The sequence below is a fragment of the Geotrypetes seraphini genome, chromosome 18, assembly GCF_902459505.1.
Source record: "Geotrypetes seraphini chromosome 18, aGeoSer1.1, whole genome shotgun sequence".
NCBI classification, from domain to species: Eukaryota; Metazoa; Chordata; class Amphibia; order Gymnophiona; family Dermophiidae; genus Geotrypetes; species Geotrypetes seraphini.
The window spans coordinates 2,332,362-2,403,770 of NC_047101.1; the positions used below are offsets into that span (position 1 = coordinate 2,332,362).

Sequence of the window (71,409 nt, forward strand, 5' to 3'; positions counted from 1 at the left end):
ATTGCGATTTATTAACCAACTTTAAGAAGAGATTCACCCAAGGCGCAGTAAAGCAGCTATAACCGACTGGTCTTAATCCTCAGTCATCAGAAAGAGACAGACCAAGGACCATAAGAACATAAGACTTGCCGCTGCTGGGTCAGACCAGTGGTCCATTGTGCCCAGCAGTCCGCTCACGCGGCGACCCTTAGGTCAAAGACCAGTGCCTTAACTGAGTCTAGCCTTACCTGTGTACGTTCTGGTTCAGCAGGAACTTGTCTAACCTTGTCTTGAATCCCTGAAGGGTGTTTCCCCCTATAACAGCCTCCGGAAGAGCGTTCCAGTTTTCCACAACTCTCTGGCTGAAGAAGAACTTTCTGACGTTTGTACGGAATCGATCCCCTTTTAACTTTAGAGAGTGTCCTCTCGTTCTCCCTACCTTGGACAGAGTGAACAACCTGTCTCTATCTACTAAGTCTATTCCCTTCAGTATCTTGAATGTTTTGATCATGTCCCCTCTCAGTCTCCTCTTTTCAAGGGAGAAGAGGCCCAGTTGTACGGCAACTCCTCCAGTCCCTTAACCATTTTTGTCGGTCTTCTCTGGACCCTTTCGAGTAGTACTATGTCCTTTTTCATGTACGGCAACTAATGTTGGATGCAGTATTCCAGGTGTGGGCGCACCATGGCCCTGTACAGCAGAAATGATTCTCAAATCTTAAGGTTGCCTTTAATGTGGTTGCTAAACCAGTTCCAGCCAGTGTAGCGCACATGTATTGTAGCGGCGGATTCACAAAACGGCCTTCTGTGGTCTTTGCTGAGCTTCCTGTCACTCTCCGCCACCGCCATGCAAATGGGCTTATCAATATTTAAATGAGCACTCCAGTGGATTCTTCAACATCATTGAGTGATTCTCCAAGTGTGGCGTTGGCTTTTGGTGAGCAAAAATTAGCAACTGGTTTGGGGGTGCTAGTACTGTGAAAAGCACATCTCTGGCACGCATTTTGACTGTAGCTAATGAATCAAAATAAAAATTAAATGATTCATATAAATTATAGTCTTGGGGGGGACAACGACAACAAAAGTACGCTTCTTGGCATGTGTATTATAGCCCTGTCTTATGTGTTTCTGGCTGTGGTTCATGATAACATTTAATATTAAAAATAAATTTTGGGTTTGCTAGGTACTAGTGATCTGGATTGGCCACCGTGAGAACGGGCTACTGGGCTTGATGGACCTTTGGTCTGATCCAGTATGGCTATTCTTACATGAGCCAAGTATAGAACAACTAAGCCATTGTGACATCACTGCTGAGGTTGGCTCTGAGGCACTGTGGAATGAGGCATTATGACATCACAGCTTCAGAATGTTGCTCTGATTGGGGTTCCGGAATCTTGCTATTCTTTGAAATGCTGGAATATTGCTACTAGTGACCTGGATTGGCCACTGTGAGAACGGGCTACTGGGCTTGATGGACCTTTGGTCTGATCCAGTATGGCTATTCTTACATGAGCCAAGTATAGAACAACTAAGCCATTGTGACATCACTGCTGAGGTTGGCTCTGAGGCACTGTGGAATGAGGCATTATGACATCACAGCTTCAGAATGTTGCTCTGATTGGGGTTCCGGAATCTTGCTATTCTTTGAAATGCTGGAATATTGCTACTAGTGACCTGGATTGGCCACCGTGAGAACGGGCTACTGGGCTTGATGGACCTTTGGTCTGATCCAGTATGGCTATTCTTACATGAGCCAAGTATAGAACAACTAAGCCATTGTGACATCACTGCTGAGGTTGGCTCTGAGGCACTGTGGAATGAGGCATTATGACATCACAGCTTCAGAATGTTGCTCTGATTGGGGTTCCGGAATCTTGCTATTCTTTGAAATGCTGGAATATTGCTACTAGTGACCTGGATTGGCCACTGTGAGAACGGGCTACTGGGCTTGATGGACCTTTGGTCTGACCCAGTATGGCTATTCTTACATGAGCCAAGTATAGAACAACTAAGCCATTGTGACATCACTGCTGAGGTTGGCTCTGAGGCACTGTGGAATGAGGCATTATGACATCACAGCTTCAGAATGTTGCTCTGATTGGGGTTCCGGAATCTTGCTATTCTTTGAAATGCTGGAATATTGCTACTAGTGACCTGGATTGGCCACTGTGAGAACGGGCTACTGGGCTTGATGGACCTTTGGTCTGATCCAGTATGGCTATTCTTACATGAGCCAAGTATAGAACAACTAAGCCATTGTGACATCACTGCTGAGGTTGGCTCTGAGGCACTGTGGAATGAGGCATTATGACATCACAGCTTCAGAATGTTGCTCTGATTGGGGTTCCGGAATCTTGCTATTCTTTGAAATGCTGGAATATTGCTACTAGTGACCTGGATTGGCCACTGTGAGAACGGGCTACTGGGCTTGATGGACCTTTGGTCTGACCCAGTAAGGCTCTTCTTATGTTAAATTACAAGATTTACATGAATTATAGTAGTTTTGGGGGAGAAAAGGTGTGTCTTATATTCGCTTGTTGAAAACCAACGTTTCATCTCAAGTTTCAAGTTTATTCATGTATTTGATTAAACGCTTATCCTAAGATACTAATCGTTGTACAATAATAATTAAGACATTTACAAGGGTAGAAAAAGACAGACAGTTTATAACGCACTTAACTATTAAAACCATGGAAAGGGGGGAGAACTACAATATTTATCAAGAAAAGGTACATAAAAGGGAAGTAGAATAGGGGGGGGAAGGTTAAGAGTTGCTGGACTTAAATCGAATGATCAGTTAATGGCATCTTTTAAACTTCTGTAAATTGTGTTCGGATCTTATCTATATAGGAAGAGAATTCCAGATCATAGGAGCTGTTACTGAGAAGATTGAGCCGCGGCGAGTACTATTATCCTTAGGGATGGGACATTAAGAGTGTATTGAGAAGTTGATCTAAGGCAGGGGTGCCCACACTTTTTTGACTCGCGAGCTACTTTTAAAATGACCAAGTCAAAATGATCTACCAACAATAAAATTTTTAAAAAACACAACGCACACTGTACGCATAGAATTGTTAATTATCATTCCTATTCCGGGGGTTTTTCAAAGAGGTCAAAGCACTGTCACCTCAGTAACAACCATACAAAATAGACAAATACCCACCCCCTCCCTTTTTATTAAACTACGATAGCAGTTTTTAGCGCAGGGAGCTGCGCTGAATGCCCAGCGCTGCTCTCGACGCTCATAGGCTCCCTGCGCTAAAAACCACTATTGCGGTTTAGTAAAAGGGGACCATATTGTAAAATATAGACAGCAGATATAAATTCAGACACATTTTGATCACTAAATTTAAAATAAAATCATTTTTCCTACCTTGTCTGGTGATTTCATGAGTCTCTGGTTGCACTTTCTTCTTCTGACTGTGCATCCAATCTTTCTTTCAGCCTGTATGCGTCCTCTCCTCCACACCTCATTCCCTCCCCCAACTTTTTCTTCCTCTCTCCCTGACCTTTCTTTCTTTCTTTCTCTCTTCATGCCCCCTTTCTTTTTTTCTGTTTCTCTTCTTTCCTTCTGATTCCCTGCCTGCCCCCTTTCTTTCTTTCTCCCTGCCCTTCCCCAAGCCACTGCCACTGTCGCTGCTATCGGGGAACAGGGCCCAAACGCCACCAATGGATAACGCCGACGACGGCCCATGCTCTCTCTGCTTCGGGCCGATCAATCTTCCTCTCCCCGACGTCAATTCTGCCGTCGGAGAGGAAGTTCCGCCCAGCCAGGCAGCGATTGGCTGGCCTAAACTTCCTCTCCGACGGCAGAATTGTCGTCGGGGAGAGGAAGATTGATCGGCCCGATAGATCGCCAAGGCAAAGTGAGTCCTGGATGATCGATTCACTTTGCCTTGGTGAGCTACCGGTCGATCGCGATCGACCTATTGGGCACCCCTGATCTAAGGGCCCTGGGGGAGTCATATGGAATTAGAAGTCTGTCAATGAATGCTGGGACATGTGTTTGTATCGTTTTAAAGGCTAAAAGAGCAATTTTATATGTTATCTCCCCTCCCCTTCATCCAATAGCTCTGGTACGTGATATGTGTGCTTACAGCATTGCTTTTCCTGGCACATGCACACATTGACTTCTCTTTCATGGTTTATTCTGCACAGTGTCGATTGCTATCACCGACGACTCATCTCCTATAAATTTAGAGAACCTTCACTACTGTTTGCCAGCCTCATTTGCATGCACAGTTTTTTGAGAATGACTCGCCTTTTTGAAATCGCTACAACAGCTGCAACTTAGGCCCATCGGTTTTTACCACAAAGTTATGAGAATCTAGCCCTGTTAGGAACTGGTTGAGTGCAAGTTGACAGAGGGTAGTGGGCAGTGGGGCTCAGTCTGAGCAAAGGGATGCTACCAGTGGTGTGCCTCAAGGTTTGGCTCTTGGGCCTGTTCTTTTAAACATTTTTTGCAAGTGATGTTGCTGAAGGGTTGCCTTTTTGTAGAAGATACCAAAATCTGTGATAGGGTAGACACCCCTGATGGTATGGGTAATATGAGCAAAGCCCCACTATCGAAAGGGGATTCCAACAGAACAAAAATCTTGAAACCTAACAAAATAAGTGTTGAAAAAAGTCCTACAGGAACAAAATAGCCATTATACAGTATTGCAACATTAACAACTGGAGAAAAAAGCAGCTGTATAACGGCATGAATGTCAATTCTTTGAGGCTGCTTAAATCAAGGCCTAGACCTTGAAAAACTCCACTTAAGAAGCAATATCCATCTTGAAATACACATAGGCTACTCATAACCTGCAGGAATTCTTCACCGCAGTTTTGTAAAAGGGGTGTGTGTGATTGCTAGGAATGATGTTTCCTAATTAAAGCAGAAACTGCAGTGATGATGTAAAGGACGCCAAGTCTTTAATGAACAATCATGAAGAAGGAAATATGAAGCAGTTTGTTTCCAAAAGGACTAAGACCAGACCCGACACGGTCCATGTTTCGAAGAAACACTCCATCCTCAGGGGTCCTAGCTTGGGTCAAAACAAAACAACCTGATGGATAACAACTGAACAAAAGCTGGAAACAGCATGGAAAGCTGCTAGCGCTCATACCCAATGCAGGGCAAAAAAACAAAAGGGAAACCGCAAAGCTATATGTGGTATATACATTTTTAAATAAATAAATAAAGCTTATGCTTTAAAGATGGAATGGTGAGGAGGTTAACATTTGGTGCGGTTTTTAGCGCTGGCTGCAGTGGTAGAATTCCTATGAATGTCGGAGCTGTTACCTCTGTGGCTGGTGCTAATAACCATCCTATGCTTTTGTATAAGGGGACGGGGAGGGCGGGGGGGAGGGGGTTTAAGAAATGATCAAAAGAAACCTCACTCCCTAATAAAATGTTCCTCCTCTGCAGGAAGCCCAGATTTTTTTGTGACTAACCAGACAAAGTTCCATAACTAGTGTGTCCAAATGTTCTTCTTTAAATTTTAAGTTTTGCACATAGGGAAAGGAAACCCGATGTATAACTGCACGATGGGGGGGGATGGTACTGTGGGAAGGCAACCTAGAAAAGGACTTGGGGGTTTTGGTGGATAAAACACTGAAGCCGGCGGCACAATGCGCAACGGCCTCGAAGAAGGCGAACAGAATGTTGGGCATTATCAAAAAAGGTATCACGATAAAGGGTATGGAAAACCTTCCATTTGCGGAAAGGCTAGAGAAGCTGGGGCTCTTTTTCCTGGAAAAGGGGAGACTTAGAGGGGACATGATAGAAACTTATAAGATCTTGAAGGGGATAGAGAAGGTGGAGAGGGACAGATTCTTCAGACTAGCGGGGGCAACGAAAACAAGAGGGCATTCAAAAAACCTGAAAGAACAAACGCTAGGAAGTTCTTCTTCACTCAAAGGCTGGTGGATGCCTGGAATGCGCTTCCAGAGGAGGTGGTAGGACAGAGTACGATTTTGGGTTTCAAAAAGGGATTGGATGATTGAAGGGTAAAGTTAGATGGTTCTATACAGGATATTAAATAACGAGGAAATTAAATTTTTTAGGTAAAAGATCACTTACAGGTCATGGACCTGGGGGGCCACCGCAGGTGTGGACTGCTGGGCGAGATGGTCCCATGGTCTGACTCAGCAGAGGCGACGCTTATGTTCTGAATTGTATTATGTACTGTGTCCACATTAGAACCAAAGTGCTTCCCCAAAGACACGTACTTGTATGCAGAGTGTAACTTTATAAGAGGGATTTTATGCATGCAGATGTGAAAAACCTTTTATGAAATTGCACCCTTAATGGGCAATTTTTAAAGGTCGTATTTGCAGATCAAAGGAGCCTTTTAAAACTTCACTTCCTCTTTCACTCTTGGGGGATAAATAAGGTGCCAAGAGGAAGAATATGCTGCAATATTTCGGCATGTTCACACTCCTTGACACATGACTTCTGTGGGTACTAATACTCCTACCATGTATCACTTATGCAGTGCTGTATATTTTGACATTTAAAAGATGGTCCCTGCTCAGAAGAGCTTACAATCTAACTTGGACAGACATAACATATTGGATACTAGGTGTGATTGATTACTTGTTTGGTTGTGCACTTCACTTTTAATTTTGGCATTCCTTTCTCTCTGCATTTATGTACAAATGGTAAGCTGCTATGACCTTGTGCAATGGTGGGGTGTCAAATGATTAATAAGCATAAACATATACAGTAGGGTTAAGGTGAGAGGAGTTAGGAGTCGAAAGAACTCTTGAGGAGGTGGGCTTTTAATTGGGCCTTGAACGTTGACAATGATGGATCCCGCCGTAAGGATTTGGGCAGCTTATTGCAAGCATATAGCACAGCAAGGTAGAAGGAACAGAGTCTGGAGTTGACAGTTGAAGAGATGGGCAGTGTAGGTCAGTAAGAGGAGTCTGAATTGTACGGAAACGAATGGGAAACCAATTAAGTGACTTTAGGAGAGGGATAACATGAGTATAGCGGCTCTCCCAGAATATGAGTCAGGTAGTTTTCTTTAAAATGTGGTTTGCAGATCTGCAGGTACAAGGCAATCCATGTTAAGCTCTGGAAGTCCATTTTTATGTTAAGATATTTGTGTAAGCTAAACTGATACTGCAATCTGATTCCAACATCCGTATAAGAGTATATTTTGTTAAACCAAGGCCTCTGTCTTCTGTCACAATGGTTTGGAGCCCTGCAGAGGATTCTGGGATATTCTTGACATCTTCTCCCAGAGCTTCCACTTTCCTACAGGATAAGGCATCTGGCTTCAGAGAGATTCTGCTCAATGATCCTGAGAGGACTGACTTGGTCCACTTGGTCTCTTAAGTACGCTCACAACTCATTCAACATAGTACAGAAGTAACCCTGGTTTTCTTTCATTGAACCTCCGCGACACCACTTAAAGCTCAAGCTATCATTGCTTTAAGCTTAAAGTGCTCAATTGTCATTGGTTCCTATTCAAGTTTATTAAAAAAATTTTAAACCTATTCATTCCCATTATACATATAGTGGAATTCTTAATATCTTTTAAATATTATTCTTTAAACATTCATTTATTTAATATTTGCGGTTTCACAGTCAGGGGTGGATTATAGCCAACATGTCTCACATAAGCTTTTTCAAAGCTTTCCCCTATTAATTGAACCACAATTCTTCACAATGAGTTGTGAGCATACTTAAGAGTGACTGAATATTTCCCAAAGTTAATATATGAGCCTTGTATGAAACTAATTAGTCTACATGACAGCTTAGAAAAAAGTTGAAACTGATACCTTTGAAAATGAAGATCAAACACTTAGAAATAAACAGAAGGTTTGATAAGTTTCTCATGAATTATCAGATAGAAGCCATTTGAAGTATGGCCGTTTACTGTCTCTGCTACCTCGTCAACACCCCTCCTGCCTCTTACTGAGCTGTAATGAATAAGCAAACAACCCTGAGGGCCAAAGCCTGCACATTAGTTAGAGTTTCAGTCATCTGGATGAAATGGTTTGGGCAATCCTTATGAGAACATTTGACTATTGCAATTGGCTGCTAGTTAGAAAAACCAGAAGACTTCAGTGTACACGAATGAGGCCTACCCGCCTGTTGCTGATCTTGAAATTGCAGGGTCACGTTTGGCTGATCCTCCGTCAGTCTAAGAGGGAATTGGGAATTCTTTTTAAGTTTTGGACTTTAGATTGAATCATTGGTTTTTCCAAATTCACCTTCAAGGCAACTGATATGCAGTTATTGTCCTGTTCAGGTCAACTTCCAATCTCACTGTAGTTGTACACCAGGCGAGGAAGTGTGAAGTGATTTACCCAAGGTCAGAAGGAGCAACTGTGGAGAAACTTGACTGCCATATTCTAAGCAGGGCACTTCTATCACTGCAAGCTCTGTCCCAATGACCAGGACATAAGAATTGCCATACTGGGCAGACCGAAGGTCCATCAAGTGGGATATAAATCTTTTGACTAAATAACTAAATAAATAATGCATTTGATTGCATTGATATGCTATTGCCCAGTGGCCCCGATCATTTTCTCTCTGGTACCAAGCCCTACATTTCACTGAGAGCTGGATTGAAAGGAGTTTCCCCTCTCCCAGGATCCATGAACACGCTAGAGTGCTAAACTCCTCTTCTAAATTTGATAGCTCCCCTAATTTCTCTTGGTATTTCAGGATCTCTCTCTTCATCCTGCCTGGCATAGTGAGGGTGAGGGCACCTCTTCTCCGCCCCTTCCCTACCCCTGTGCCAGGCACACGTGCCTCTTCCCCTCTCCGTACCTGCTTAGCTTCCCTGACGCAAGCAGCATCTCCAGCTTCCTGCCCACGCCAGCGTCGGTTCTCCCTCTGACATCATTTCCTAGTTGCAGGACCCGGAAGTAATGTCAGAGAGGAACGCTGAAGTTGGTGAGCAGCAGGTTGGAGCTGCTGCTCGCGCTGGCAAAGAACTAGCGGTATGGTGGGGGAGTGGGGGGAAGGAGTGGGGGTGGAGTGGGAAGAAGTGAGGGGAGTGGGGGGGAGGAGTGGGAAGGAGGAGGAGGGGAAAGGAGTTATGCTCTGGAACGTGTTGTCAGAGGATGTGGTAAGAGCAGTTAATGTAGCTGCTTTTAAAAAAGGTTTGGATAAGTTCCTGGAGGAAAAGTCCATCGTCTGCTGTTGAGACAGACATGGGTCGGTGGCATGGATTGCTGCTACTATTTGCCAGGTACTTGTGACTTGGATGGGCCTCCGTGAAGATGGGATACTGGGCTAGATGGACCATTGGCTGGACCCAGTAGGGCTATTCTTATGTTCTTATTTTTACTGTACCAAGGGTGCTGTTTATAAATCATCTATTTAGAACTGCATCAAAGGCTATTCAACCACAAGTAGCCCTCTCCCTTGATCTAACCCTCTGGCTACCCAGATTTGTCTGAAAGATCCAACTTTCGGGTCACCCAGCCGAAGAACTTGGTCAGATTTCTCTGGTGAAGGAGATTATACATGCCTAAAATTCAGGCCTTGCCCTGAAGTCCTTCACTCTATAGGTCTTTGCACAAGTTGGCCAAGAGTCTCTCTCCTACTAACTAACTGAACTATGGAATAATATCCTTTTGTGGCTGAGAGAACTAGATTCTCTTCAGATCTTCCATAAACATTTAAAAACTTGGTTATTCATCAAATTGTAAATTTTCCTCTTCATTATTCCCAGGGGTGGGCAACTCCGGTCCTCGAGGGCCGGAATCCAGTCGGGTTTTCAGGATTTCCCCAATGAATATGCATTGAAAGCAGTGCATGCAAATAGATCTCATGCATATTCATTGGGGAAATCCTGAAAAACCGACTGGATTCCGGCCCTGTTATATACTGTAAACCGAGTCAAGCTTTATTTTCATAATGATGACGGTCTATAAATTTAAGTTTTTATTTAAGAGTACATTCCTCCTGAAACACAGGATTGTCCACCAGAGAGAGCAGTGAAGAATGGTGACAGGTCAAAAGCGCGCAAGACAATCGCGCGCAGACAACTCAGCGCTAAGACAATGGCGCTCAATGACAATTGCGCAACGATATCTCCGCCAAGACAATTGAGCGCAGCGACAACTCAGCGCAAGACAATTCAGCACTCCACTAGAGGCCGCTTGCCGATCGAAGGATACGCGCATGTACAGCACGTTAACACGTCATGTTACACGTGATCACGTCAACGCGTGTTCAGTATGATTCCCTTGACTCTGCGTTTTGCATGCGCCGAGTTGTCTTGCGCTCAGTTGCTGGCGCTGAGTTGTCTTGCGCTGAGTTGTCTTGCACTCAGTTGCTGGCGCTGAGTTGTCTTGCGCTGAGTTGTCTTGCGCTGAGTTGTCTTGCGCTGAGTTGTCTTGCGCTCAGTTGCTGGCGCTGAGTTGTCTTGCGCTGAGTTGTCTTGCACTCAGTTGCTGGCGCTGAGTTGTCTTGCGCTGAGTTGTCTTGCGCTGAGTTGTCTTGCGCTGAGTTGTCTTGCGCTCAGTTGCTGGCGCTGAGTTGTCTTGCGCTGAGTTGTCTTGCACTCAGTTGCTGGCGCTGAGTTGTCTTGCGCTGAGTTGTCTTGCGCTGAGTTGTCTTGCGCTCAGTTGTCCCGCTCGTGCATATTTCGGAAAATAATTTGCGCTCAATTGTCTTGCGCTCAAATGTCTCACGCTCGGTTGTCTTTGCGCTCAATTGTCTCGCGCTAAGTTGTCTCGCGCTGAGTTGTCTGCGTGATTTTGTCCGTGCGCAATTGTCTTGCGCGCAATTGTCTATGAACCGTGAAGAACTCTATGTGCTTTGTATTACCCTAGAAACCAGGGTGGCAAGGAAAGAGTGATTCACCAGGGTCTTCAAATAACCCACATCCCTAATGGAAAAGCAGAAGAAAGTAACAGAACTGAGAATTTCAAGCTTTGGCTTTATTGAAATAAGAGTACATCAAAGAGAAAAAAAACAACAAAACCCCAAACCACCAGGAAATGTCCAGAGAAAAAGGCACTTTGTGTGCCAGTCAGGTTCAAGAGGTCCTCTTGTTGCACTGAAAGAAGCGGAGAGGATTCGGCATTGTCTGAACTGATAATGAGACTCGGGCTGGCATTCCCTAGAATAGAATATAAGACAGAGATCATTCTTTGCCTCTCAAGTCTGAAAAATTCTTTAGCTGCAAACAAGATAAACAGAAGGAGAAATTCCACTTAAGAGACCTGGGCTTCTGCAGGCCGTAATAGCAGGGGGTTATCTGTTTTCTGATAGGAATGAATGTTAAAAAGCATAGAGTGTGCTTTGTGTATTTTAATTTTGTGGTTAACCATTACGTGTTGTTAATACAATTATATTGTGTGTATGTATGAAAAATGAATGGAAAAAATGGTGTTACAATTAGTATTATTATGGGGGCGGGGTCTGGGGCAGAGATTGAGTGGAGATGGGCACAACTTAGCCCCAGTGTTCTTTAACTGCCGGTCCACAAAATAATTATTTTATTTCCACCGGTCCATAGGTGCTAAAAGGTTGAAGAACACTGCACTAGACCACCAGGGATTGAAAAGGTAGGCCTGAAGGCCTAAAGAGTTGGACGGTTGACTGGTCTGGGGTGCACTGCCCTTGGGATGGGATTGAATGGAGAAAGGGTTGATCAAGATCAGAATTAAGGGGAAGGGGAGGAGGGGGCTCAGGAATCATTTAGGCCCAATTGTTTAGTTGGGACTTAGTAGGCCTCAGATCTGACATCTTCCCTCTCCCCTGCCTGCCCGACTGGGTCCGGCTCTTCCCCCAACTGCTTACCCGCCTGCCGAGTCGTCCAACACATGCTACATTGACAGAGACAGCTCTAAAGGCTGCCTCTGATCTGTGGGGCTCATCCTCTGCCACAAAACACCCACATGAAGCTGCATCAGCGTTTGCAGTGTTTGGCAGGTGGTTAAGCAACTGGGTTTGGGTTCAACTGCAGGTGGCCCTGAGTAGGGATGGTCAGTGGCAAAGTCTGGTTAAGTGTTGCAGAATATCAATGGTTCATTGGCCTCTTGAAATTTAAGCAGGCAGAAGCCTCCCCTGCGTAGTTTACATGCTTTGCATATCAGACAGTAAATTTTTAGGCATGCAAATGAGTTATATATTTAGTGTTATTAATTTTGGGTTAGATATTCAAAGTGATTTAAATAGCAGGAGAGGCTCCAGTGCTAAACAGGGATATTCAGTGGCATTTAACCGGAGAGTGTCAGTCAATATTCCTGCGATTGGTAAGGTTAGGGGCAGTAGGGGGATAGAGTTAGAGGTTGTGGCATCCATCTTGTTGAGTCAGGAGTGAGTGGGGTTCGCTCCTGACCGCATCATCTCCTCTGGACCACCAGGGATCTTAATTACGCTGGGAGAGGTGGGGTCTATCCTTGAAAGTGAGATCTGTTTGGTGGATGGAGGGGGATTATAAGGGCAGAACATTTCAGGGGTGTGGGTGGGAAGGGGAATTGGAAGGGTTCAAGATACCCTTGAATCTTAAGTGGATCCTGGCCTATATTCTGACTTTTACACCAATTCTTCTGTGTGCTGAGAAAATCCAAACAAACTCTACGTGATACAAGCTACAATATTTTCTCCACATATGCTCAGAATTGTGTAATTCCCCCCCCGGGAGTTTCCCTATAGGGGAACCGACCACCCAGTCACTGAACGTGTGAAGATTTCAGGGTCCGAACGCGGACCACGTTTCGTTTCCTTTGTCAGGAGGCCCGATGCTTAACTTGAGCGGATTAAGCTTCTGTTTTCAAATGCTCATTAGCGTAAAGAATGAAGACATCTCATGCGCTGTGTCAATACTTCAATGTCCAGTATGCCATCTCTCCTTCGCTCACTGTTTGTTCGGGCAGTTAATCACTTAAACCCTATGAAGTTAAGCATCGGGTCTCCTGACGAAGGAAACGAAACATGGTCCGCTTTGGGACCCTGTAATCTTCACACATTCAAGAGAATTTAGCTGCAACATGTGCTCAGTGACTGGGTGGTGGATTCCCCTATAGGATAACCCCCCCCCCCTAGGGGAACTACACAATTCCTTTACTCTGTCCCATCACAGAGACTGGGTGTTTCTTTCGCGGCCTCTCTCTTTACCCCATTTCCTTGCTTTGGAATTCTCTGTCCTCCTCCACCATCTCATTGGATCAATCTTTAGAAAACAGAGGCTGGCCAATATTCAGAGCAATTTAAGTGAACGGGAGAGGCTCTTGCTCACTTAAATTGCTTGGAGCTACCCAACCACCGATATTCAGTGGCATAGTAAAGGGGGTCCAGTGTGTTCTGAGTGCTGTCTTGGTGGGGGCACTGGCACTGCCTCCTTTCCTTGTACCTCTTTAACTTTCCCAGCATGAGCAGTATCACAAACTTGCTGCCCACGTCACTGTTGGCTCTCCCGCGCCTAGGAAGTGGCGTCAGAGGGAGAGCCGACATGATGCGGGCAGCAAGTTTGTAATGCTGCTCGCACTGGGAAAATTAAAGAGGTATGGGGGAAGGGAAGGTGGGGGCGTATACACGGGGGGGGGGGGGGGAGGGGGGTGTCCGAGAAGTGGGGCATCTCCGCCACGGGTGCCACTGAGTGGCACTAAACCGGGTAGTGCTATTGAATGTGGTACAAGGGTTATTCAGTGCCAGACCAAGTTAGAACAGCTCAAAAGCTCTGGGCAATAAATGCTAGCTGGAATCCCTCCTTGCCCCCCTCCCATATGCCCTCCCCCCAGGTAAGACTTCACTCCTGGCCCCCTCACACCCACTGGACCTAAGGAGGCCTATTGAGATGATTGGGAGCATGGAAGGACATTCCAGGAGGGGGGAGCCTGCAGGGGGTTTGATACTATTGCCGGCATGGAAGGAGGGTGGGTGGTAACCTATAAAATTTTGCTTTTAGTATTTAAAACACTGTCTACCAATGAACCTCAACTTATAGATCGGTTACTCATCCCATACAATGCGACACGTTCACTCTGATCTACAACTCAGGGATTGCTAATGGTTCCTTCTTTGAAAATTATTGGAACCAGACGTCACGATATATATTCAGTAATGGCCCCTCTAACCTGGAACGCCTTGCCTTTATATATAAGAGAAGTTAAAGATCTCAGCAGATTCAAAAATAATTAAAAAACTTTTCTCTTTAGAGACGCATTTAATGTTTAAATAATTCATTTTTAACAATCTTAATCCCACTCCATATGTTCTTCCCTTATTTGTTTTTTCTTTTCTTCCCAATTATGAAAAATATTAATATTGTAACTGTCTTCCCTTCTTTTTCCTTTCCCTTATGTATCCGAGTCTGTCTGTTCTGTCAGTTTGTTTTTAACCCCTTTTAAAGCTGTATAATGAACTATAGATCTATCCTATATTTTACTGTTATTCGCTTAGTATGTAATAAGCGATTTATCAAATTTAAATAAACTTGAAACTTGTAGGAGGGGGCTAGGAGTAGGGTTACCATTGTAAAAATCCAGACCCATAGCCCCGCCCACAGTCCAACCCAGTCCAGCACAAGTCCCGCCCCATCCCCTCAACCTGTTCTCATGCTTGGAGCCGCATCAGGAGGGCATCTGTGCATGCACAGATGTCCTCGCAACATAGTCCCGAGGTGGAAGCTTTTCAAAACCCAGACAAAGTGCCGGGTTTTGAAAAGCTGTCCGGAAAACATGTCGGGCTATATCCGGATCTTTGGTACCCCTAACTAGGAGCAGGGGCTGAGAGGAGGCTCAGAGGGGAAACAAAATCATTCAAAATTTGTGCCGGTTCCAGCCAATACTCATTGGGACCCACATAACAGTCTTGTGTAGGCTCTGGCTAAATATTGGCTGGGACCTGTACAATCTCTGACATCCAGGGTCCTTTCAGGTAGCCTTTGATATCAGTGCCAGCGGCCGGACATAGCCTGGACCTGAATATCGGAGGGCTAATTTGACCACTGCTTGCTGAATATCGGCTGGTATAATTTTGCTTGCAGCTTTGTATATTTTAGAAATGCACACTTCCAGAAAATCTGTTCCATTCTTGAATGCTTTGTTACTTTTGAATCAGGATTGCCAAATTCTGGCAAATCCAAAGAATTGTGAAGAATTATGAAACCATGACTTACCCAGGCTTATTAATAATTCACCTTCCAGCGAACGCTAGTATTGCCTCCAAGGCCACCGGCAATACCGCCCCCAAGGAAACTTCTAGTATTAAGGGCGTCACTAATGCTTCCACCACCAACACCAACAGTGCCACCACCACCAGCCCTAGATCCTACACCAAAGCTACCACTCTTACCAAAGACACCACTAAAGACACCACCACCGCTGCCACTACCAAAGACACCACCACCACGAATGCCATCACTGACTCCAAAGCCACTGGTAATGCTTCTACTACCAGCACCACGAATGCCGCTACTGTCACCAATGCTTCCACCACCAGCACCACCAGTGCCACCACCAAAACCACCATCAGCCCTAGTTTCTCCACCAAAGCTACCACCAAGGCCACCACCACTACTGCCAATAGCCCCAATTCCACCACCTTGGACACCAGTAGCCTGAATTTTACCGGCTATGCCACCACCACTTCCACCAGCCCCAATTCCATCACCAAGGAGAGCACCACTGCCACCAATACCACCAAGGACAACACCAGTGCTACCACCACCACCAGCCTTAGCTCCTCCACCAAAGCTACCACCACCAATGACACCACTAAGGAGACTATTACCGCCACCACCACCACCAGTGCCACCACCACTGCCACGAATGCCGCTACTGTCACCAATGCTTCCACCACCAGCACCACCAGTGCCACCACCAAAACCACCATCAGTCCTAGTTTCTCCACCAAAGCTACCACCAAGGCCACCACCACTACTGCCAATAGCCCCAATTCCACCACCTTGGACACCAGTAGCCTGAATTTTACCGGCTATGCCACCACCACTTCCACCAGCCCCAATTCCATCACCAAGGATAGCACCACCGCCACCAATACCACCAAGGACAACACCAGTGCTACCACCACCACCAGCCTTAGCTCCTCCACCAAAGCTACCACCACCAATGACACCACTAAGGAGACTATTACCGCCACCACCACCACCAGCCTTAATTCCTCTACCAATGCTAAAACCACCATCACCAATGGCACCACCAAGGAGACTATTACCGCCACCACCACCACCGCCATGAATGCTGCTACTGTCACCAATGCTTCCACCACCAGCACCACCAGTGCCACCACCAAAACCACCATCAGTCCTAGTTTCTCCACCAAAGCTACCACCAAGGCCACCACCACTATTGCCAATAGCCCCAATTCCACCACCTTGGACACCAGTAGCCTGAATTTTACCGGCTATGCCACCACCACTTCCACCAGCCCCAATTCCATCACCAAGGATAGCACCACCGCCACCAATACCACCAAGGACAACACCAGTGCTACCACCACCACCAGCCTTAGCTCCTCCACCAAAGCTACCACCACCAATGACACCACTAAGGAGACTATTACCGCCACCACCACCACCAGTGCCACCACCACTGCCACGAATGCCGCTACTGTCACCAATGCTTCCACCACCAGCACCACCAGTGCCACCACCAAAACCACCATCAGTCCTAGTTTCTCCACCAAAGCTACCACCAAGGCCACCACCACTACTGCCAATAGCCCCAATTCCACCACCTTGGACACCAGTAGCCTGAATTTTACCGGCTATGCCACCACCACTTCCACCAGCCCCAATTCCATCACCAAGGATAGCACCACCGCCACCAATACCACCAAGGACAACACCAGTGCTACCACCACCACCAGCCTTAGCTCCTCCACCAAAGCTACCACCACCAATGACACCACTAAGGAGACTATTACCGCCACCACCACCACCAGTGCCACCACCACTGCCACGAATGCCGCTACTGTCACCAATGCTTCCACCACCATTGCCACCACCAAGACCACCACCAGCCCAAGTTCCTCCACCAATGCTACCACCACCAACACCAACACCAACACCACCACCAGCCTTAATTCCTCTACCAATGCTAAAACCACCATCACCAATGGCACCACCAAGGAGACTATTACCGCCACCACCACCACCGCCATGAATGCTGCTACTGTCACCAATGCTTCCACCACCAGCACCACCAGTGCCACCACCAAAACCACCATCAGTCCTAGTTTCTCCACCAAAGCTACCACCAAGGCCACCACCACTATTGCCAATAGCCCCAATTCCACCACCTTGGACACCAGTAGCCTGAATTTTACCGGCTATGCCACCACCACTTCCACCAGCCCCAATTCCATCACCAAGGATAGCACCACCGCCACCAATACCACCAAGGACAACACCAGTGCTACCACCACCACCAGCCTTAGCTCCTCCACCAAAGCTACCACCACCAATGACACCACTAAGGAGACTATTACCGCCACCACCACCACCAGTGCCACCACCACTGCCACGAATGCCGCTACTGTCACCAATGCTTCCACCACCAGCACCACCAGTGCCACCACCAAAACCACCATCAGTCCTAGTTTCTCCACCAAAGCTACCACCAAGGCCACCACCACTACTGCCAATAGCCCCAATTCCACCACCTTGGACACCAGTAGCCTGAATTTTACCGGCTATGCCACCACCACTTCCACCAGCCCCAATTCCATCACCAAGGATAGCACCACCGCCACCAATACCACCAAGGACAACACCAGTGCTACCACCACCACCAGCCTTAGCTCCTCCACCAAAGCTACCACCACCAATGACACCACTAAGGAGACTATTACCGCCACCACCACCACCAGTGCCACCACCACTGCCACGAATGCCGCTACTGTCACCAATGCTTCCACCACCATTGCCACCACCAAGACCACCACCAGCCCAAGTTCCTCCACCAATGCTACCACCACCAACACCAACACCAACACCACCACCAGCCTTAATTCCTCTACCAATGCTAAAACCACCATCACCAATGGCACCACCAAGGAGACTATTACCGCCACCACCACCACCGCCATGAATGCTGCTACTGTCACCAATGCTTCCACCACCAGCACCACCAGTGCCACCACCAAAACCACCATCAGTCCTAGTTTCTCCACCAAAGCTACCACCAAGGCCACCACCACTATTGCCAATAGCCCCAATTCCACCACCTTGGACACCAGTAGCCTGAATTTTACCGGCTATGCCACCACCACTTCCACCAGCCCCAATTCCATCACCAAGGATAGCACCACCGCCACCAATACCACCAAGGACAACACCAGTGCTACCACCACCACCAGCCTTAGCTCCTCCACCAAAGCTACCACCACCAATGACACCACTAAGGAGACTATTACCGCCACCACCACCACCAGTGCCACCACCACTGCCACGAATGCCGCTACTGTCACCAATGCTTCCACCACCATTGCCACCACCAAGACCACCACCAGCCCAAGTTCCTCCACCAATGCTACCACCACCAACACCAACACCAACACCACCACCAGCCTTAATTCCTCTACCAATGCTAAAACCACCATCACCAATGGCACCACCAAGGAGACTATTACCGCCACCACCACCACCGCCATGAATGCTGCTACTGTCACCAATGCTTCCACCACCAGCACCACCAGTGCCACCACCAAAACCACCATCAGTCCTAGTTTCTCCACCAAAGCTACCACCAAGGCCACCACCACTATTGCCAATAGCCCCAATTCCACCACCTTGGACACCAGTAGCCTGAATTTTACCGGCTATGCCACCACCACTTCCACCAGCCCCAATTCCATCACCAAGGATAGCACCACCGCCACCAATACCACCAAGGACAACACCAGTGCTACCACCACCACCAGCCTTAGCTCCTCCACCAAAGCTACCACCACCAATGACACCACTAAGGAGACTATTACCGCCACCACCACCACCAGTGCCACCACCACGGCCACGAATGCCGCTACTGTCACCAATGCTTCCACCACCAGTGTCACCACCAAGACCAACACCAGCCCTAGTTCCTCCACTAAATATACCACCAAGGACACCATCACCGCCACCACTACCACTAGCCCCAATTCCACCACCAGGGACACCACCACCGCCATGAATGCCACCACTGCCTCCACTACTACCAGCTTCAATTCCACCACTAAGGATAGCACCACTGACACCACTGCCAATAGCCCCAATTTCACCACCAGTGCCACCACCAGTGCCACCATGAATGCCACCACTGCCTACAAAGCCACCGGTAATGCTGTCACCAATGTTTCCACCACCAGCACCACCACCACGACCACCACCAGTCCCAGTTCCTCCACCAAAGCTACCACCACCACTAGGGACATCACCACTACCAACAGCCCCAATTCCACCACCAAGGACACCACCACCACTGCCACCACCACTGCCACGAATGCCGCTACTGTCACCAATGCTTCCACCACCAGTGCCACTATCAAGACCATCACCAGCCCTAGTTCCTCTACCAAGGACACCATCACCGCCACCACTACCACCATGAATGCCACCACTGACTCCAAAGCCACTGGTAATGCTGTCACCAATGCTTCTACCACCAGCACCACCAGTGCCACCATGAAGACCACCACCAGCCCTACCAAGCCCACCACCAGTTCCACCACCAAGGACACCATCACTGCCACCACTACTACCAGCCCCAATTCCACCACCAAGGATAGCACCACCAACACCGCCAAGGACACCAGCATCCTGAATTTTACTGGCTATGCCACCACCACTGCCACTAGCCCCATATCTACCACCAAGGACACCACCACCACCGCCGCCAAGGCCACCAACTCCACCAAGGCTACTAGCAAAGCCACCTCTGCTTCCAGTGCCGCCTCTAGAATTGCCTGTGCCAAGTAAAATGTTTAAAGCACTTCGAACAAGTTCTCCACCAGCTTTAACAGTTTGTGTAATAATTCCATTGCCTTCCAGAATGCTTTCAATATTTTCTCCCGCACTGCTAGCACCCTAAAGGAGAAATGAAAAGGAAAGGATCAATGAGAGGAAGAAAAAATGAAACACTGCTTTTACTCCATCTACCACCCCTTAAAGATTTGCACATGAAAGAACATGAATAAGAAACAATGAACAAGGAAGAATGAAAAGAATATTAGCCACCAAATGGTACCCAGGAATTTGCTCTTGTCATTATCACCATTTGATGATAATTCTAAAGGTCATATAACACATAGGAAAGAACCTGAAAAGTATTATGTAGACAACAAAGCATTCACTATCGCGGCGGAGGAGTGAAAGGAACAAGAGAGCAGAACGGGGGGGGGGGGGGGAGGGGGCACATGAGGTGTGAGGGTCCCACAATGGGATGCCCTATGCAAGAGCTGGGGGAGAATGAAGAATAGAAACCACAGGGCCAGCTCTGAGGACCAAGGGATAGCAGTATGCTTTACTGCTTCAGTAAGCTGCACAACTGGTCCTGTAGGTGTCACAGAGAGAGAGAGAGAGAGAGAGAGAGAGAGAGGGAAGAGGCAAAATTTACCATTTACAATCACTGCTCTCCATAAAGTAAAGCTGAGATGCTTTCCAACAGACTTTTCAAATGTACTTCACCAAACTTTACCACAAAGTTATATACTTCATGATTTAAGACTTTGTCTTTGTTACTACCACTATTTATCATATCTATAGCATTGCACGTTTAACTAATAATAGATGGTCCATGCTCAGAAGAGCTTACAATCTAATTTGGACAGGAAGAATAGGGGTTGTGGAGTTTCTTGCAGAGAGAATGATAGAATGAGCATAGGTATGTTACAGTGATTGGGATTTAGGAGCCAAAAGCAGCCTCGAAAAGTGGGCTATTAATTTGGATTTGGATACTGCTAGAGACGGAGTCTGGCATAATAACTCAGGCAGTCTGTTCCAGGCATACAGTGTAGCAAGATAGAAGGGACAGAGTCTGGATTTGGCAGTGGAGGAAGGGTACGGGTAAGAGGGACTTACCCGATGAACAGAGTTCATGGGGGTGAGCATGGGGGTATAAGTAAGGAAAGATGTTGAGGGGCTGCTGAGTAAATGCACTTGTAGCTGTCATCCGGCTAGCCTTAGAAGAAACCTTCCTTTCTCACAGTTCTTACGTTTAAAGAGAAACTGTTCCACTGTTAACGGTTTTAAAAAACATGCAAAAATTTTAAGTAAGAAACTGGAAAAAAAGAGGTTTCCCTAAAAACATCTTGAAGACAGCATTCAAATGTGCAAAATATTACCAAAGAGACTGGTTATTGCAGAAAAAAATTAGAACTAGGGAAGATACAATGTCAGACAAATGTACCTGTGTGCTTCGCTATTCGGCACAAGGTAATGAGGTAGCAAGGATTCTCGAAGAAAATTGGAAGATTGTACAAACCAACCCTATCTTTAAAGACTTAGATTTACAGCCTTCTCACGTGGCAGAAACCTGAAGGATCTTCTATCCCCGACAGTAAATCACGTTGCTGATAAACCATCTAGAGTGTTACCCCATGGTTTCTACAAATGTGGACATTGTAGTATTTGTCAATTCACGATATCTCAAAAAACATTCATCAATCCTGGAGATGGTAAACATTTTTTAACTCGTGACTCAGACATAAGAACATAAGAACATAAGCAGTGCCTCCGCCGGGTCAGACCACAGGTCCATCCCGCCCAGCAGTCCGCTCCCGCGGCGGCCCAAAACAGGTCAAGACCTGTCTGAGTCATCAGAAGGGGCTCCCTTGCCACCTTGGTTTCCCATTTAAGTCCTGCCTTCCTATCGAAGTCCTAGCCCTCCGGTCTTGCACATGCACGGCCAGGTTAGTTTATACTCATTACCTGATTTACTTCCTATACTTGTGTTACCTCCCAGCTCCTCTCTCAGTATCCCACGATCCCTTTATCCCTCAGGAATCCATCCAATCCCTGTTTGAATACCACATTGTGTATGCGATTAGGTGCCATGCAATAAGTTGTATGTTGGCATGTGAACTCGTTCTTTCAGAACCAGGATGGTTGAGCACAGGTCTAGTCTCAAATGTAACAGACAAAATGCCCCTTTAGTAGAACATTGCACTGATATGCAACATCATTTTTCAGATTTAAAATTTTTTTGCATTGACAAAGAAGTGATTCATGTAAGAGGGGGGGGGGGGGGATAGGAAACGTAAATTACAACAGAGAGAATCCCGCTGGATTTTAGACTAGGCACACTGAAACCTTGGGGACTTAATACATCTGTAGATTGGCATTCGTTCTTTTGAGTCCTTCAGTTTTTACTTTATTACTTTAGTATATTATTTATATACTAGTTTTTAAGCCCGTTACATTAACGGGTGCTAGAAAGCAGGCCCCTTTCCCTCTCCCCCTCCAGTTCCTCCCTAACTGTCTCTCCGTGGCCCCCCTTCTGTCTTCCCCCCCTAAGCAAAATGATCTCCCTCCCAGCACACCCCTCCCCCCGAAGCAGCCCCCTTTCCCTCTCCCCCTCCAGTTCCTCCCTAACTGTCTCTCCGTGGCCCCCCTTCTGTCTTCCCCCCCTAAGCAAAATGATCTCCCTCCCAGCACACCCCTCCCCCCGAAGCAGCCCCCTTTCCCTCTACCCCTCCAATTCCTCCCTGACTGTCTCTCCGTGGCCCCCCATTTTGTCTCTCCCCTCCCAAGCAAAGCTGTCTGCCTCCAAGCACATCTGGGCAGGAACAGGTTACTAGAGACTTTAGTGAGGGCAGTTTCCATGGAATGGAGTGGATGAACGCCTGATTGAAGTGGGTCATGAACCGATGTCTTTTTAGAGGACTGTCCAGTTGCTGAGTTGATTGTGGAGTCATTAACTCATATGTTTAATGTTCTTCTTGAGCAAGAACGCCCCATTTCTTTACAACAAGCAGGTATCAAATTATTACTAAAGCCTGGAATAATGCTCTCAAATGCACTTCCTATTGGCCCATCTCCCTGTTGGGAGTGGACTAAGAGCTCCTTGCAAAGATTTTAGCGGGTTCCTGGGTCTCATACATGGCGATCAGATGGGATTTCTAGTGGAGCATCAACCCCCGGCTTCTTAACCTTCTCCTGCAGTGCATCTAACTATAGTTGTGAGAAGGCTTTCAATAGGATGTTATATGGCCTTTTGTGCTGTCCACTTTGCAGAAGTTTGGGCTAGGATGGAATTATTTAGTGTGGCTTTCCCTTAACTGTAATATTTTTGTGGCTTGTTTCAACATGGCCATTAGCTTTCTGCAAGGTACAGTATTATATTTGCAGTAGAAGCCATGTGTTCAGACATCCACAAAGCTTTCTGCACCGGCCCCTTAACTCCTCTGCAGCTGAGTCTGGCTTCTGTTGAAAGTGTGGATAGATCATCTCAGTATCACTGGCATAAAGAAAGGTGCTGAATGTGATTAACAGAGACAGTGACGAAAAATGACTATACTCTTACAGTCACTTCATTGACTTCCTATCTGTTTCTGAATACAATTGAAACTCCTCTAACTGACCTACAAAATGCACTGACTCTCTTTTCACTTATCTCCTTCTGTGTGTCCCGTCCCCCCCATGAGCTCGCCTCAGCGGGTAAGTCTCTCCTATCTGTGCCCTTCTGCCAACTCCAGCCTCCGTCCCTTCTGCCTTGCTGCGCCATATCCTTGGAATAAGTTGCCTGAATCCCTATGGCGAGCTCCGTCTCTGATAGTTTTCAAGGCCCAGTTAACAGCCCACATCTTCGAGAGTGCTTTCGACTCCTAACTCCTCTCACCTTGGGCTCTGCATCCCCAACCCTCTATGTCATGTCTGTCTGTCCAAGTTAGATTGTAAGCTCTTCTGAGCAGGGACCATCTATAATTGTCAGCCCACCTCTTTGAGAGTGCTTTCGAGTCCTAACTCCTCTCACCTTGGGTTCTGCATCCCCAACCCTCTATGTCATGCCTGTCTGTCCAAGTTAGATTGTAAGCTCTTCCGAGCAGGGACCATCTATAAATGTCAAAATGTACATCACTGCGTATACCGTTCATTGCTATATAAGTGATAAGTAGTAGGAAATTACAAATCTGGGATTCCATCATATAAAACGCCCCACATGAATGAACATGATTTTAAAAGATGTATTTACCATCAGGTCACCCAGAAATCCAAGAGATTCTCTGAAGCTAAAGCCAGAAGCTTCACATAAGTCAACCTAGGAAGAATGAAAGAGAAGCAGAGTGAGGGTGTGGGATTGGAAAAATCCCACCTTAGAAATGGACTTATTAATGCATCTCTAGGATCATTAACCACATGCTCTGAGTAGGACCTCTTTGCTGAATCTGCATTTCACTGCCCTTCTGGAAAGGAAAATCATAACAAGTCACCCTAATAAATACTAGGCCTCCAGATGGTCAAAGGGGTGAAGGAGTAAACTAACCTAGGGACCTGCAATAATGAATCGATTTTTAGGTATTCGTGTGATCCCTTTGTGTTTAAGATGCCAAATTCCCGATATAAGGGGCTGGCTTTTGTCCAGAGTATATTATTAAACAATTGTTAAAGTGAGCTCAAGCTAGTGTTTCTTTCCACAAGGGCAGATCAGTGTTCAATGATATTGGACCAGCACTGAACTGGTCTCTGGGGCTGCACGGGCAGTGACAGTGCTCCGATTGGCCACTTGTACCCAGGCCTGGCTTTCTTAACCCCCATTCAAATCACATTGCTTCTTAACTTTAGGAATAAGAGCATGCAATATAAAACCAGAGACAATGATATCTGTAACAGGCTGACAAATACCCCTCTCTCCCCCCAAAAAAACCCCCCAGTTTTTAGCACCAGCTGGCACACAGAATGCCCTACGCTGCTCTGCGGTTTTGTAAAAGAAGGGAAAGTGTGCCTTTAAGGGGGTTTTTTGCCACGGGTGTAAAATCCATGGCTACTTTTTTCAGAACTCTTTCTCTTCAAAACTTGCTGTGCATACAAGATATACATAATCAGTTATACTGGCTAGAAAAGTGTATACAGAGAGAAGAAACTTGGATGGGTGTCAGGTCAAAAGCGAGCCGGGACAAAGGCGCGCCCAGACAATTGAGCGCAGCGCGGAGATGTGCACATATCTTTTGCCCCTTTCAATGTATTGAGGCTAAAACCTTCTCTTAGCTGCAGAAATCATGTTGAAAATTGGCTTTGCAAACAAGCTCAGGTCCTCAGTGATTCAAAAGCTCCCACAATGCATTCCTTAACCTTTACCTAACTTGGCTAGTAATATCAACTTTGTAAAGCAGTATGGGTTAAAGAGTGATGACATCAGCAGTGACATCTTGAGAACCTAAATAGTGAGATGCACTGGGAGGGGGAAAGGCTGCCATATTAAAAAGGCGGCCCTTCAGGCAGGAGGGAGTGGTCATCCCCACTGCCTGATTTTCCACAAAAGATATTTGGGAGGGAGCGGAGTGGTGTTGGGGTTGGAGGGTCCTTGAGCAGAGGGAGGGGGGGGATGACTGACTTGACTCCCCCAGACCACTAGACCAGCAGGAGTTTGTTTCAGGGTGGTGAGAGTGGTCAGGGGGTCCTGGTTTTGAGCTCCCCTACCATCAGGGCTTTTTAAAATGCTGCCGGTAATTAGTGACTGGAAACGGATGTCTGTTACGTGCTTTGTTAGGAGGGTTTGGGGAGGGACGTTCAGGGGAGAGGGGGGCGCTACCTACCCTTGTTGCCACTGTCATCTTATCCCCCTGCAGGACCAGAGGAGTTAAAATATGAGGATCTGTGTGGACCCTACACCATGGCCACTCTCTTTTTAAGGTCCTGTGGGGTCTGCAAGATCCTCTTTTTAATTTCTACCTTTGCTGGCTTTGGACCATATCATAGTCATAGACATTTCAACCAATGCTTGTGGACTGTAATTTTGTATTTTTTTCAGAGAAAGAATGAGTGTGAGATACCCAGGCCAGGTCTGTCCAATTCCAGTAAAATTTTAAACCAGAATTTGAAAAGTTCTTTTAAGTTGCTGCGAATTGATTTTCTTATAAAAGCTTCTGAGTCTCTTTTCTGTGTTCACTTTTCAATGTGGGCATTTCACCGACATCTGAGTGGACATGTGGCATGTGAGTGAACTGGACTTTTGAGTAGTCTTTGACGATCTCTCAGGCAGACCAGTTTGGTAGATACCAGACATTGATATATTGAGAGCTGGTTTTTAGGACAATTGAGAAGTATAACGTTGCCCAAGACAAAAGGAAGGTAATAAAGAAAGAGGTTACGCTGGAGCGTTTTGATTCCTACACTAGGTGCTCCTTTTACGAAGCTGCGCTAGTGGTTTTATCGCACCTTCGTAAAAGGAGCCCCAGGTATATCAAAACCATTATTGTAAGAAGGGATTGGGGTGTTTTTTTTTACCATGATATTTCTAAGTGCTCCCTGAACAACTCCCAGCATGGCGTTGAGATCAAATCCTGAAGCTAGGCGTGAAAACTCTGCCATATCATCAGTAGCCTGAAAGAGAAAATAAAGAATCCTTTTGTAAAGACTCGACCTGCCAGATCAGCTCAGACCCACAATCCATGCACTCTGCTTTCTGTCTCTGACAATCTGAAGCTGAAGCAAAAGTAGTTTTAAATCGTAAGTCAGGACAGAAGTGATGGCGAACCGATAATCCCAGAGGAGGAGGAGTGTGTGGCGCAGTGGTTGGATCTACAGCCTCAGCACCCTGGGGTTGTGGGTTCAAAACCCGCGCTGCTCCTTGTGACCCTGGGCAAGTCACTTAATCCTCCATAGCCCCAGGTACGTTAGATAGATTGTGACCCTCCGGGACAGAGAGGGAAAAATGCTTGAGTACCTGATTGTAAAAACCGCTTAGATAACCTTGATAGGCGGTATATAAAATCCTAATAAACTTGAAACTTGAGGAAACTTGGGTGAGGGACATAGAAAGGAGTTTAATAATGAGAGGAAAATTAAATGAATGGCTGAAGAGATGGAAGAGAACTTCCTCCAAATAATCTCTCTCATCCTACACTTCTTCAGTTATGTATTTAGGGGCTAGACAGAATAGTACCTTGTAATAGAAACAACCAAACTTGAACTTCCCACGTGCCTCCATCGGCAGCCAGTGCAGAAGTTGGTAGGAAGGTGTAACATGGTCGAACTTCTTCAACAATTTTGCACTAATTGTAGTCGCCCTATCCCTGTCCCATGCCCTTTGACCTTAGCCCCATGAGCAGGAATAGACACTTGCAGTTTGCTGTAGATGTAGCCCTAGAAAGGGTTAATCCCCATGGCAGTGACCAAAGCAGTCCCATTTGTCTTGCTACTCTTTTATCTGCAGGGTCCCACTTTGGTATTTCCAAGAGACACTCCTGTACTTCGAGCTCTTTGCTTGGCTAGGAAGGGTTCGTTTGTTTAATGACCAATGTGCGGTAGAATCAGATCAGGAATGTGCACAAAGGAATGGGTTTTAATACATTTCTAAATAGTCAAATATAGTACTCTTACCTTCCACATGAGTAGAACATTATTTCGATCCATTGAGGAGAGATTCTGAAAATAATAGCAGAAGATAATGAGAACAGAGAGAAAAGCACATGTTCCATGAAGTCTGTAGTGCAGTGTTTCTCAACTCGGTCTTGGAGTCCCCCATTGCCAGTCTGCTTTTCAAGATATCCACAATGAATATGCATGAAAGAAATTTGCATATCATGGAGGCAGTGTATGCAAATCAAGTTTATGCAAATTCTCTTGACTGGCCAGGGGGGACTCCAGGACCGAGCTGAGAAACACTGCTGTAGTGCACCTTGTGTGTACTTGGGCATGTCTCATGCCAGGTGATCTGTCACAGTTGAGAAGGTCCTTCATGCACAATCTGTTGAATTCTAGTAAAACTCGCCCCAGTGCATTTTGGGCCCTGAAATCCTACCTACTTGTCACAGTCTGTACTAGAAAATGTCTTATTCGTGCTTATGGCAACGTTATCTCATTGAAGAGATTTCAGGTGAATTTTACCAATCACTGCTCCTCACTCAATACCACAGAGGTGGTCATCCTCCCATCTGTTGGCTATTGCCTACCACACATCACCTACCATCAAGGAAAGCTCAAGGAGAGAACTGTAGTGAGATTAGAGAAGAGTGATTTTGTGCCACAAATCAGTTAGCAAAAGGTACAATTGAGAATTAAACACACAGTAGTTTGTACCATGCTATTTAAAAATTCACTCGGTGAAGCTCCAACATCAATGGCAATGTTAGTCTGAAAGAGAAAGAAACATCTGTAAAGAAGGAGAAAATAAAAATGAACAACATACTATTGACTGTCTTCTCAGTGCTCCATGGAGCCTGGTCACCACTTGTTCTGCAAATCCTAGAGACAGATAGGTCAACATTTGATGCTACATTTGCTTTTTGGCTAGAGTTCAGCTCACTGAAGGGAATTATTGACAAGTGGCAATACTGTGTGGCATCTTGTTTTGGAAAGGTTAGATGCTGTTGTTTGAATGTGAAGTACAGGGTTGTGTGGTCTCACACAGCAATGATCTGGGAGATTTCCTTACACCCAGCATTGGCTCATAACCTGCTACAGCTGAATTATTCTAACATTTCACTCATGAATGTCCCTGAGGCTTTGGGAGTGATAGGATTACCCTATGGCTCCAGAGAAAGGAGGACAGATTGAGACATCTGGGTTCTACTTCCATTGAAGGCAATTATGTAATTCAGACTGGGACTGATAAATATTTTAATTGGGTGGCAATGGGGAACGGTAGCTCCGGAAGGACTAAATGTTGAAATTCAGTGGGTTTAATCATATAACAATACAAGATAGGTATTGTGAAGTTGAAATTGATATAGTAACAGTTTCCCTTCGTTATCTCGTGAGTGATTGGAGGTTGAGTGAATGGCCATGCACTGAAGGGAGGAGCTTGGCCCCCGGAAGCTTCACGGATGCGTGATGATGCAGTTCTGTTACCGGTGGTTGCGGGTGACATGGCATGTTGCTGCCTTGCCCCTCCTAGAATTTGCTGCTGTTTTCAACAATGTGTAAGTCCCTATTTGGGGATTTTGGTTATGGTTAGCTAAGTTCAGTGCTTGCTGTATGAAAGTGAATAATATGGTTAGTTATGTAATGAAATAGTGGTAGCTATAACCTAGTATAAGACTGTGTGTTTGTGTGACAATTAGTGATTTAAGATTGATTTCATGAGTTTCGTTTTATTTTGTTTCACTTCTAGTTACTTCTCCTCCTGAAGAAGCCCCTGTGGTGAAACTGAGGTCTGGGTAGAGGAGAAAATAGAATTTTGGAGCACTTTAAAATTGCAGTGGTGGTAGTAACTCCTGCAGAGCCGCGTTGGAACATTACGGTAATCATCCCGTCTTCATCTGTCTCATCTGATTTCAGATAAGTGCTGTTATTATTACTTATATACTGGTTGCCAGGTTGAGAGCAATCCAGGGCAGTGTTTCTCAACTTCTTCAAGCCATGTATCCCCTAAGTCTAACAAATATCAACTGAGTACTCTGACCCAAGCTCCGCCTCTAAACCTGCCCAGGCTCCACCCCTGACCCACACAAGCTCCGCCCTGACCCCTCCCCCATAATAATAGTATTAATTATAATGCAATTTCTTCTATCCATTTTTCATATACACACAATATAATCTTATTAATACATAATGGTAAACACAACATAAAAAAACAAAGCACACTATATGCAGAGAAAATCGTAATTATCATTTATATTCATTTTTTTTCAAAGACATCAAGGCAGATGACTTTAAAATATGCAATGTCACTTCAGTAACAGCTATAGAAAAATAGCCAAATATAGTGCAAAATATAGACATCAGATATAAATTCTCAAAACTGACACATTTCAATCACTAAATTGAAAATAAAATCATTTTTCCTACCTTTGTTGGCTGGTGATTTCATGAGTCTCTGGTTGCACTTCCTTCTGACTGTGCATCCAATATTTCTTTTCTGCCTCCTGCACGCTTTCTCTCCTCTGGACCTCATTCCTTCTCCAACCAACATCTCTCTGTCTTTCCATGAGTCCAACTTTTCTTCCTCTTTCCTCCATCCCCATTGCTAACATGTCTCCCTCTCTCCCTCATTCCCTTCCCTGCAGCAAAGGGAGTGGGGCAAGAGAGAGAGACAGATCCAGGGTGCATCTCTCCCACTCCCTCTACTGCCACATCCAACATTTCTCCCTCTCTCATTCCCTGGATCATGTGCAGCATTTTTCACCCCTGCCCTACAGCCTCTTACCCATTTCTCCTTCTATCACCCCTTTCCAACACCATGTCACATCTCTCCCTCCTTCACTATGTTCAATATTCCTCCCCCTTGCATCCCTTTCAATCTGTCCCTCTGTTCCCTCTCCACCACCATATCCAACATTTCTCCCTCACATCCTTCTCTTCCCCATGCATCTCTACCTCTCTCCTAACTCTCTCTCTATGCCCAATTTTCCTCTTTCTTCCTTTCCCCATGTGCCACCAACTCTTTCCCTCTCACTCACACACTCATGTCCAACAATTCTCCCTTTCTATCCCCTCCCTCCTATGGCCCCTTCCTCCCTTCTGTGTCCCATGTTCATGCACCTGCCTTCCTTCTTGGTTGAGTTTGTGTCCCCTCCCCCTCTCTGCCTTCCAGCCATTGTCCCAGAATTCTGCTCCTCCAATGCGCCAATGCACTCCTTCCCCTTCCCTTCTCCCTTTATCCCAGAAAGATCATGTCCCCTTACTTGTTCGAGTCACACTCACTCCATCAGCCTTCAGCGGCTTGTTGGGGGGAAGGGCAGCTGACAGTGATTCACATGTTGCATGTGGCTGACCCAGAAGCCTTCCCTCCGGGTCAGCTATGTGCAGCATGTGAACTGCTGCTAGCTGCACGTCCCCCCAACAAGCTGCTGAAGGCTGAAGGAGCAAGTGTGGCAAGGAGGTAACTGGGAGTCTCAACCCCCACACGCTGACCAGGGCCGGATTAAAAGGTAGGCCCAGTAGGCACATGCTTAGGGCCCGAAGTTGTCAGGGGGGCCTGCTGAAGGAGGGCAAACAGAGGACTCACTTTTTTAAACAAAATTTTGGTGGGGGGGGGGGCAATGGCAACGGCACCAGGCCCCCCAAAAGCAACGCCCCCCCCCCCCTTGCGGCATTGACGGCAAGTGCTCTGGAACACGTGGGGTGGACCGGCTGCTGCACTGAGGTCAGGAAGATCCCGCGATGACAGCGTCTGCTGGTTCTGCTCGAAAAAAGTAAGTGACATCAGAGGGGGGATGGACCGGCAGGCGCAGTTATCACGGGACCTTCCTGGTTGCTGGTCCACCCCACTTGTTCTAGAGCAGAGTCGGCAGCATTGTTGTCGATGCTGCAGGGCGAGGGTAAGAAGCCGAAGCCCGTTGCCTTTGCTGGGTGGGCCTACCCTTTAATCCGACTCTGGTCACAAGGAACCCTATACAGTAGTCTTGTGAAACATGACCCAGCACTGACTAAAGCCACCAGAACAGATATGTGTGGGTAAGTATAATTCCTGCCAGGAGGCAAGGGGGAAGGAAACATCCATTATTTTACAGAAAGCAGGAAAGTCAGCTGTATTTGGAGTGGGCGGGGGTGGGGGGTGGGGGGAGAGGTGCTGCAGATTCTGAACCTAGCTGAACATGAAATGTATATCCAAACCCATGTGCTTTCACTAAGCACGCAGTTAATTTCATCAATCTTTTTTCTTGGGGGGGGGGGGGGTGAGAGCCACGGATAGCATGCAATATTTCACACATGTTCTTTTTCCCTCTGCTTGATTTCTCTGTAAGTTTGCCTTATTTCCATTTAACTTCTGACTCAGCAAACCAGACCCTGGAGCTGCTTCATATTAGGTGAGGATCACATTCTTATGTCCAAGACAAAATATGCAGAAACCAAACAGCTTGTAAAAGACCAATTTGAACAAAATACCAGGGAAATCCAGATGCAATGCTAGCCAAGGGCCATGTGATAATGAAATACACAGGCAATGCCCCCACCAACATTTTGACTTACATAGACAGCATCAGCAACTCTTAAGGCTCTTGGGGGCAAGAATGGAGTTTGGTGTCCAATCCCCCCCCCAATGTTCTGCTAAACTTGAGGGAAAATGTACTGCAAGTAAATCTCTTAAACCCTAATTTCTGTCAAAATACATAATTAGAAAACTGATCCCACAGCACTCGCAACATGTTTTGAAGGGCCAGCAGCCTGCCTTTGGTCCTACAGCCAGCATGACCTGGGATTCAAGAGAAGCACAGCCCTAAATGTACAGAATATTGACATTTTCACCCATGAAAATTCCAGTTCGTCTCTTGGACTGGCCATAGGTGGGGCTGATATTTACGCATTCATCTTGCTGAGAGCACGTGAAAAGAAAAGCTGCTTGACTTTTCTCTTGTATCCTCTCCTTCAGGCCTGCAAGGGATGTTACTGCTTTTCTTAAAAGGGGGGGAAAGAAAGAAAAATAAAGGGAGAGAGAGAAGTAATTTGACTTGTGAGATGATAGAGCTGAACATAACAAGAGAACTGCAATTTAATCAGTGAAGTCCCCATGGGAGGGGCCTCGGGATGAGAGGGTGTCTGCAGCCACTGGAGCCCGACAGCTCTTTCCCAGGAGGAGAATGCTTGAGTACCTGATTGTAAAAACCGCTTAGATAACCTTAATAGGCGGTATATAAAATCATAATAAACTTAAACTTAGAAAGATGAAGGCAGAGGGACAGGGAGCCGGTGAGATAAGAGACGCTTTTGCATAACTTTGGGGAGTAGAAGGTGAATTGCTCTGGACTCTGGAGCTACTTAGTGATCTTTTTTGTTCCATCTGCCTGTGGGTAGGGTGGGGGGTGGGTGAGGTATTACGATGTTTGCATTTTCTCCTGCATTAGGAAAGCTGTCGGGAGCAGGAGTCCTCACTGACTATGGGGTTTTGGGGTTTGTCCGACTGCTGCTCCTTGGCTGCTGGCCTCTGACTGTACTCCTCCTCCTGCTGAACCCTTGGGCATGGCCTCAGACCACTGGGGATCCCAGAGAACCACCACCATCCTATACCATTCTCACAAGTCCTGATCACCCAGCGTTGACCATATATTTATTTATCCCAATCTTCCGGTATCGATAGACTTGTATTCAGTAATAATGGCTGGAAGTTGGACTTAAACAGCATTGGGAGTGTCATCTCAGCGAGCCCGAAAACTATGGATTAGACACCCCCTTCCTACCCCCACAGTATTTTTTCTCAGATAGTAAGTCATATGTACAGTATACCAAGTTTGGTTGGAATGTCTCCAAGCGTTTATGGATTAGACTCTAATCCATATCTGTCATTTTTGATCATTTTTACATGTTGATCCCTTCCCACCCACACAGTGTTTTACCCCAGATAGTAAGTCATTTGTGTACCAAGTTTGGTTGAAATCTCTCCATGTGTTTCAGAGTTATGCTGAATATTCATCTCAGCGAGCCCGAAAACTATGGGGTAGACACTGTTATCCCTTCTCACCCCCACAGTATTTTTCCCCAGATAGTAAGTCATATGTATACCAAGTTTGGTTGAAAGTTTTCGCCCTTTTCTTTTTCCTGTTTCTACCTCGTTTCAGCTCCAGTGCAGCTCCCTTCCCTGTGGTAAAGATCTCTAGAGGTTTTAACCGCTTGCCTTGTTGTTTTGTTGCAAATTAGCATACATGGAGTGGAACGTACTAAAGGAGTTACAGATTTGGGTATTTATACATATGGGTTACAGTTGGACGACATAGACTGAGGTAGTTGAGAGGAGTTGCAAACTTTGTTATTAATATAGAGTTATGGTTCGTATAGTATTACTGCTTTACAATTCATCTGAACACTTTTGTATACATATGGAAAGGGTTCAGAGTTAAAGCTAAAGGGAAGGAAGGGGGATTAGTTCAGAGATATTTAGGGCTTGCATAGAACTAAAACTGTACACTGGCACTGGTAAGGTAATCTTTGTTGTTTGTTTTGAATTTTATAAGAAAAGAAAAAGAAATACAAGTGGAAATAAAGAAGGAAAGAAGAAAACAGGGAAATGAATGGCGGGCAGGGCAGGACAGGGCTGGGGAGCCCAGTGTACTTGTATTATTGCATCGTGTCAGGTCTTCGTAGACTGGGCCACTTCCTGTTTTACTCATAGTATCAGTGGACTTGTAGGGTCTGACTTTCATGTGGAAATGAGAACTACAACTGGCCCAGCTTCTTCCTGCTGTACTGAAGGTGACCAGTAACTGCTTAAACACAGCCACAATCACTTAATACTATTGTCAATAGCAGTTAATCAAAAATAATCAATCCAGTCCAACGTGAAGATGAGTCTTACCATAAACTTAAAGAAGATTCGTAGAACTAATTTGTTCACTGCACTGTGTGAACCATCTCCCTTTTCCTGAAACAGAAATTAAAAGCTGGTGGTGAGGAGCAAAGTTTTGCAGACAAGTTCCTACCAAACAAGTTGTTAGGCCCTTCTTACATATTTCATCACTAATCCAGTTCAATCCATCAAGGCTTTGTTCTACTATGTAAATCTTGTCTCAATGCATTCTGGGAATTCACTCCTTTTCTGTTACTGTTACTGTTTAAATAGGGGATAATTTTATAAACTTTCTTCCATGTATAAAGTTTGGAAATATGTAGAAAAAGGCTTTAAAAATCACGTGACTGCTTACGTACAGAAAGGCCCACTCAGGTGCTGTTTAGAGAATCACGCCTAGTAGCGCCTAAGCAAACTTAGGCTTTGCTAATCATCCTAGACAGAGGCACCATTCCATTAGGCCAGCTTTTCACTTGTCCAATTTGGTGGCACCTATGTCAGACGCCTCACGATGCCTAACTCAAGCACGCCTATTCTCTGCCCATGGCCACGCCCACTGTTTGCTTAATGTCGTTAGGCATTCTTAATAACAACCACAAAAAGCAGTAAAAAAAAGTCTAATAGACTTTCTGAGTGACCCAGTCTGTCTAAATCACTCATAAATAGTTATATTAGTTATATAACTATTTATGATTGCTTTAGATCGACTAGGTCACTCGGAAAGTCCATTAGACTTTTTTTTTTTTACTGCTTTTTGTGGTCACTATTTAGTATATTTTGCAGTTTTTTGTTTTTGGAGTTATTTTTGATTTGTTAGGCATTCTTAGGCATGAGAGGTCGCTTCCACTTAAGCGTTATTAGGCATTCTAAGAGTTCGGTACTGAACCCTTAAATTATTTAACTGATGGGTTTTTTTTGGGGGGATGGGGGTTGGGGGGGTTGTGATTGGTTGAAAACTGGCATGGCCAATTACCGCACCAATTAAAGATTAAAAGTGTGGATACCATTTATAGAATATAACCCAAAAGTCAAAGCACGCAAAGTGCGCAGTCACTACTGCATGATCTGTAGAGCTTGGGCGGAGCAAAGCATGTGCTTATTGTCTACATACAGCTGATGTAAATTTGATCTGGGAGCCAATTTGGCTTTTCTGGTCTTCTCTCTCTCCAACAAGAGATTCTCCATAATGTAACCCAGCTACAATGTAACCCCCTCTTGAAACTTAGTATCCTTGTTAATATAACCTTCTTCATCCTTATGTTGTACATTTCCCCATGCTGTTACAAGGGCCACACTGGAAAAGAGCAATTAAGAAGTCCCGATTAGATTAGATCAGATAAAATTTGTCTTCTGGTATAAAATAAAGCCCAAAGGGAATAATTTTAGAAGTGCAAAGCAAGGTTTTAGATAGAGAATGACATGGGGACACATTTTTACCCGCCCTGTTCCCGTAAGTTTTGTCTCTTTCCCTGCCCCATTCCTGTGAGCTCTGCCTTTACCACACAAGTCTCGAACACTTAGGATGTTAAAGCATTTGAGGCTTGTGCAGATGAGGACGGAGCTTAGGCATTGGTGGAATGAGGAATTATGACATCACAGTTTGAGCTCTAGAATGTTGCTACTTAGGATTTTAAAGTGTTTGAGGCTTGTGCAGATGAGGACGGAGCTTAGGCATTGGTGGAATGAGGCATTATGACATCACAATCTGAGCTCTAGAACGTTGCTACTTAGGATTTTAAAGGGTTTGAGGCTTGTGCAGATGAGGACGGAGCTTAGGCATTGGTGGAATGAGGCATTATGACATCACAATCTGAGCTCTAGAATGTTACTACTTAGGATTTTAAAGCGTTTGAGGCTTCTGCGGATGAGGACGGAGCTTGCAGGAATGAGGCAGGGACAGGAAAAGAATTCTCTGGGACAGGGCGGGAAAATGTGTTTCCGCAGGAACGGGAAAATTTGTCCCCATGTCATTCTCTAGTTTTACACATAGAACATGCACTTATGGACCTGGGTTTTGCCTGGTTCACACCTATGCAAAAGTAGGTGGAAACATCCTCCCTGTGCATGCCATTACTGAGAAGAAGCGGAGACATTCCCAGGAGCTCATTTTGGGCAGGATTACACTTAGAAGAAATGAGTTGTGACTGCCTGTGAGGAGTCACAAATGTCTGGAGACTGCAAGGGGTTAATTTCATAGGGCCACTGATGGGCATATGCGACCTTGCTAAAATTGAGGGAGTGTGGCAAAATGGTTAAAGCTATGACCCACCATGTTCCTTGTGACCCTGGGCAAAGTCACTTAATCCCCCCATTGCCCCAGGATTGTGAGCCCACTGGGACAGACAGGGAAAAATGTGAGTACCTGAATAAACCGTTCTGAGCTCCATTGGGAGAATAATAGAGAAAATGGAATAAATAGTGTGAAAAGTTTCAGCCTCTGATGACCAGAACTGGTATTGTGATGTCATAATGCCTCATTCCACCAATAAGAGCCAACCTCATCAGTGATGTCACAATGGCTTCATTGTCCTAGACTTGGCTCACTTTTGCTACATTTGAGTTCCTAGAGTGGTGCAGTGGTTAAAGCTACAGCCTCAGCACCCTCAATCCCACGCTGCTCCTTGTGACCCTGGGCAAGTCACTTAATCCCCCCAAGTACGTCGCATAGATTGTGCGCCCACCAGGACAGACGGGGGAAATAAATTCATGTAAACTGTTCTTAGCTCCCCTGGGAGAATGGTAGAGAAAACCGAATAAATAACTGATGGACATTTCTCTTGTGCAAGTTACCCTGCTGTAAAATTAGCCTCCTGGAGGGCAATTTTCATATGGTTTCTTTTAACGTTCAGAGTTAAGTGAAAGGACAGGGGATCAATATACTGCCTTTCTGCTGTTTCAATCAAAGTGGCTCTTATTCTGTACCTGGGGCAATGAGGGGTTAAGTGACTTGTGGTGGGAATCGAACCTGCTCCTCCGGTCACTTCACTGACCACTAGGCCTTGTTCTCCTCCACTCAGCTTGAGTGCATTTTATATCCCTGCTGTCTGGAGGCAACCAACCCCCTTGTCCCCTAGACACTAGGGATTTTATTTTTAATTTGGGGGGGGGGGGCAGGAAGTGGCCACTACATACCAGTGACAAAAGGCTGAGGTAGAAGCTAGAAGTGGTAGCAGAGCATTAATATCTCCTGAACTCACTCTTCTAAGCCACCTCAGACCTGGCGGTATATTTCTTCTGTTAACTGCCTGGGTGGCAGGAAGCAGGTCTCTGACTAACTAACATACTTTGTAATATGCTGTTCACTGTCTAGCAGACAAGTTAACTCTTTCTGCCAGGAACGAGTGTGCAGACACTTCTGGCTGCATTATCATATTATCATCCTGCACTGGTCCCTCAACACTTTTTAAAAGTATCTTGCACTGAACTATTTCATGTCGTTCTTCCCTTTGCTCTTTCTGTTGGGTATTGTCAAATGTATTAAGAGTTTTAGCAAGTATAACCGCAGCATATTGCCTGTAATCATGGGACAGCAAACACTCAGTCAGAGACAATTACTAAGCATGCAGTACCTTAAGTGAGTTGGATAGACAAGCAGCTGTTATAAGCTGGAGAGGGTATTGTCTGGCTTGCATTTCCTAGGAGAAATTTGAAGAACAGACGGAGTTATTTCCAGGACAGAAAACATCTTATCAATGTTTCTAATGAAAGATGAAGTTCAAAATGGCTTAAAAAGAGGTGTTAAATCCTAAGGGGCTCATAATTAAAACCTAAACACGTCTAAAAACCCACCCAAGGCAGCGCTTGGATGACCTAAAAGACAGGTCATCCAAGCGCCGATAATCAAACCGAATGTCTGGACATATCGAGACCTCTGAATCCTGCGGTGTGGCCAGAGCTGAAAGGGGCATTTCTGGAGGAGTGGCTAGGGTGGTATTTGGGCAGGATGTGGGCCGATCTAGACTTAGTCGTCCCGCAGGGATAATCGAATGTTTTACTAGACTTCCTGGACGGACCTTATAGGTTATGACTTAGACAATATAAAAACAGGTATAAGTGCCACAAAAGTATCAAAAGTGACCAGATAACCACTCCAGAGACAAATAAAGACCCCCCCCCCCCATATACTCCCCCTGTGTTCACTGACCCTGTTGCACCTCCACAAAGTTCAGAATAAAAACGTACATAACTGCCTTTGGAACATCAGCACATAGCATAGGAAAGCCTGGTAGAGTTGCACAGAGGTGGCTTAAGTAGCCCAGGGGGTGGGCTAGTGAACCATAGAGGAGGACCCAGGCCCATAAGCCACTCTAACCACTACATTCATGGTAGAAAATGTGAGCCCCCCAAGGGCTATTGGGGTTGTAGGCAGGAGGGAGTTGTGGTGAGAGGTTTATGTGGCACCCTTTTTATGAAGTTCACAGCAGTGCCCTGTAAGGTGCCCCACTGCTCTGTTGCCATGTCCAGGTGGCCAATCCATTACAAGATTGGTCCTTCCCACATCCAAAATGAATGTTTCAGACTGGATGAATATTTGGACAAGAATGTGGTTTAAAGATAGACATAGTGGTGGTCTGGATTATCAACCACCCGGATGTCCAGATAGATGATTTTTTGAAAAAAAAACAAAAAAAAAAAGTTTTACACGTACTTTTCAAGAATGGACATTTTCCCACTGCCGACTTTGGCTGCCTAGCGTCCTATGTCCAAATCAGACTTAGAAGTATGTTTTGATTATGCCCCTCTAATTGTACCATGCTATTTAAAAAATCAGTACAATATATTCCAATTCTCATACTCTCAGTTTGAATGCAGTAATCAAGTTAATTTATCTCTTTAGGGCACTTTGTTTTATATAAACTCCCAAATACAAAAATAATGAGAATTGTAAAGGCCAAAGGGAACATCTACAAAGGAAACATTAAAAAAAAGTAAAAAAATTACACTTTTATATCAAATCCACAGCAAGATGAAGAACTAGAGAGAAAAAATGCAACAACACAAAGAACAGTCTGAAGTAAAACAGTACCTTCATTAGATTATCTTCGCTATTAAGGGAGGCAAAACTTCGAGTGGAAGAAATTCTGGCAAAAAACATTAAAAAGGGGGACAAATCCTTCTTCAGGTATATTAGTGACAGAAAAAGGAACACAGGCGGGATAGTACGCCTTAGAAGACCGGACGGAAGTTACGTGGAAGCAGATTCCGATAAAGCCGAACTACTGAATGAATACTTCTGCTCAGTCTTCACCTGTGAGGCACCGGGACACGGTCCGCAGTTGAAGGCAACACAAAGCACAGAAGACCCGTTTCAGAATTTTGAGTTCACACCAGGTGAAGTTTACAGTGAACTGGCAAGACTCAAGGTGAACAAAGCCATGGGACCAGACAATTTGCACCCAAGAGTGCTCAGAGAATTGAGCGATGTCCTGGCGAAACTGTTGGCTGAGCTATTCAATCTCTCCCTAAGTAAGGGGAAAGTTCCCCTGGACTGGAAATTAGCTAATGTCGTTCCTCTGCATAAAAAGGGTTGCAGGGCAGAGGCTGCAAATTATAGACCGGTGAGTCTCACATCAATAGTGTGCAAACTCATGGAAACACTAATTAAAAGCAAATTGGACACGATCTTGAATGAAGGGAATCTTCGGGATCCCAGTCAGCACGGATTCACCAAGGGTAGGTCCTGCCAATCCAATCTCATCAGCTTCTTTGACTGGGTAACAAGAAAGTTGGACTTGGGAGAGTCTTTGGACGTCGTGTACCTGGACTTCAGTAAAGCTTTTGACAGTGTCCCACACCGCAGGCTGCTATCGATGGGGTTAGGAGAGACACTAACTGCATGGGTCAATGATTGGCTGAGTGGCAGACTTCAGAGGGTGGTGGTTAATGGTACCCTCTCTAAAACATCGGAGGTGACCAGTGGAGAGCCACAGGGCTCTGTCCTGGGTCCACTCCTTTTCAACATATTCATAGGGGATCTGACTCAAGGGCTTCAAGGTAAAATAACACTATTCGCCGATGACGCCAAACTATGTAATATAGTAAGTGAATGCCTGAAGTCATAATGCCGTTGTACAGGGCCATGGTGAGACCTCATCTGGAGTACTGTGTGCAATTCTGGAGGCCACATTACAGTAAAGATGTGCGCAGAATTGAATCGGTTCAGTGGACGGCCACCAGGATGATCTCGGGGCTCAAGGGTCTCTCGTACGAAGAGAGACTGAACAAATTGCAGCTCTACACTCTCGAGGAACGTAGGGAGAGGGGAGACATGATCGAAACATTTAAGTAACTTACGGGACGTGTCAAAGTGGAAAATGATATTTTCTTTCTCAAGGGACCCTCGGCCACAAGAGGGCACCCGCTCAAACTCAGGGGCGGAAAATTTCATGGCGACATCAGAAAGTATTTCTTCACAGAGAGAGTGGTTGATCATTGGAACAAGCTTCCAGTGCAGGTGATCGAGGCAGACAGCGTGCCAGACTTTAAGAATAAATGGGAGGGTCAAGATAAGGAAATTGGGTCATTAGGGCATAGACAGGGGGTGGGTAAGCAGAGTGGGCAGACTTGATGGGCAGTGGCCCTTTTCTGCCGTCATCTTCTAGGTTTCTATGCTACCCAATAAAGGCAATATCATCGTAAGGTGACCCCAGAATTATTTGCTGGCCATAACCCAAAGTCTAAAGATAAACTGCTTAGTATTAAATATTGAAAAAAAGAAGGCTATCCTGGATTCCAGGCTGAAGATGGATTCCAGTAAATAGCTTCAAATACTTAAGAGTTAGCGTTGATTCTAATGCGACATTAATGCGCAAGATTCAAATCTAATAAATAAAAGGTTTTTGTAGTCTATGATAATTAAGATCGGTTAAAAGGTTTCTGGGTCTTGCTGCAACTTGTCAGGTAGAAAGGAAACCCAAAATAATTGGTGAGAGAACCTGGAACCCAGCTTCATAGGGAGAACATCACTAAACTCACCAGAGACATTTCTATTCTATGGGAAACCAACAAACTTTCCCGCCAAAATTCAAATTCATGAGCAATCAGGTCAGTGGAGCCACTATATATAAAGACAGACTGCAGACTAGAGAATAACATGGGGACAAATTTGTCCCCATGAGTTTTGTGGCTGTTCCTGTCCCTGCCCCGTTCCTGTAAGCTCTGCTTTAACCGCACAAGCCTCGAACACTTAGGATTGTAAAGTGTTCGAGGCTTCTGCAGATGAGGATGGAGCTTGCAGGAATGGGGCAGGGACAGGAAAAGAACTCTCTGGGATGGGACGGGAAAAAATTTGCCCCATGTCATTCTCTACTGCAGACCTCACAGCATATCCTGAAGAAAGCCACAGCATGATGGCTGAAATGTCACCAAATTTTGGGGGGTTTCTATCTGACAAGATGCAGCGAGACCTGGAAACCTGCAACAAGCAGTTAAAATATTGTTTTGTTGAGCCGAGGCAACCTTACACACATTAATATTTGCACTGCTGATCTCAGGATTAGATTTTGGTAATATGACATATGCAGAGACAGTGGCATAGTAAGTGGGGTGTGAGGGGATGGTCCGCCATGGGCTTGCTTTGTTAGGTGTGCTTGGATGGATGGATGGTTCTCCTTGGTGTATATTTAGAGTACGAGTCTTGTTATCGAATGATTATACATATACTTTCCTTTTTTGTTTGTAGTGATTTCAATTACCCCAACATTGACTGGTTAAATGTTACATCAGGGAGTGCTAGGGAGGTAAAATTCCTAGACGTCATAAATGACTGCTTCTTGGAACAACTGGTTCAGGAACTGACAAGAGGAGGAGCTATTTTAGGTTTGGTCCTTAAATGCAAGGCATAGTACAGAGTTAATTGTATTGTGTCTTCTTGGAAACAGTGATCATAAGATCATAAATTTGAGCTGTTACCAGGAATGACATCACAAAATAAATCTACTGTAGCTAAAAGGATCAGTTGCAAAGGTTAGGACTATAAATCAGGCATAGATGTTATTTTAAAATAACATTGTGGAAGCCCAGATCAGATGTATTCCACGTATCAGCAAAGGTGGAAAGAAGAGGAAATGAGAGCCAGAATGGTTAAAAGGTGAACTGAAAGAGGCTATTAGAGCTAAAAAAGCATCCCTTAAAGAATGGAAAAAGGATCCAAATGAAGAAAATAAGAAGAAACACAAGCACTGGCAAGTTAGATGCAAAGAATTGATAAAGACAGCTAAGAAAGAATATGAAGAACTTGCAAAAACTCATAGCAATTTTTTAGGTACATCAGAAGCAGAAAACCTGGGAATCTGTGGAACCATTGGATGATCAAGGAGAAAAAGAGGTGCTCAGGGAGGATAAGGCCATAGCGGAGAGACTGAATGAATTCTTTGCTTCGGTCTGTATGGAAGAAGATCTACCTGAACCAGAAATGTTTTTCAAGGGTGATGATACGGAGGAACTGAAAGAAATCTCAGTAAATTTGGAAGATGTACTAAGCCAAATTGATAAGTTAAAAAGTGACAAATCACCAGGACCATATGGTATACATCCCATGAAATTGCTGACCTGATGTTAGTGATCTGTAATCTGTCGCTAAAATCCTCTTTAGTACCTGAAGATTGGAGGGTAGCCAATGTTATGCCAATTTTTAAAAAGGGTTCTGGAGAGATCTGGAAAATTACAGACCAGTAAGCCTGACTTCAGTGCTGAGCAAAATGGTGAAAGAAGTATAAAAAAATAAAATTGTGGAACACGTAGGCAAACCTGATTTGAGACAGAGTCATTATGGGTACAGCCGAGGGAGATCTTGTCTCACCAATTTGGCTTGACTTCTTTGAAGGTGTGAATAAACATGTGGATAATGACGAGCTGGTTGATCTAGTATATCTAGATTTTCAGAAAGCTTTTGATAAAGTTCCTCACGAGAGGCTCCTGAGAAAATGAAAGAGTCATGGGATAAGTGGCAAAGTTCAGTTGTGGATTAGGTTTCTGCCAGGTACCTGGGACCTGAATTGGCCACTGTTGGAAACAGGACACTGGGCTTGATGGACCTTCGCTCTGTCCCAGTACAGCAATTCTTATGTTACTATGTTTAATCTAATTTCCCCCTAATACTATAGATGTCCAAAGAAGGGTAAATGGCAGTTAGGCGCTAATTTATAGAGTAGCCTGTGTGTGAGGGTCTGGGAGGGTGTGATACGTATGGGACATACCTGGAGTCTGAGAGTTGTTTTTAGTAACAATAGCTGTTTAAGAAACCATCTTCTACTAAAAGGATCCTAATACCAAATAACAACTTTCTTTTTTTAAAAGGGGAACTAGAGTTCAGAAAGATAACTTGCACCTGGCGAGCCAGATTTAGTCAAAACAGGATATGGATGAATTAATCAAGAGAAGGGGGGAAAAGCAGGAAATGGTTTGTGATATGTTCATGTTTGAACACGTATACAAACCGGATCCTGACCATAATCTGGGCATAAAAAGACAGGCAGAACTCAGTGGAATCGGGACTTCTCCACTGCTGAAGAGCCGTGTGATGCTGATATGAGATGAATGCGCTGCCTCCGATGTTTCGCTGGTCCCCCGATACCGGAGTGATGATGCAATATATGGTAACAAATTATTGATTCCTTACTGCATGATTTCATTATTATAAAATTGTATGAATAAACCTATATTATGCTTTCAGTCATCTGTGTATGCTATTAATTTTCCCAGTCAGAGAGCTGGTGAGGGGAAGGGAAAGTGGGATATAGCATTACCCTAAGAATAATAGCAGTACAGAGGGTCACACACTGAAGAGCTTACAATATTCTAAGTGACAGCTACCTTTGACGTGATGTGCTGACATTTAAATGCCAAATTAGGCTCTGATTTTGAACCAAATGTGGGCACCTAGTTACCATTATAGAACACTATATTAGTGCTCAGATTTTTCCTTCATTAACTTGTTAACAGACTTACATTGAGCCTTTTCCAGTGACTGGGGACAGTGGAGCGGCCAAAGGTACCTGTGATATAGGAAAAAAAGACGAAAGGATTAAGCATTGAGGTTATTCCAACTACATTTTGGGTATTGCTTTGGTAAGTAGCTTGTTTCACTGGAATTTCAAACTTTGAAATCTAAACTATTGCATTCATAGGGTCAGTATGGGGAAACAGATGGACTCATTCCAACTTCTAAATGACTTGAACCTGATATTCACAAAAAGTTTAGTGCCTGGCCTAGGCATTTAGAAGGAGGTGGAATGTTAGCTGAATTTAACATCTTTAGTTTTGAGTTGAAAATAGGTGATTATTCACTCCACTCATGCCACCCTTCTCCTTGAATCACTTCAACGGCTCCCTAGCCACCTTCACATACAGTTCAAGCTCCTATTGCTGACCTACAAGTGGCTTCACTCTGCTGCCCCTCAATATCTCTCCTCTCTTCTCTCTCCTTATCCAAGTTTCCAAGTTTATTAATTTTTTAATATCCCGACCATCAAGTGAATATCTGGCCGGTTAACAATGTTTTGTATCGGTTAAAAATATTATAAGATAAAGTGAACATAGATGACATAGACTAGACAAACTGGATAGTGAGGAAAGTGGGGGGAGGAGGGGAGAAGTTACAAAATTTAGAGAAAAAGGGGGGGGTGGGGAAAGGATAGAATGAAAGGGATAGGGTGGTATTGTTGAAGCAAGTACTTATTCGCAGTAGGAGGTAGAATAAAGGAGAAGGAGAAACAAAAAAGAGAAGATTTGAAAGGAGAAAAAAGTGATCTAGGTTCCATTGAAAGCATCTTGAAATAAGAATGTCTTTAAGCCTGACTTGAATTTAATTAGATTTTGTTCGTCCCGTAGAAATTGTGGGAGAGAATTCCATAGTGTGGGGGCGGTTACTGCGAAGTTGGTTTTTCGGGTGTAGTAGAATTCTTTTAAAGAAGGAATAAACAGGAGTTTTTGGTCGGTAGATCTTAGTATACGAGGGGAACTTTGTGGAATTAGTAGTTTATCGAGGAATAGTGGTTGATGAAAAAGTTTAATTTTGAAAGCGAGTAAGATGATTTTGTAGGTGATGCGATGATTGATGGGAAGCCAATGGGCCTCTTTAAGGAGGGGAGTGACATGTTCATATTTGCCTTTTTTATATATTAGTTTTATTGCGGAATTTTGTATTAATTGCAGTCGTCGTAGTTCTTTTTGAGGGAGTCCGTTAAGGAGGGAGTTACAGTAGTCCAACTGGGAGATGACTAGGGAATGGGTCAAGATGTTGATAGAGTCAGTGTTTAGGATAGGACAGAGTGATCGGATAATCCGGAGTTTAAAATAACAAATTTTAACGACCTCCCAGAGAACCTCTTAGCTGTACCCTTCTCCTTCGCTGCCAGACTACGTTCCTTTCATCAAGCTGCCCCCTTTGCAGTAGTAATCCTAGAACCAAATCTTTTCCGTTGCCCAATTTTAGGCTTTATCAGAAATCTGTCTCTATAACCACGATAACACTTCATCTTTTTAGGCTGAAGTATGACCTTTTGCCTACAGGACACAGAAAAGCCATTGTCCAACATTCAATAGCCCAAAGGCCACTCACCATCGAAGCAGCAGCTCAGGGTCACCAGCAGAAAGAAAACTGCGATCTTCATGGTTGCAATAGTTTCTGAACCCGCAACCCCCAGTGGGATCAGGGGATGACTGAACTGCTCTGCTCATCACTCCGTTATATATAGGAGCTTTCAGTTCACCTAGAGCATCATGTGAGATCACCTGCTATCAGCACTAGGGCAAAGGAAACCACTGCAGAGATGGAGCAAGCCTTGTCAGGTTCACCTCTTTGTTTGCTAACCTCTAAATCTTAAGGCACATACCCTAAAGATATGACAGAAGTAATCATGGGTTTCTTGGTGGCGGCCATTGTTTGATCACGTCATGCAGACGCTCATTACTATGGAAAAGGGAGAGAGGGTGGAGGTATCCGAGTCAGCACTTCTCAAAAGTCATCTGCTTCAGATCAGAAAATTATTTTTTCACCCCCATTTTGAGTTACTTTGCCAGAGATAAAATGGTGTTGCATACAAAATGTGCAGCAGCTGAAATATTTCTTGCCAAGGTCTCTGCATTTATTGTACTTTGGATTCTGAAGTACTTAGGGGTAGAGTTATCTACCAACTAGAGGGAAGGCTACTGAAAGAGATATGACAACAAACATATCTAAAGTCTCTAGAGCAGGGGTGTCAAAGTCCCTCCTCGAGGGCCGGAATCCAGTCGGGTTTTCTGGATTTCCCCAATGAATATGCATTGAAAGCAGTGCATGCAAATAGATCTCATGCAGATTCATTGGGGAAATCCTGAAAACCCGACTGGATTCTGGCCCTCAAGGACCGACTTTGACACCTGTGCTCTAGAGTCTAGACCATACAGTTTCATACCTAGTTCGCCTAATGCACATCTTCTCTCAATCTGCCCGCTCTAGCAAATCATACCATACACTCACCAAGGATATCCCCATTCTCATGCACCCAACCGACTCACACGGTCCATTCACCACCCTCTCCACAATCAAACCACCACAAACACCCCGTCCCTTAAGCAACTTTAAACCCACAAGCATACCAGACCGACCATACCATCATAGACAGTCATACAATCTTCAGACCACTAGAGTCAACAAATGAGAGCCAGATAATAACTTATCAGTCCACTGAAGTAGAGTAATCAGATGACATAGTATTCAAGCGGTATCAGATGTAAAGGAGCACCATCCCCCCGAGGTGAATACCCATAGGGTGGCCGGGTAAGATAAGATAAATGATTTTCCGCTGAAATAGCTGAGCGCATATACTATAAAATTTGCACTGCTTGTCCAAAAGGGATGAAGAGTAATCTTGAAAAATGCACAAGTGTGTTCCTCCTTATGGGCATAGTTAAGCACTTTTGCTCTCACGACCCATGGCCATTGCTGAACATCAAATTTACGCTCCAACCAATGAGTTCGCTCCAATCTCACGGGGCCCACTCCCTCCAGCAACAGCAGCTCTGAATGCAGCCATTGTTCTAGGATAGAGAGAAGACGGGCATCAGAGATAGATTCTGGCAGGCCCACAAATTGAATATTGTCTTTGCGGGAGCGATTTTCCAAATCCTCGATCTTGTCTGCTTGCACATGCAGTTGCTCCCGCAGAGACTCCATCGCTTCTGATGTTGAGGCCGATGAGTCCTCAATGGCCACCACTCGAACCTTCAGCTCTCCAGTATGCTGGGCCACATCAGATAACATCGCCTCCAAATTGGACATCTGTGCTGAGCTGGAGAAAACGGAGTCCAGTGCCTGCACTACTGCTGAAGTATGTTTCTTTATAGTTTGCAGTTAAACACAGAGCCACTTCCCCAGAAGAACCTACTAAGTTAGAATAGTTACCTGTAATCCTGAACATCATACATTATTTGCCAGAATTAAGTAGGATGTGTGTAAGCTTAGTATAAATATACTTTATGCAGCTATGCAAAAGATATGTAAATGCACCACACCACCATTCCTAAATACAACTACCGAAAACCATCACAGAAACACACTAACTCTGTATTATAACACCTGTGCAGAAACTCATGTATTTATAAATTTATAAATAAATAAATAAATATTGTAACACCTTTACAAGAGCTCATCAACTGTAAGACCTGTTTAGCTCATGTACTGTAACACCTGTGCAGAAGCTCATGCACTGTAACACTTTTGCTAAACCTCTTTAACTGTAACACCTTTGCAAAAGCGCACACAATGTAACATCTGTGCAGAAGCTCATGTACTGTAACACCTGTGCACAAGGTCACAAACTGTAACACCTGTACAGAAGCTCATGTACTGTAACACCAGTGCAGAAACTCATGTTTTGTAACACCTTTGCAAAAGCTCACGTAGTTACACCTGTGCAGAAGCTCATGTACTGTAACACCTGTGCAGAAGCTCATGCACTGTAATACATGTATAGAAACTAATGTATTGTAACACCTGTGCAGCTCACGTGTTGTAACACCTTTACAAGGACTCATGTACTGTAACACCTTTGCAAGAGTTCACATATTGTAACACCTGTGCACCTGAAACTAATGTATTGTAACACTTGTGCAAGAGCTCACATACTATAATACCTTTGCAAAAACTTACATACTGTAACATCTGTGCAGAAGCTCACGTATTGTAACACCTGTGCAGAAGCTCATGTACTGTTACACCTGTGCAAAAGCTCACATAACACCTGTGCAGAAGCTCACATACTGTTACACTGTGCAAAAGCTCATGTACTGTAACACCTTTGCAAAAACTCATGTACTGTAACACCTATGCAGAAGCTCCCATACTGTTACACTGTGCAAAAGCTCATGTACTGTAACATCTTTTCAAGAGCTCACGTAACACCTTTGCAAAAGCTCATGTACTGTAACACCTTTTCAAGAGCTCACGTAACACCTTTGCAAAACCTCATGTACTGTAACACCTTTGCAAAAGCTCACGTACTGTAACACCTGTGCAGAAGCACACATACTGTTACACTGTGCAAAAGCTCATGTACTGTAACACCTTTGCAAGAGCTCATGCACTATAACACCTTTGCAAAACCTGATGTATTGTAACACCTGTGCAAAAGCTCATGTACTGTAACATCTGTGCAGAAGCTCACGTACTGTTACACCTTTGCAGAAGCTCACGTACTGTAACACCTTTGCAAGAGCTCATGTACAGTAACACCTTTGCAAGAGCTTATGCACTGTAACACCTTTGCAAAACCTGATGTATTGTAACACCTGTGCAAGAGCTCATGTAATCCACTCTAAATTGACTCACCCAGTCATTAGTAGCAGTAAGAAGCTTTCAATAAACAATGAACAAGTAGGCTAAGATTTGAAAGCAGTCTCCATAAAGTAAACTCACTTAAAGGACTTGATTCCATTTTGAATCATGTTTTAACATTGCCTTCTGGTTTCATTGTCAGAAATACTAACTCCTTTATGTAATGGGTGGAAGGGTTACGAAGCAGCTCTAGCATTATCCAGCCTCACAACTGTGTGGCTAATCCTACAATTTACTATGTCACCAAACTGAAAATTTGTTTAGTCTTGAGTTATTTGAACTGGCTGTTCTTGGATGCTAGTCTTTGCTGGGGGATAGAACCAAGCCAGAGCGCAGTAAAAGTGCTTTTGCCTGGAGTTACATTAGCAGTTTTGGAAATGATTCAGTAGTTCAAAATTCATTTTTTAAACAGCTCATTACAAAGGAATTGAGCTGTTAGAAGTCTCAAAGATGCAAAGAAGATTTAATTATTCACTTTAATCATTCTGCCAGTTATATACAGTTCAAAAGCCAAAATTCATAAGGTGTTTAAGAGGTAATATCATAAGACAGATCACATGAAGAAAAAACAGGAGAAGAAAGGAAAGGTGCAAAGAGAGAGAGTGAGAGAGAAAAAGAGAGAGAACAACAGCGCACAAGAGTTAGAGAGAGAGCATGAGAGAGACAGCAAAAGAGAGAGATAGTGAAAGAGAATGAGAGAGAGAGAAAGAGAGACAACAAAAGAGAGAGATAGTGAAAGAGAGAACGAGAAAGAGAAAGAGAGAACAAGAGAGACAGCAAAAGAGAGAGATAGTGAAAGAGAGTGAGAAAGAGAATGAGAGCGAGAGAAAGAGAGACAGCAAAAGAGAGAGATAGTGAAAGAGAGAGCGAGAAAGAGAATGAAAGAGAGAGACAGCAAAAGAGAGAGATAGTGAAAGAGAGAGCGAGAAAGAGAATGAAAGAGAGAGACAGCAAAAGAGAGAGATAGTGAAAGAGAGCGCGAGAAAGAGAATGAGAGAGAGAGAAAGAGAGAGAGACAGCAAAAGAGAGAGATAGTGAAAGAGAGAGCGAGAAAGAGAATGAGAGAGAAAGAGAGAACAAGAGAGACAGCAAAAGAGAGAGATAGTGAAAGAGAGAGCGAGAAAGAGAAAGAGAGAACAAGAGAGACAGCAAAAGAGAGAGATAGTGAAAGAGAGAGCGAGAAAGAGAATGAAAGAGAGAGAAAGAGAGACAGCAAAAGAGAGAGATAGTGAAAGAGAGAGCGAGAAAGAGAATGAAAGAGAGAGAGACAGCAAAAGAGAGAGACAGTAAAAGAGAGAGCAAGAAAGAGAGCAAGAGAAGCCATGGAATGTCTTTCGAAACCATCTCCCTGGTATTTAAACACTGACTGTGGTGTTTAAATTTATATTGTGATTTCAAAATCAGACCTTACCACAAATACTGGTGCTCCATTTCTGGGTATATGACGGCAGCTAGAAGTTATCCAGGTATCATAGTTATTCCGTCATGGAGCCTGGATAACCATTTGGACCAGATAGGATTGCTAGGCTTTCTCCATCTTTGCCTGGATAGTTATTTGGGTACTAGAGTTGAATATCGATGGTACCCAGATACCTTCTGCCTTAGCTCCAACACCTCAGTTCACAAGAACATAAGAGTAAGCATACTAGGTAGACAAAGATCCATCTAGCCCAGTTTCCTGTTTCCAACAGTGGCCAATCCAGGTCACAATAACTGGCAGAAACCCAAATAGTATCAACATTCCATGCTATCGATCCCGGACAAGCAGTGGCTTCCTTCATATCTGTCTCAATAGCTGACTATGGACCTTTCCTCCAGGAACTTCTCCAAACCTTTCTTAAACCCAGCTATTCTAACTGCTGTTACTGAATAATGTCAGGTTGGTCAGAAATGATTTTCAGCAGCATTATTCAGATAATCCTATTGAAAAATCACTGATTGGGTCAAGTAAAGGCCAGCTATCAGAGATAAGAGCTTCGAATATTGTTAGCAGACATCCGGATTTCCCCAGACATGTCTTCCTCTGGATCCGGATGGTTTTTCAAACCCTGGCACTTTGTCCAGGTTTTGAAAAGCTTCCAACAAATTGCCATCAGGCAGAAGGGCATCCGTGCATGCCAGGCGATGACATCACGTACATGTGTGCCTGCCTGTGATGTTATCATGTCACATCCGATCATGCGCGGATGCCCTCCTGCCTGACGAGAGCAGGCAGCGGCGGGTGGGGCGGGGGCATGGATGGGTGGAACTGGGTGGGCTTGGAGGCAGGTCTAGGGGGTCCAGATTATCTGTTTTGGACAATCTTGCAATACTAGCACGGTGCCAGTTCTCCAACTCTGCCTTCCCTTTAACACAGAACACAGGTTCATTCCTGTCTATAAAGCTCACCTCTGAGCCCCTTCTCACGTTCACACCTAGGAGAAATTTTGTGATCATTCATCAATGATTTTGGTGATCATGGTGCTACTATTATAAAAATTACTGCTACCACCCAGAGAAAATGGCTTCTCATTTCTTATCACTATTAGTATTTTGTTTTGCTTTGCTGGTGCTGACCTCTGGTGGTCAGATGGAAACTTACAGCTTACTTTTATTCATTGAAATTTGAGTATGGATTTGCTTAATTTTTTCTTGTTGCTCACATATTTTTATAGACTGTAAGTACATATTTGAGTTTACTTTCAACCCTCTTCAAGATCAGACAGATATGGTACAATATGTATTACAACAACAAGTTTGAGAATTGAGGGATAAAAAAAAATCTAAAGACCTCCCTTTTCTTTTAAATTTTGCTTTTAATAATGTAGTTATTGATCCTCCCTTCCCCTTATTACCCTTAAGTTCATGTTAGTATTTGTAAATTGTCTTTTAATGTTCACTCTTCCCCGTATGACCATTTTCAAGTTCTTATGTCCGAAGCCTAAGAAACAAGTTGGGACAGTTAGAATATATTGCACTAAATGAAAAGATAGCTATAATAGGCATCTCTGAGATCTGGTGGAAAGAAGAAATCCAATGGGACACTGTCATACCATGGCACAAATTATATCAGAGTGAAAAGGTGGATCGAATTGATCGGGTAATTTAAATCATTTATATTTAAGTGATATCTATAAATTGTACCTCAGTTACTTTAGCCTTGATAACAAGCTCTCTGTTGAGACACATTTATTTATGAAAGTGTATAATCTACCAAGTGGGGAGATTCTCAGTGGATCCTCTAATTCCTCCTTATACCAATAGTCTTGCAAGATGCTTCAGTCTAGGCCATCCATCTTGAGAGGATGGCTTTATTTACCTGCTTGACTAAACAGAGTGTCTACTATAACCTTTCATTTAAATCTCTACAACTGCTTCCCCAATGAAGCAATAAACATAAGTATTTGGGAAGCTCAGTCTGGTGTGTGACATGTTTTGCCATCTGGAGAGAGAGGGTGATTTCAAATTCTGGGATCTTCTAAGCAGGATACATGACCCCACTGCCCCTTCCATTGACTCAGGAGGGTGGCTACATATTTGAGACAAGAACCTCACCCATTCTCTATTACCCTAGAAACCAGGGTTAAAGGGGGAAACGGGTTCACCAGTCTGCACAAATTCATGTTGACCAGCTTTCTTCTCTGTAATCCACACAGAACTAGTGGAATATTGTAAATGTACTTGTGATAACTCATGTCTCAAGAGATGAAGGAAGTAGAACCAGGAATTTGAATGCTTTTACTTTATTGAGGAAGCAGAATCATGAGACATCTCTACAGGATAATAGGCTTCAAGTGTTAGATCCCTTGTATGGAAGAGAAAAGTACAGAGAGGATTCTACGGTGGCCATTTGGCACATTCCTTTGACTGATAGCAAGGCCAGGACCTTCTAGAAGAGAGAAAAAGATAAGTAAATACTGAGACAGAAAAATACAAAATCTTTCTGAAGGGATCAGTATTGAAGTGGGAGTTGCTTTAAGAACACATTGATTAGGTGCTGTTTAAGTCTGAATGCAGAACTTTTATTTTGGATTACATGGTTACTTCATGTTTTTTCATGCTCCTAGTGTTCATACAGTAGATCTCTAAGAAAGACCAGTTTCTTTCCTGCTCTGTACTAACAGCGAAAAACTAGAGGTGATTAATTCTGGGGAAGGAGGCTGCTAGAAGAGCTAGATTTGTCCCCTACCTCAGTGGATTTGGAAGATCCCTCATATATGTAGCACACCCTTTCTCCATTGCATGCAAATATATCTCTTTCATATTCATTGTGGGTGAACTGACTGGCCAGAATGTCCCTGAGGACTGGGTTGAAAGCCACTGCTCTACCTCCTTTCCCCAATCCCTCTGCAGTGCTCACAGACGCAGAGAAAACACTTCCTTCAGGGCTGCTCCCAGAGCCAGCAGGTTGATTCATATGCCATGGCTTTGAAGCTCAGGTCTCTTGCAAAGCTGCATAATGTTGGAGTTCATGGAAGCAACACTGCCACCTTCTGCTAACACATGGGATCATTTTAATAAAGATTATTTCATAGACAAGAGAGAGGAGGGGCATCAGAGACCAAGATGAATGTTTGAAACAATATACTGTACTCCTCAAAGTGATAGAAAACCAGAGAGAAGGGGGTGGCTAAATGATTGTTAATTGCTGTCTTTTACCTATGCACCTAACAAGAGGAAGTTGGATTTATCAGCAGTAATGTCCCATGGGATTTCTTTAACGGTGTTTTGGGAACAGGAGTCTACACTGCAAGAAAAAACAAACAAACCAGGTACAGTGACTACAAAGGCAGAAGGAAAATGAGATTCCAGAGAAATGCAGCAAAGTCACTTCAAAGGGATCAACCAATAGAGGCACAAACATGCTCACAGATATTCACACAGCAACACTCGTACATGCACATGCCAGACACACATAAGCATACATACACACACATGAACACACATGCACACAGTTGCTGCAAAGAGCAAGTTTTGCTGATACAGTAACTTCAAAAAGAAGCAGTTTTGAAATCTACAAAAGTTGAGAAGAACAAGAACAAAAGTCTGGACTTATCAATAAACTGGAGGTTTGAGAAAGATTTTTCTAAAGGGAATAACAAGAGCAGAGATTTTAGAGAAGAGCAGTAAAGTCACTGTTCTGTCAATGGAAGCATGCAGACATGTATGAACACGTCTGTGCAGATACACATACACTAACAGATAGTGAATGCAGACAAGAACAGACACACATGTACCGGGAGCATAGAGTCATAGAGTATGATGGCAGAAATGGGCCGTCGGCCCAACAAGTCTGCCCACTCAAAGAGCCCTCCCCATAAAAGAACCCTCTCATAGCCATGGAAGGTCCCAGGCCCACCCATTTTCACCTAAAGCCCAACTAGAGGCAGTGCATGCCAGCTACCAAGGATTAAATATCTCTCAGTCCTTTTTCCTCCCTCACCCCGCCATGGTGTTTCAGTGAATTATGAGTGCCAGTCAACCAACACAATGCTGGACCTTGAGCAGTAATGGCACTCGTGGACTGTAGGGGGCGATAGTTATAGAATGGATAATGAATAAGATGTGTTTATGGAGTATTTTGTGGAGGTTTTCTACAAAAATACCTGCTTTTCATATGGTTCTGGATAACTCTAATTAGATACAAGCAAAATCTGAATATGGATGTAGCCAAGGCCAGATTAATATTAAGGAAAAGCATAATAATATTCTCTTTATGTATTTTGCTATTAAGCCAGACCATAATGGAAATCAGGACACACTTCTGGAGGTATGAAACTGCCTCCATGTTTCTTTCTCTTTCTCTCTGCGTGTCTTTGTTGATAAATATATGTTGTTAACTTAATTTAATTATGATGTCCTATGGGTCCTGGCTAGGAACTGGAAGCCATTAAGTGTTGCTGTTCTTCTTTAATATATAGAAATACATTTGATGGATTGAATGAATCGATTTTAATGTTAGACATCGCAATTAAATTTAGTAGTAATGTGATAAGTTGAATAAAATGACTGTAAGTTATGATATTATAATTAATGATAAGTTGAACAAAACGATTTTAAGTTAGGACATCATAATTAAATTAAGTTAACAACATATATTTATCAATTAATCTAAATAAAAGATAGGCTTGCATTCTTAGTCGGTTGATAGTTTTTTAACTAAATTAAACAATTAAATTAAAATATATATAAAACAAATTTTGAGGTCTGAAGTAAATGATTACATCACATGCATTCAGGATGAAGACTTGAAATAACATCTAAGTTATGAGAGGTCTCTACTGAGAATCATGCATCCTTTATGATATTTCAGCCTCTTAATTTATACAATAGGGTAAATATGTTAATAAAACGGTTGTTCGTTACATGATAAAAAATGGGTTTTCAGTGATAATAAATTATTTATATAAAAAAGTAGTCGGACACTGATGTGCAGTAAATTTATTGAACCAGATTTTGTATAAATTATCCTTCACAACATGCCAAACAAGGCATCTCTGTGCACTACAGTTTATCATTGCAGCAGGGACGTGTGCAAGAGTCATGGCCTGTGCAAATGCTGACCTTTACACACAATAGTGGACGCCTCTGTGTGTGCTCTCGATTGTCTCGGGATGCTGGAATCTGGGGTGTAATATGCACTCCTGCCGGATTGTCACACACTCTGCACTTATGCTGTGCCAACAAATGCAGGATGTGAAGCCGATGATGTCAGCTTCAAGGATAACATGTGACAGACTCTCTGGAATTGGCATCTAACCCTGTGCTTGCCTTCTTGTTCCAGGAGACACCTGGTACGTGGGTCACATCGTAAAGGGGTCATTCAGATGATGCTTCAGCATGGATACATAACAATATAACTGCTTAAATGTAGCCACCATTACAATATGTGATTTGCCATCAACATTTCAGCGTAGTATGAGTGAATTATGTGCTCATTGGCCAGGTTCTAATTAATGCACTGTGTAAAGGGAGGTGTGGGCTCTCGTTTGTCTGTGATATGAGCTGCAGATGAAATCCCTACAACAGCTGTGTAGGGATAGGGGGCTTCTGTTGCCCCACCAATATGACTCGCTTGTAATATTTGCTCCTTTGTTTTCTCAGGTGATGCGGGATATGGGTGTCGCACATGGCTGCTGACCCCCACACACCGGCAGAGAGAGCCTGTAATGATGCCCACATTACCGCTGGTAGGGTCATCGAGCGCACCTTTGGTTCAGGTGTCTGGATAGGATGGGCGGAGCCTTACAATAGCCCACTGAGACCATCGCAGAGATTCTGCTCGCCTGCTTCATGCTGCACAATATTCCATCAGGCATCGAATCCCTGTGGACGTTCAGCAAGATCCACCGTGTCGATCTGCAGCTCTTCGAGCGAACACGCTGAGCGACTCATCGAATCAATATTTTTCATGTAAGTGTCACCAATGTGTTTAGGTGGTGAAGTGGGACTACACACGTGTCAGTGAACCATTCCCCTCCTGTACAATGCCGCACTAGCGTTTTAGCGCCGGCTGTGGCGGTAACATAGGAATTCCATGAGTGTCAGAGCTGTTATCATGGCAGCTTGCACTAAAAATGCTAGCGTGGCTTTGCAAAAGAGTGGATATGTGTTAATCAGTCACCATCTATTCTGCAGAGAGCGCTGGCCCTGTTCTACCTCCTCCTAGGGATCCTGCCGCTATGTGCAAATGTGCCACAGTGATGTCAAGAGTATGCCTGCTACTGATAGGGGTTATATCAGTGCTTAGAATCTGTCAGCTATATGGTCTGTTCTGTTCACTTATTGGACATAGGTCACATATACGGAATGCTCTGGGATGTTGCTACGTGTAGAGCTGATGAGGGATAACATCGGTTTACTCTTGACCTATGATCGTATGGCGTTCTGGTTACAACACCTGACAATATGTGTGTGATAACAGCTGGATTGTAGGTTATAATGTGTCCTCTCAAGTTCCATAAGGGCTGTAGACTATTAACAAGACAGAATGGCAGAAATCTCTCAAGGAAGAATAGCCATATGCAATGAAGAGATCTAAAAAGACGCACATTGCCATCGTGGAAAGACTAGATGTCTGAACATGGGGTTATTCCTTCCTTCTATTTGCCATTGACTGGAGGCTGTGATGCACTGCAGGAGCTTTTGGGAAAGAAGCCACTTTGTCTATGTCTACCTGCAATTTGTAACTGTTCACTGCATGATACCCATATAGACGAAACCATATCCACATTTGGGGAACTGGTAATGTGCCCTTTCTGGGATGCTCCATTCTATGTATACATTCCTCTTAATGCCCTTCACTACTATAGCAAGAGGGTCACCTTGGTGGCTGTGCTTCCAGGAACATCAGCAAATGGACACTAAGGTCACCTATTCAAAGGCTTGACATGCTCTTTTTGTGACACCCATCTACCCTGTTTCCCCAAAAATAAGACCTACCCCCAAAATAATGCCTAGTTAAGATTGACCCCTGAAGCCACCCCCACACTCCTTGACTCCATCCCTGACACTAGTGCTGCCCGATTTGCCAATTATCTCTCCCTTCTTCTCCTCCACCCCTATTTTTCCTCTTTTCTTCTTCTCCCCCCCCCCCCACCGCCCATGTAGAGCATCTTTCCTTGCCTCTCAACCATCCCCTTATGCAGCAGCTCCCGTGGCCTCCAAAAACGGTGGCAGTGCTCTGAACGGGCTGCTTTGCTGCCTTCCCCATCAGAGCCTTCCCTCTGCTGCATCACTGACACACGGCATAGGGAAGGCCCCAGCAGGGATGGCAGCAAAGCAGCCCATTTAGAACGTTGCCTCTGTTTTCGGAGGCCTTGGGAGCTGCTGCACAAGGGGATGGGTGAGAGGCGAGGAAAGATGTTACACATGGGGGTGGGGGGAGGGGAAGAAAGGAAAGAAGAATAATTGGGGTGGAGGAGAGGAAAGGAGAGATGATTGTTGTGCATGAAAAAAAAATAAGACATTCCCCGAAAATAAGCCCTAGTGTGTTTTTTTGAACACAAATTAATATAAGACCCTGTCTTATTTTCAGGGAAACATGATACTACATGATTCAATCGTATTTATGTTTAACTTGGCCAGATCGTGTCTCTTCATTTTAACAGTACTGAACTCCTCAGGGACATATTGACATCTCACTTCTTTCTCCCACCTTCAAAGGCCAAACAGGATGCCATCCATGCTTTGCCCGCCCATTTGATCCCATTGTCAGGCCAGCCAGAGTGGTGTACAGTCCCTTTGCCTCTCCTTATGACATTAACGGCCTCACTCCAAAGGAGTGCAGTGGTTCAAGATACAGCCTCAAACCCATGCTGCTCCCTGTGACCTTGGCCAAGTCACTTAATCCCCCCATTGGCCCAGACAAAAGTACCTGAATACATTACCCACTCCATGTAAACTGTGGCTTTTGAGCTCCCCTGGGAGAAGACTATACAAATATCAATAAATAAATGTGTCAAACCAGAACAAATTGCCCTTTGGCCGATATAAAAAATGTTTGGGTTGCTACTTTACCACACACTTTCAGAGGCAGCACTTGGTCTCTTCCTAAGTATTCCGAATGTTCACGTAATGGATCCAACATAGTGGTTTCTTCCCTACAGGGCAGATGTTTGCTCTTACTACCTATGGCTGCACTCTAGTTCTATGTGTCTCTCTGTCTATGCATATTATCTGTTGTGCACACTAAAATCTGTGAAAGTTGAGGATACACAGGAGTCCCCATATCTTACTATCTCTTTCACAATTGGCCCAGATAGAAACATGACAGCAGATAAAGGCCAAATGGCCCATCCAGTCTGCCCATCCGCAGTAACCATTATCTCTTTCTCTCTCTCTCAGAAATCCCAAGTGCCTAATGGAAACACAGAAACATGACAGCAGATAAAGGCCAAATGGCCCATCCAGTCTGCCCCTCCTCAGTAACCATTATCTCTTTCTCTCTCCGAGAGATCCCACGTGCCTATCCCAGGCCCTCTTGAATTCAGACACAGTCTCTATCTCCACCATCACTTTTCAGAGACTGTTCTACACATCTACCACCCTTTCTGTAAAAAATTATTTCCTCAGATTACTCCGGAGCCTATCACCTCTTAATTTCATCCTATGCCCTCTCGTTCCAGAGCTTTCTTTCAAATGAAAGAGACTCGACTCATGCGCATTTACATTATGTAGGTATTTAAACGTCTCTATCATATCTCCCCTCTCCCGCCTTTCCTCCAAAGTCTACAGATTGAGATCTTTAAGTCTGTCCCCATACACCTTATGATGAAGACCACATATCATTTTTGTAGCCTTCCTCTGGACCGACTCCATCCTTTTTATATCTTTTTGAATGTACACAATATTCTAAATGAGGTCTCACCAGAGTCTTATACATGGGCATTAATACCTCCTTTTTCCTACTGGCCATACCTCTCCCTTTGCAAACTAGCATCCTTCTAGCTTTGGCCACCTTAAGATCATCACATACAATCCCACCCAAGTCCCCTCTTCCGTTGTGCACAGAAGTTCTTCACCCCCTAACTGTAACATTCCCTCAGGTTTTTGCAGCCCAAATGCATGACCTTGCATTTCTTAGCATTAAATTTTAGTGCCAAATTTCAGACCATTCTTCAAAGACCAGTGCTCTAAATGAATCCAGCCACACCTGCGTACATTCCAGTTTAGCAGGAACTTGTCGATCTTTGTCTTGAATCCCTGGAGGCCAGCAGCATGCCAGATTTTAAGAAAAGATGGGATTGGCGTGTGGGATCTCTTCATGGAGGTAGTTAGGGGGTGGGCCATTAGTGTGGGCAGACTAGATGGGCCTTGGCCCTTTTCTGCCGTCATGTTCTATGTTTCTATGTTTCTATCTTATGGACTTTCCTCCCACCAATCTAGTGGTCTATGAAGGAGAATTTGGTTTCTACATATAAGTTGGTTGTTCCTTCTGTGTTTCTGTAACAAGTGTTAACAGCGGGATCTGAACATGCCCTGTTGTCCCCATCCCCCCATCCACCAAACTACCCATCTAACCAAATAACCCGACAACACTCTTATTGGTATTCAAGGTTTTCAAGGTTTCAAGGTTTATTAATTATTTGATGAATCGCTATATCTTTATACAAAGCGATGTACATAGTAAAAAATACAATTAAGTAAAACACATACAGTATATATAAACAATAGAAATTCAACATGACCAACAACATCTGTTATATTGGGAAATACATTTAAAGGAAAGAACATTAGGCAATAAGGGAATTTTAAAAGCACAAATAAAAATAAAATAAATTTTAGATAATAAAAGCCTGTTTAAAAAGGAATGTTTTTAGGGATTTCTTAAAAGATAAAATGTCTTTTTCAATTTTTATGTATTGGGGCAATGAATTCCACCATTGGGGGCCAACTACAGAGAACATATCTAATCGTCGAGTGCCTATTATTTTTAAAGAAGGAACAACTAGTAAGTTTTGGGAAGAAGATCTAAGTGTGCGTGTGGAACTGTAAGGAATCAACATTTTAGAAATACATTGGGGTTGATTGATGTCCAAAAAATCAATAACCAAAAAACACCCTCTAAAGAACAGGTCTACTTATCAAGTTATATCTAAAAGGAGAAAAGACCTGTGTCCAATAGGGGCTCTAAATAGCTACCCACATAGACAAGCTGGTTTCAAACAAAATTTGAGACCAGCAGACACATCCTTGGTCAAAAAACTCCCAAATAAGAGAGAAACGGTATATAAGTCTCTTTCAAAAAAATCACACTCTCTTTCGAATTCAGTTATTTCAATAAAAGTCACTTTCACTTTCAAATTCAATGTTTTAGTATTTTTCAATTTTTTCAATAGCGTCACTTATCTGATCATTGCTGTTTGAACGTAGTCCTGGGATTAGAAAGCAGGAAAAATTGCTCCGTGGAGAATAAGCTTAGAGCTATTCAAGCATGTGGAAGTGCGCTAGTAGTCATGCTTGAATGGATTATGTGGAAGTGTGCTAGTGGTCATGCTTGAATAGCTCTAAGCTTATTCTCCACGGAGCAATTTTTCCTGTTTTCTAATCCCAGGACTACGTTCAAACAGCAATGTTCAGATAAGTGACTCTATTGAAAAAATTGAAAAAAACTAAAAAATTGAATTTGAAAGTGACTTTTATTGAAATAACTGAATTCGAAAGAGAGTGTGATTTTTTGAAAGAGATTTATATACTGTATCTCTCTTATTTGGGAGTTTTTTGACCAAGCTTATCTATATGGGTAGCTATTTAATATAAAACCAGGATTGCCACTGTGCAGCCAATCTAAAGCACGACTGCTAGGAACTGGAGGAATGGCAGAGGGTCTTGTTTCATATCCCCTTACTATAAGCACCATTTGCTTTCTGCCGTCAGAGACTGGACACCGAGCAAGATGGACCTTTCATCTGGCCCAGTCTGGAAATCCTTACCACGTATTAGGCTCCTAAAAGTCTTCAGAAGCAGCCAGGTATTAAATCCAGCCAAGAAAGAGAGGTGGGTGGGGGAGGGTGGAAGCTCATTTAATGAAAGCAAGATATTAAAAGAAGAAGAATGTTCATTCAGTAAATATAATTAATGTCAAGAGCTGGGCAGCAAACAGGATCCGCCTAGACGCATTCTTGAGGAACTGCTGGCATTCTGGGAGCAGGATATTTACCCAGAGGCTGTTATGAACTACAGGGTGCAGCACAACAATTTTCATTTGGTTTATTTTCCCATTATGAATAATATCAATTTTAATTTGGGCACAATGGCAAAATAGTAGATTCTTTCAGTAGTAGACAGACAGCACAGGACACTGCTCTCTGAACCTTTACAGTTCTTGAAGGTGTATGAGAGCAAATCAAAAGTTAAAGGCCATTGGAACTGAGCTAATGAAATGCAACATATGTACTCGTACATTGCACACACAGCCATCAGGTCAGAAACATGGACGCTCCATTGCAAGATTGCACCATTGAAGAACAACGAGCAATAGTGCGATTTCTTTGGGCAGAGGGAGTGAAACCTATGGAAATTCACCATCGGATATTGACTCAGTATGGACATAGCACCATGAATCAACGAAAGGTGGTTGAGTGGGTAAAAAGGTTAACAACTGGACCTGGAAAGGCCCGGTTGTCCCTTTACTCCTTACTCCCCTCCCCCTCCACCCCTACCTTCCCAATAACTAAAGATAACATGACACAATAACCACATAACACCATGTTTGGAAAAAAAAAATGAGTCACAGCTCTGTTTATTAAATAATAAGTAATTAACACAACACTCGGATTCCACATGATACCATCTAACCAGCTTTTTGCCCCCATGACCTTGCCTCAGCCAGCAAGGGTCTGGGGGTTGCAGCTACCTCCCTGTCCCTTTGAATGGGTCACCAGCCTGCCTGGGGACCCCAATTCAAGCAGCTGTCCTCCAGCCGCTCACTTCTGGATGAGCCTCAAGTTCCGGTAGCTCAAGACCTGCCACAAGCCTATAATCCCATTACAGGCTCCCCCCAATGAATAGAGCTTTGATAACTGTACATCCCCCAACAGCCACAATTCGCAACCTGTTGCGAAATCGTCAAGAAGCATGTTCAGCCCAATGTCTGATAAGTGCAGCCTGTCCCGAGCAAATAATCCCCTGCATGACACATCAACCTATTTGTGTCAAACATGCCAACCACCTCTGGCCACATCCCATGAACCGATTTGCTTGTTGATCTTCGCCAAAACCCAAGTTCATTTTCTGGATCCCAGACAATGGGAATGGGGGATGATGTTAGACCATACCAGCCTTGTGTCAGGGAACTACACAGTGCGGAAATCGGGAAACGGAAACGGAAGTGAATGGCTGAATAGTGTGTGAGCTGATCCGGTCACCACACTAACGGGGAGAAAGTTGGCAAGTTGCTTCGTTGAACGTTGGCTTTGTGGCTATTGACTGTCCTGGAGTGAAGCAGGATTTTTTTTTTTCTGCAGCATCTTTGCCGCAAGTGTGTGGGCTGTGGAGGAGGCTGTTTCTTGCTGACAGAGTCTGCCGAGTTCTGCCGGGGTAAGGAGGAGTGGAGGTGTGGCACAAACCCTGGGAGCAGCGTTTCTGCCACGAGTGAGCGGACTGTAGAGGGGTCAGGCAGTTGTCCCGGAATGAACCAGGACTTTTTTGGCAGCGCTCCGCCACAAGTGGGTGGGCTGTGGAGTGCTTCCCAGTGGTGGGGGTAGGCGGGCTTCGTTGGGGGCCAGGAGGAGTGGAGGAGTGGAGACTTGGCTTGAGCCCTGGCAGCCCACTGCGGAAGGAAAGAGAGACACAGAGGAGGTGAAAGAGGAGCATAAAGGTATAACTGAGCCTGGGCCCCTAATACAAGTTGCATCAGAGACGACCTTTTCTGCAGCCACACGCGATTTCAACGCTCCAGCTGATGGTAGGAAGCACTTTTAGAGAAACTGCCTGCTGTGAAGTTAAGGAGCAGGGAGGGAAAAAGGGAGGAAAGGTGGGGTGGAGAAGAACAGACACTGAAGGGACCTGGGGAAGGTGGGATGGAGAGGAACACGCTGAAGGGAACTGGGGAAGGTGGGCTGGGGAGAAACAGACACTGAAGGGAACTGGGGAAGGTGGGCTGGGGAGAAACAGACGCTGAAGGGAACTGGGGAAGGTGGGGTGCGGAGGAACAGACGCTGAAGGGAAACGGGGAAGAGAGAGATTCCAGACTATGGGGGAGTGGAAGGAAGAAGATGGTGCCAGACCAATTAGGGTGGGGGGTGGAGGGGGAGATGGAAGGGAGAGGCATAGTAACAGAGCATATGGAAGAGACAGAAAAGGCAGACAGTGGATGGAAGGAAATGAATGAAGAGAAGATGAGGAAAGCAGAAACCAGATAACAAAGGTAGAAAAAAAAATTTATATTTATTTTATTTTTTTGCTTTAGGATAAAGTAGTATATTAGTTGTGTTGATAAAAATTTATAAACAAAGCCCTGCCAGATGAACATCTCTTTCTCTAGTTCAGCAGCCAGAACTTTGATTTATAAGGAAGGAATAAGCTAAATATTGCAGTACTGAGGCTTGTATGAATGCTGTGGGGATAGTAGTCGTGGAGATGGGGCAGGGACAGTGGTCGGGGGGATGGGGTGGGGACAGTGGCCATGGGGATGGGGCGGGGACAGTGGTTGTGGGGATGGGGCGGTGACGGGTACAAATCTTTTCCCTGTGTCATTCTCTAATGCAAGGGTCTTATCCAGAAAAGTCTTGTATCTACAACCATTAGTTTTCAGATAAGCAAATAAGTTTAAGCTTCTGGTTTTCCTCATCGGACTCTACAACACAAAGTGTGAAAGGAGATAGGTTGGAGATAGTCCCGAGATCAGCTTAAAACAGATACAAGAAAACTTGAATAAGACTTGCCTTTTTGTGGATGATACCAAGATTTGTAACAGAGTAGACACCGAAGAGGGAGCGGAAAATATGAAAAAAGATCTGCAAAAGTTAGAGGATTGGTCTAATGTCTGGCAACTAAAATTCATTTCGAAGAAATGTAGAGTAATGCATTTGGGGATTAATAATAGGAAGGAACCGTATATGCTGGGAGGTGAGAGGCTGATATGCACGAATGGGGAGAGGGACCTTGGGGTGATAGTGTCAGAAGATCTAAAGGCGAAAAAACAGTGTGGCAAGGCGATGGCTGATGCCGGAAGGATGCTGGGCTATATAAAGAGAGGCGTAGTCAGTAGAAGGAAGAAGGTGTTGATGCCCTTGTACAAGTCATTGGTGAGGCCCCACTTGGAATATTGTGTTCAGTTTTGGAGACCGTATCTGCGAAGGACGTAAGAAGACTTGAAACGGTCCAGAGGAGGGCGACAAAAATGATAGGAGGCTTGCGCCAGAAGACTTATGAGGAGAAACTGGAAGCCCTGAATATGTATACCCTAGAGGAAAGGAGGGACAGAGGAGATATGATTCAGACGTTCAAATACTTGAAGGGTATTAACGTGGAACAAAATTTTTTCCAGAGAAAGGAAAATGGTAAAACCAGAGGACATAATTTGAGGTTGAGGGGTGGTAGATTCAAGAGCAATGTTAGGAATTCTGTTTTACGGAGAGGGTGGTGGATGCCTGGAATGCGCTCCCGAGGAGAGGAAAACGGTGACAGAGTTTAAAGAAGCGTGGGATGAACACAGAAGATCTCTAATCAGAAAATAATATTAAATATTGAACTAAGGCCAGTACTGGGCAGACTTGCACGGTTTGTGTGTCTGTTTATGACTTTTTGGTTGAGGATGGGCTGGGGAGGGCTTCAAGGCTGGGAGGGTGTAGATGGGCTGGAATGAGCTTTGATGGAGACTTCAGTAGTTGGAACCTAAGCACAGTATCGGCTAGAGTTTTGGATTCTTGCCCAGAAATAGCTAAGAAGAAAAAATTTAAATTTAAAAAATTCAAATTGAATCAGGTTGGGCATACTGGATGGACCATTCGGGTCTTTATCTGCCGTCATCTACTATGTTACATGCAAATTCAGGGACCCTAACAGGGACTGCATCTCGCATAAGGTCACTTTCCTGGCCCTCATCACCGACCCTATGAGACTAAGCAATTTGCGAATCTTCGGTTCAAGCTGGCTGGTAATCTTGGCCATCGTGTCTATACCCACGATGGAAAGCAAAATGACAACCCCTCTGACTTGTCCGCTACTAGAGGCACCCCAAACTCTTCCACACACAGACCTTTAAAAAAAAAAAAAAAAGCTATGCACTATTGTGGAAATTAAGGACTATTAATGAGTATTTTGACATGGAATCCTTTCAGTTACTGGTTCAGTTTACAGTATTGTCCATTTTAGATTATTGCAATATAGTTGATCTAGGATTACCAAAAAATATATCATTAAGACTTCGATTGGTTCAGAATACTGTGGTTCGTTTAATTTTTCGGTCTTAAAAAATATGATCACGTAAGTCCTTTCGGCAGCCTGATGTCATAATGCCATTGTACAGAACCATGGTGAGACCTCATCTGGAATACTGTGTACAATTCTGGAGGCCACATTACCGTAAAGATGTGCTCAGAGTCGAATTGGTTCAGCGGATGGCCACCAGGATGATCTCGGGGCTCAAGGGTTTCTCGTACGAAGAAAGACTAAACAAATTGCAGCTCTACACTCTAGAGGAACATAGGGAGAGGGGAGATATGATTGAGACACTTAAATACATCACAGGACGTATCGAGGTGGAAGATGATATCTTCTTTCTCAAAGGACCCTCGGCCACAAGAGGGCATCCGCTCAAACTCAGGGGTGGGAAATTTCATGGCGACATCAGGAAGTATTTCTTCACAGAAAGAGTGGTTGACCGTTGGAATAAGCTTCCAGTGCAGGTGATCAAGGCCAGCAGCATTCTGGACTTTAAGCATAAATGGGATGCCTAGTGGGATCCCTATGAGGGTCGAACTAAAGAATTGGTCACCAGGTAAAGACTTAAGAGGATGGGTCAGTAGAGTGGGCAGACTTGATGGGCTATAGCCCTTTTCTGCCGTCATCTTTCTATGTTTCTATGAACCCAAGCACAGTACCGGTTAGAGCTTTGGATTCTTGCCCAGAAATAGCGAAGAAGAAAAATTTTAAAAAAATTAAATTGAATCAGGTTAGGCAGACTGGATGGACCATTTGGGTCTTTATCTGCCGTCATCTACTATGTTACTATGTTACTATGCTAGACTACATTGGCTGCCGTTTGGGGCCAAAGTGTTTTTTAAATTTGGGGGTGTTTGTTACAAGGCTCTTTTTGGACTATTACCCTCTTATTTGGTTTCAGTCTGTCAGTATATGGAGAACCTCTCATATACTGACAGACTGAAAAAGCTGGGGCTGTTCTCCCTGGAGAAGCGGAGACTTAGAGGAGACATGATAGAAACCTTCAAGATCCTGAAGGGCATAGAAAAAGTAGACAGGGACAGATTTTTCAAATTATGGGGAACCACAAGTACAAGGGGCACTCGGAGAAATTGAAAGGGGACAGGTTTAGGACAAACGCTAGGAAGTTCTTTTTCACTCAGAGGGTGGTGGATACATTGAACGCGCTTCCGGAGGCTGTGATAGGCAGGAGCACGTTACAGGGCTTCAAAGAAGGTTTGGATAGGTTCATAGAGGACAAAGGGATTGAGGGGTACAGATAGGAGTAGAGGTAGGTTATAGGGATAAGAGTAGAGGTAGGTTAAAGAAATAGTCAGGGACCACTGCTCAGGCAATAAGCCTGATGGGCCGCCGTAGGAGCGGACCGCAGGGCGAGATGGACCTCTGGTCTGACTCAACGGAGGCAACTTCTTATGTTCTTATGTTCTTATCATATCTCAAACTGTTTAATTAAAAAAAAACACATACCAGGAATTTGGGTAGAAAGAAATGTCGCTATAAAACATTCTTTGACATGACTAGAATATCAGGTGGGGAACCGCTGATTGCTCAGGCTCATTCTTACCCTATATTTAGGAATTTATTAAAAACTCATTTGTTTGATAAACAAGAATGTTGATTTTTATTATAAGTTTTTAAAGGTATTTTTTATTAGGCTGTGCTTGTATCCTTTACTTTTATCTAGGTTGTATTTCATTGAGTTATTAATAATTGTATGTTTGAAATTGAATTTTAACCATGATATATAAATATGCTCATAGAAGTGTGTATGCGATTGTATTTATTAATTGAAATGTTTTATAATTGCACTGTAGTGAACTGTCTAGAACTAATGGCAGGACAGTATACAAGAAAATATAAAATTATTATTATTCCACCATTTGTTCAAAAGTATTCTTCAGCACACTACACTCATCCAAGTTCAGCGAGCTTATAAATAGGAAGTCGTCAAGATAATGCCTCAGCAAATCCAAGCCTGACCTCTGTGCCACAACCCAATGTAAGAAGGTACTGAATGTCTCAAAATAAGTGCAGGAGATGGAACAGCCCTTCAGCAAACATCTGTCAAAGTACAACGGACCATCGAAGCAGAAACCCAATAAGTGATAAGAGTCAGGGTTGACTGGCAGAAAGCAGAAGGCTGATTCGATGTCTACTTTCACCAGAAGCACTCCCGTGCCCAAACGTTGAATGATCTGCAAATAACTATCAAGAGAAACCTAACAGACCATGCATAAATAGCGTGGAAAACCATCGTTAACTGATTTGCCTATAGGTGCTGAAAAATTATGAATCAAACGATATTGTCTGGATACATTTTTAGAGTTGACCGCCAAAGGCGAAAGACACATCGTGGGAAACAGCTGGTACGAGAATGGGTCTGCAAAGTGACCCCATGAAATCAGCTGGTCTGAGAATGGGTCTGCAAAGTGACCCCATGAAATCTTGTGGTCCAATTTGTTGCTCACAACCGACTGAAGATGAGTGACCGAAGACGAGTTGCGAGTTACCCCAGAATTCAATGACCCTTGATAGGGAATCACAAACCCCTCTCTAAAGCCCCTGATTATCAAATCTGTGGCCCTGGCCAGAGGATATATCTGAAGTCATGGTCGCATGGCAGCCATCTACACCGGTGGCCCCTTTTTGGGGCACTTGAGGGCTGAATACCCTTGGCCACAAAGCAAGCAGATGTGTTTGAACCAACAATCCAGAAATGGGCATGTGGATTTGTTGAACTTCCAGCACATGTCCATTCCCAGCATACCCGCACCAAACCTAGGTCGAGTGAGGATCTGAAAGGAAAGCCCTGGGACCGTTCCTGTCACCCCAACTGCATCACCATCCCCCCCTGCCCCCCCCGGTGACCCACTCGGTTTGGATGCCATGTGAGTCAACCAAAGATTAATGTCTTGCGTATCCCAAGACATATGCAGGTTCTCTTCTAGCTTATCTCTAAAAGCTTCATCATAATTGAGCCAAGCCCAACCTCGAAAGTGCTGATAAGCATCTAAAATGGAATCAGCATAGGCCAGCAACAGACTAGTGTCCTCCTTATGCATTCTCTCCATACGCTAGCCAACCGCAAAAATGCCCAGATCCAGTTTATTAAATTTCTGGAAACCAGCGACAGACTCGCGGGAGCTCCTTCCTTCTTCGCCTTCTTCTTACCCTTCTTTGTAGTACGACCTTCCATTAACCAAAATATATCAATGCATGTACGCTTCCTGATTTTATGACATAGCGCTTTGGGACTTTATCCCACAGTTCCGACAATGCCACCAGAGCTGCAGTGCCCTAGTCCGCCACTCTGCTTCATGTGTGTATCCTGAAGGACCCTCCAAGCTTGACCCCAAGGATGATGAAGATGAAGAAAAAGAATAGACACCTCTTCCTTATAAATAGGAAGTCGTCAAGATAATGTCTCAAACTCCAACCCTTTGCAGGGCCACATTTTGGATTTATAGGTATTTGGAGGGCCTCAGAAAAAATAGTTAATGTCTTATTAAAGAAATAGCACAAAAATATATAACCCTTTGGATAATAGCCAATACTATCCTAGAAATAATAATGATGAAATCCAATTGACAATTGGCTAACACACTTAGTCCCTTGGACGGAAAGTCTGAGCTAGGAAGGAATAAATAAAATAGAAAAAGTTCTTTAAATAATGGACATCAGTATGAGCCCTTGATGGATAAATGGTGAATTGTGGCTCGGGCATTATCTCATAGGTGACCAGCACCAGACCACAGTCTAAATGAGAACTGCCCCATACATCATTTAGTCCATTGTGAAGTTGTCAAACATGTGAATGAAATCACACTCCCAGGAAAAAAAATTTTCACTCATACACTGAGGAAGAAAGGTAGGAAAGGCATAATAAATACATACACTCCCTAGAAACCAACCCAATAATTAATATAATATAATATAATATAATAATATAAAGTGCAGAGTGATGAATAGCAATATCTCAGGGGTAGGGAACTCCGGTCCTCGAAAGCCGAATTCCAGTCGGGTAAGAACGTAGGGTTTGTTCACAGAATTAGTAATCCTTCCTGGCCTACTTTATGAATTACGATTGAGTTTATTTATTTATTACCTCACTGTTGGTTAGTGGGTCTCTATTAAGATAGTCCAGGGGTAGGGAACTCCGGTCCTCGAGAGCCGTATTCCAGTCGGGTTTTCAGGATTTCCCCAATGAATATGCATTGAAAGCAGTGCATGCAAATAGATCTCAGGCATATTCATTGGGGAAATCCTGAAAAACCGATTGGAATACAGCTCTCGAGGACCGGAGTTCCCTACCCCTGGACTATCTTAATAGAGACCCACTAACCAACAGTGAGGTAATAAATAAATAAATGAATAAACTCAATTGTAATTCATAAAGTAGGCCAGGAAGGATTACTAATTCTGTGAACAAACCCTATGTTCTTACAATAGTTCAAGAAAACACTTAAAAGTTCTAGATAGAATACACTCTCCAGACAGTAATTCATAAAGAGAAAAGAACTGAAAAAATACTCTTCAGATGGTAAAATTACAACTATTCAAGTCCTAAGGAGTTCATAAGGACGTAATTCATAAGTCCAGAAAAGTTAAGAAAATAGATAAATAACTAAATAGAAAAGGTAATAATAATAACTTTATTTTGTATACTGCCATACCCAGAGTTCTAGGCGGTTCACAGCAATTAATTAAGATTATAAACGAAGATAACATTGGAATTAACAATTTTTGGAGTGTACAGTTCATTGCAGTTGACAGGAATATACAAGAGTGTACAATAGAAAGGTAAAATTTTATTTACAGGAAAATATCGGTCATTGAGGTTTGATGGGTACAATAAGAGGGGATGTTGGAGCTTCACGTGTATTGATGGGAGTTGAAGAAGTGAGAGGGTGTGTTAGGGGTTCTGTCCATGGAATAAGTGAGTTTTGAGTTTTTTTTATGAAGTCAAGGTAGATGGGGGCATCAAGTACAATTTGGGCTAGCCATGAGTTTAGTTTGGCTGCCTGGAAGGAGAAGGTTTTGTCAAGGAACCTTTTGAGGTGACATAATTTTAGGGAGGGGAAGGCGAACAGATGAATTCTGCGAGAGTTCTTTTTGTTGTGATTTAGTTTAAAGTGGGGGTTGAGGTAGCTTGGGGATAGATCAAATACATTTTTGTAGCAGAGGCATGCGAACTTGAATAGGACTCTGGATTCAAATGGTAGCCAGTGCAGTTTATGGTAGAAAGGGGTGATATGTTCCCATTTGTTTAAGCCAAATATAAGGCGGACGGCGGTGTTCTGAATCAGTTTTAGTCTCCTGGTGGTTTTTTCATGGAGCCTAGATAAATGATGTTGCAATAATCCAGGATGCTGAGAATGGAGGATTGTACTAACAGACGGAATGAGTTGTCCTCAAAGTATTTTTTTATGGTGCGGAGTTTCCAGAGCACCGAGAAGCATTTCCTG

General features: G+C 44.1%; 1 protein-coding gene across 5 annotated transcripts; it reads right to left on the bottom strand.

The window, feature by feature from the left end:
* Positions 1-10,851: 10,851 nt before the first annotated feature.
* LOC117351525 (uncharacterized PE-PGRS family protein PE_PGRS54-like) lies at positions 10,852-45,904 on the bottom strand. Of its 5 annotated transcripts, none has more exons than XM_033926901.1 (11): positions 45,824-45,904; positions 44,212-44,258; positions 37,833-37,898; positions 34,273-34,338; positions 28,122-28,175; positions 27,423-27,467; positions 26,328-26,423; positions 24,076-24,141; positions 18,470-19,970; positions 15,060-18,334; positions 10,852-11,054 (listed from the first exon to the last, which is right to left on the bottom strand). In XM_033926901.1, exons 1-10 carry the CDS (start codon positions 45,873-45,875, stop codon positions 15,069-15,071), a joined length of 5,259 nt encoding a protein of 1,752 aa, XP_033782792.1. In that variant the 5' UTR covers positions 45,876-45,904; the 3' UTR covers positions 10,852-11,054; positions 15,060-15,068. The 5 variants fall into 5 exon arrangements, with proteins under 5 accessions (XP_033782792.1, XP_033782793.1, XP_033782795.1 ...); XM_033926902.1 differs by having other exon boundaries at positions 15,060-17,770; positions 17,906-19,970; XM_033926904.1 differs by having other exon boundaries at positions 15,060-16,055; positions 16,983-19,970.
* Between the last annotated feature and the right edge of the window lie 25,505 nt (positions 45,905-71,409).

What these genes read in the sequence shown, in the direction of transcription:
- LOC117351525 (XM_033926899.1), bottom strand. Translation starts at nt 45,875, where the DNA reads ATGAAGATCGCAGTTTTCTTTCTGCTGGTGACCCTGAGCTGCTGCTTC. An exon ending in GTGAATTTTTAAATAGCATG is followed by an intron (nt 27,468 to 28,121) that starts GTACAAACTACT and finishes TATTATTTTCAG; the next exon opens with AATCTCTCCTCAATGGATCG. An exon ending in GATTTCTGGGTGACCTGATG is followed by an intron (nt 19,971 to 24,075) that starts GTAAATACATCT and finishes TTTCTCCTTTAG; the next exon opens with GGTGCTAGCAGTGCGGGAGA.